Consider the following 68768-nt stretch of genomic DNA (forward strand, 5'->3'; position numbering starts at 1 on the left):
GTTCAGGGCAAGCTGTCAATTTCGCTAAGAGTTCTATTTATTTCAGTCCAAATGCAGGGGAGTCTTTGAGGTTTCGTTGAAAGGAGCTTTGGGCATCACTGTCGAGGCGTTCTCGGAGCGCTACTTGGGACTCCCCACGGCAATTGGCAGAATAACAAGCAAGACCTTCAACTATATTCTTGAAAGGATCCGGAGTCTTATTCAGGGTTGGTCAGAAAAGAACTTGGCTTGTGCTAGAAGGGAAGTTTTGTTGAAAAAAAATTGTACAAGAAATCCCTACATTTAGTATGAGCTGTTTCAAGTTGACCAAAAAGGTTTGCAAGAGTTTACTTCTTGTATGGCCAAGTATTGGTGGGGTAGCTCACTGGGCAAAAGGTCCCTACATTGGATCTCATGGAAGAAATTGGCTACACCTAAACATGTTGGCGGCATGGTTTTCGAGATTTTGAACTTTTCAATCTTTCAATGCTTGGAAAACCCGGACACATTCAGATTTCCTGCAAGCCACTGCTTCCGCTAGCTCTTCGACGACATGGAAGGCTATCATAGCAGGACGCGCTGCACTGGACGTTGGGCTCATTAAGCGTGTGGGGGATGGTTCATCAATATCTATTTGGACTGACAAACGGATCCCAAACACTGCTACTTTTAAGCCAATGTGCAGATTGGATAATGACCCATTGGAGAAGGTTTCAGACCTCATTAACCCATACAACGGTGGCTGGAACATTGATCTAGTTCGGAATAATTTCCTCTCTCCCGACACTGATGCTATATTGAATATACCCTTGAGGTCAACATGGGGGAGGACACTCTTGCTTGGGCCTTGGAAACATCGGGAAACTACTTTGTAAAATCATCATATCGCTCTCTAATGACTCGCAACGAGCATCTTGCTCCAGAGGAAGGGACGGTATTGGGAGCTCCATCTTCGCAAACACAGTTGCGGAATGCCCTTTGGAAACTGAAAGTTCTACCCAAAGTTCGGGTATTTTGGTGGTGTGTTTTGAGAGGGATTCTACCGGACTCGGTGACCTTAAAAAAGCGCCATATCAAGGAGATTGGAAAATGTGAGGTGTGCCATGGACGAGGACACGATGCACGCTCTCATAAAATGTAATCATGCTAAGGCATTCTGGACTGCAGCAAAGGCCAGTTTTTCAGTCAAACTACCAGACCTGCATCCGGATACATGGTCAAATGATATTCTTTTGGACAAATTTTTTGATGATTCAGATAGGTGCAAGATCATTTCTATCGTGCACGCTATATGGAATTCTAGAAATTGCTGGACTCGTGACAAAGAAGGCTATAATCATGCCCACACTTTGCGTGCGATTCAGGAGACTCTTTCCTTACTTGACTTTCCGCTGGACAATCGAAAGGGACTAGTGGGGCAGTGTTGGCGACCTCCGGATCCAGGCTGGATCAAGATCAACGTCGATGGTGCACTAGAACTTCAAGGAAGACAGGGGGTGCTGGCGGGGTTGCCCTTTCACATCTTGTTTTCCTACCTGCATGGGGCAAGCCTCTTGATGGAATTACAGACCCGATGATTGCTGAATTGTTGGCACTCCGAGAAGGCACTATCTTTGCACAACTCCGAGGCTACTCACATGTGGTATTGGAAATGGATAATTTCGAGATTGTGGATCTCTGGTCGTCGCGTGACAATTCTCGTTCAATTGCCATGCCTATCATTAGGGAACTAGAGGAGATTGCTCTTAGTTTTTCTTCTTTTTTGGTTATACATGTCAATTGGACTGCTAATGGCTCTGCTCATCTATGCGTGAGACGTGCTCGAGTGTTAGATGTTTCGGAGAGCTAGCTCGATGTGAGCCCAGATTTTCTTGTAAGCAGCCTGCGGGCTGAGTGTAACCGGTTGATTCTTTCGTAATAGAACTCCCATATTCTATGCAAAAAAGAGGTACACGGATCGAATCTCACGGAAAAAAGCAAATGGGCCGAATAGGGTTTGTCGTGTTAACCTACACGCTGAATAGGAAGGAAACACACATAATCTAATCCACGCACGTGTTTTTGGGCCAGCCAATGTGCGGGACGGGACGCCCTGATTATTTTAATTTCTAATTTTGTTGCCTTTTGTTTTTCCTTCTTTAAAATAATCTGGGAATTCAAAAAAGTTGCAATTTTTTATTAAAAAATAAATTTTTGAAAAAAGATCAGGTGTTCAAAAAAATCGTGATTTTCTAACAAAAATCACAAAGTCAATCAAATGTTCTATATTAAAACAAATGTTCAGGAACTCATAAAATGTTCGCATATGTTTACAAAAAGTTTGCAAATCCAAGAAATGTTAATGATTTCAAAAAACCACGAATATAAACAAGTTTGTGAATTCCCAAAATGTACAAGACTCCTAAACATGTTCATGATTTTATTATTATTTTTGCAAATTAAAAAATGTTCACAAAATTAATTTTTTCTTTAAAATTGTTTGCAAATTTTGAAATATATTACAAGGTTCCTTTTTTGAAAAAATGAACAAGAATGTTTTTCAAAAAAATTCTTTTTTGAAATTCAAAAAAAATTCTTTTTTTGAAATGTTTGTGAATCACAAAAAAATGAACAAGAATGTTTTTCAAAATGTTCGCAAATAAAAAAATATTTATGAATTACGGGTCATTAAGGACTCGTGGTGTATTTAGGTCCATTTACAGCCCGATGTGTCTTTTGGCGTCTTAACTTCCCATGGTATCTTTGGGCCATTTGCAGCCTGATGTGTCTGTCGGTTTATTAACAACATGTGGTTTCCTATGGCCCATTTATGGCCTGAGGTGTCTTTCGACCTGCTAATAGCCTGTGATGTCCTTGGTCTCATTTACGGCCCGATGTGTCTCTACCGTCTTGTTAACGACATGTGGTGTCCTTGGGCAATTTATAGCCCGATGTGTCTTTTGGCATGTTAACGACCCTTGCACGACTCGGCCTCGCCATGGCTAGCGCTCCTCACGACGTCCACACCTTTTGCCTGCCGTGAAGCGGAAGCGACTGGCGCAAAGAAAATTTACAGGCACATGATGTTTACTGTTTTATAACACGGAACTATATCTTGTATGATAAAAGAAAGGGACAAGCTATTTTAAGTTGTTTGGGAAAAATGTTTTATTCAAATTCAAAAAGGCCATAGGTATTTACATTATAAATAAAGTAATTCAGCTCGTTGATTCCCACCACTTAACCTTAGTTTATTCTATCTTCCCAGAGTTCCAGTTGTTGTTGTGTTCCTATTTCTCTATCAGCGATCCGCGTGCCACCACTAGCCTAACCGTCGACATGTCATCGCCCCGATCTTCCTTCTAAGCCCTCCTTCTTCGGCACCAACGAACCTTCCCTCTCCCCCGCACCCGCTACTATCAAGCTTTAGAGTTCCCTTCGCCAGTGACGCCGCGGCTAGTGGTGCCGTCCCCTTCTGGGGTCATTCCCTACTCGCCTCGCCTTGTCTAAGACACCGCGGCCGGTCGCATCAGCTTCGTCTCCGGCTCGGTGCTCGGGATATTGAGTCACGCAGAAATCATTTTCAGCCAACCGAAATTTAGCATTTGCTTTAAAGAAACCAGCAAGGCAGGAACAATAAATACTACAACGCAGAACATGAACGTTTGGTCTATGGGTGTATATACAACCTATACGAAAAAATAGTAATTAAATAAAAATTCTGAAAATATTTTTGAAATAAACTTCTTTTATAAAAGCAAAATTTTGGGTCAAGATAGTGTGAACAAAATAGTGTAAATAGTAACCTTTATTCTTGAAAAATTATATACTAGTGCAAAAGAAAGTCAGGTTGATTCTAATAAAAAAATTCTAAACTTTTCACATTTTTTTAATTATTACTTTCCCCCATATCAAGTGTATACACCCAGGAATCAAAAGGCATTTCCCCTACAACGCAATACTACCTCCGTCTCAAAATGTCCATCTCTTTTAAGAAATAAAGAAATGAGAATTTAATAGTACTAGATTCATCTCAAAATATAAGACATTTTTTTAGCTAAACTAGAAAGAATCATCTATCAATGTACATTTGATTCTGGTCATCTAAGATAACAACAGGAAAGACATCAATCCTGCAACGGTATTTCCATGCCCCAAATTTGTCACCTCCCTGAGATGGAACAGCTCATGGAGCAGAAGCTACTGTGCTGCCCGGCGTCTCCCGTGAACAGCAACCCGACGTCCGGCAGCTCCATCTCCTGCCGATTGCCACCCGGAGGCCAAACAAACGCAGGCTTGTTCAACGGGGGCTCCGGCGCGGGCGCTCCGTCGATCAGCACCTGCACGGCCGCCCTCATGGACGGCCTCTCCCTCGGGTTCGGGTGGCAGCACGCCAGCGCCAGTCTCACCGCGCAGTCCACCTGCGCCTGCTCGAACTCGCCGCCGAGCAACGGGGCGGCGGCGTGCAGCGCCTTCCCCTCGCCGTACAGCCTCCACATCCAGTCCACGATGTGCATCGGCGTGGCGTGTCGCCCTCGCCCGCCTCTCCAGTACTCCTCCTCGCCACCGCCACGGTGGTCGCTGTCGTGGACGTACTCGTACTGCACGGCGTTGCTGGGGCTCCTCCCGCTGACCACCTCCATGACGAAGACCCCGAACGCGTACACGTCGGTGTCGAGGCTGGCGCGGCCGGTGAAGAAGCTCTCGTACGCCATGTAGCCGCGGGTGCCGGCCACCACCTGCGTGGAGTGGTGCGTGGCGCCGTCGTGCTGGATGACGCGTGCGAGGCCGAAGTCCCCCAGCCGCGCGTTGTACTCCTCGTCCAGCATCACGTTGCTGGCCTTGACGTCCCGGTGCAGGATCCGCCTGCTGCTCCCGTGGTGCAGGTAGTCCAGCGCCGACGCCACGCCGCGGATGATCTTGTACCGCCGCTCCCATGTGAGCTCCGGGGTGTCCGTGGACGCCGACATCGACGACGTCGACGACGCGGTCCTCTCTCTGGCGTAGAGGAGCTTGTCGAGGCTGCCCATGGGGAAGTACTCGTAGACGAGGAGCAGCTCGCTCTTCTTGTGGCACCAGCCGATGAGCTTCACGAGGTTCCGGTGCGACAGCTTGCTGATGGTGTTCACCTCCGCCACGAACTCCTTCTCGCCGCGGTTGGAGTTGACGTTCGTGGACACCCGCTTCACGGCCACCTCCATGCTCATCCTCCTCAGATACCCGAGGTAAACGGTGCCGGAGCCGCCTCGGCCGAGCTTACGGCCGTCGCTGAAGTCGCCGGTGGCGTTCCTGAGCTCCCTGAGCTTAAACCTGACGGGGCCATGGGCGTCGATCATCTTCTCGAGGTTGCGGTACGCCAGCCTCGTCTGCCGCGTCAGCCTTCTCCACACGAGCAACGCCATGAGCAGCACGCCGACGGTGAGCGGGACCAGCACGGCGAGAAATACCTTCTGGCGCCTCAACCGATACCCACCGTCACCTCTGGCGACCGCGTCGTCGACCGTGGTGAAGTTCCAGGACTTGACCTGGTTCAGCTGTGCGAACTCGCCGGTGGAAGCCGCGAAACCCACGGAGATGTTGTCCAGGAGATACCGCGACAGGTCGGTGTACCAGGCGTAGGTGAAGGCGAGCCCCCCTTGCACCACGAGGACGCTCATCATTTTGCCGTCGTACTCGAATGTGACATCGACGTCGGCCCCCCTGGAGAGGACGATGGAGAAGTTGCTGAGCGGCATCTGCCCGAGGGACCGCACGCTGTTGAGGTCGAGTCCGACGTGGTTACCGTCCAAGTCGGCGTCGAAGCTCCTCCGCGTGTCGAACTCGAGCGCGACGATCCGGTTCGCCGGCGCGCCGTCGGTCCGGTTGTTGGTCAGGCCGAGCCACCGCCCGCTGCTGTCGCTGGGCAGGGCCGGGTTGTTGGTGAGGATGAAGGCCATGCCTTCCCCGGTGCCGTTCCTGGGGACGATGTTGAGCACGAACTCCGTCTTGAACGAGGTGAGCGCCGTGCGGTCGCTGTTTTTCCAGAGCTTGAGGGTGTCTCTGGCGTACATGACCCTCCCCGACCGGTGGGTCATGTCGCCGGCGTCGGGCGTGATCTGCAGGGAGCGGTTGGAGACGGTGGCGCCCGGGGTGAAGCTGAAGTCGGCCTCGCTGGCCGCGTCGAAGCTCTGGTACGCGAACCGCAAGGCGCTGCAGGTGCTGCCGCCGCCACCGCACAGGATGAAGAGGAGGATGGCCGCAAAGGCTAGCTGCAGGGTCATGCTGCGATCGGCCATGGCAAGTCGTCTCTGCAACATGGGATGGGATGGAAGACGAGGTGTGGTGGTGGCATATGTTGGGGTTGAGGAATTGCTTGCAGGGGAAATGTGGTAGCGTTGTCAGCCATGGCTGTCCATGAGGGAGGGAGGATGTATGCCGTACACAAGGACAGTGACAATGCTGCCCAGCCCAACGGTGTGAACCAGAGAAGTCCGGGGGTTCGACGACGGGCGCCAAATGAGACTTTGACTTGCGATGATGGAGCGGAGCGGAGCTGCACGCATGCTCGATTATGGAGCATCATCTTGTTAAGCAAGCAAGTACAGTGGAAGCTTGACGGAAATTTAAGAGTAGTAGGCGTCATCTTGTTAAGCAAGTAGTAGTAGTAGTAGAAGAAGAAGAAGAAGAACCTTGACGGAAATTAACAACGTCGACGTTCCAAGTTTCGACAGAAAAATGGTCTAGCCGATTCAGGCATCACTGCATTCTCGTCAGAGAATTATAGTAATAGTAATAGGGTTGTTATGAATGTGGCATGACTTCAGCCTGGCAAGGAAGGAACTCCTGTCACTCTCCGTGAAGTGATCAAGTCAAACATTTGCTAGCTGCCCCATCAGTCATCACCCACGAGCGCTTGGCCGCGTCCGTTTCCTCGTCGTCCCGATGATTGATTTCAACGGTGTAACGTAAACTGAATTCAGAGGTAAATTGGGGGATGGTCAAGCGAATATTCGTTTCTGAGCTCAGGCTCAGCTGATCCTGAAATCACAGCCGTCAGTTGGCATGTGGATGCGTGACCGATGTTGTATTGTGGTCTGTATAGCAGCTGTATGGAGGGAAAAATAAAGCCAGCCAGCAGGCGCATTAAATGAGTAGACAGCCGTGAGGGAGAGATGGAACAAGTAATTCGAGAATGGATCAGGCATTGTTCTGTGCCAGGCTGAGCCGCCTCCGGCACACTGACTCGCCGCATGAGCAGATCACCAGCTACCATGTGTCATCATCAATCTCACGCAAGCTAAACACTAGTCGACCTCACACTAAAAACGCACAGCTGGGATGCTGCATGCTCCTCACCATACGAAAACATTGTGCTTCCCCCAATCCAAACAAAGTGAATAACATTAAAGATATAGTACAGTCTACTCAATGATACATGAGGCCTCAACTCTAGTAACAGAGGAACAAGTGTGCAGCATTGCTCACCAGAACACACCGGAAAACCCTTAACGAGCAAGAATGAAAACTGGAAAATTTAACTATCACGTTTTATTGTTTCAAGAACCACCTAGCGGTCGGGTGCACGTGTTCCGGTGGTGCCCCTATGTACAACAGTTCTTGAACTTCCCCGACTTACGCGGTTGCTTTAGGGCATCCCCTCAATCAAGGTAGGTCGTTCGCTTGTGCCCTTTTCGACGACAAATGCCACAGAACCTCGTCTGGTTGCTCAGCCCCTTATACAGTGCCTTCCCCCTGCTATTAGTCGGCCTGTCGATACCCCTCTGCTTCTCTGGAGCAGCAGTCCTTGAAGTGCATTCACATTGGCCGAGAGGCACCCACTCTCGCCATTCCATGAAAATGCAACCCCTCCATTGCGAAGCTTTCCTAGTGGCAGATTTGCCAAATGGTCCTCAAAACCCAAACCATCCCTTTTCTGTACAGATGGTGCCCCACTCACCATCAATGAATTCAGACCAGCTCACATATGCTCAAACGCTTCTGCACTTGTGTCACCCAAGCAAACGACATCCATTGCTTGCATATACAGAGTCGAATACCTGCATGTGAATGATAGATTTACCGACTGGTTTTTCTGGTAATGAACGAGGTGCGCGGGCACTATGTTGCTTGCATCTTTGGTCCATCCATCACGATGTGTTTTGCGGGAACCTCCTCCAAGTGGAGAACATCCATCACCTAGACAAGATCGATAATTGGCAGGCAACTCAGAATCCCTATCTGAAAACACGCACAGTGACAGAGTATGAAATCTAGTAGCGGTTTTACCCTTAGTAAATGGCAGCATAACATTCCTGTGTGCTCAAATTGTCCGCACTCACACTCAAATTCCAATCCTTCGTCTCTTACTATCACCTCGTACACCACCCTACACCACACCACTAGAAATATGTTAAAAAACAGAGCATCATTTCTAACACAATATAAAGAATAATGAAACAAAAAAAATCAGAGGAATAGACTTGCATCAGAAGCACGCAAGCTTGACAGGGATGCCATGGTCACACGAGACCTCTTGATCGCTTCACTCTGAGGAGCCACTCCACTTGCTTTTTTTGGCTCACAAAAACTAGGAGCTGTACACCGTGAGCAATTTTATGGTCAACCACATATGATGTCCCGTCTACAACAAGTGAAGCAGAGCCAGGCTCCTCGCAAATTTCCTTCCAAGCCCAGTCAAATAACTGTCACTCGGTGATTGTGATCTATCCTGTGCTCGGCCACATAATACCTGTTGTCATCTGACCAGAGTAGCCTTATCATCGCCATGTAGCCGCAACGTGATGATCGACTGTTATCCCTTAACGGATTGTCCTTAACATCATACAAGCACGCACATGAGCGTCAGCATTCTGAATTATTTATAAAAAAACCACAAGGACCGAAAAAAAGGATATGTGCCGAAACAAAATTCAAAAAACTAACAACTGACGTACCAAACCACACAGCCGTACACAATTTCATGCATGCACTTCTCCCTCTGAACATTAAGTCTGCTCTTGCATATCAAACACCAAATCCACTTTCCCATGAGTAAGAGTTGTAGAAATCATAAGCCTCCTCAAGGGAATTTAAACGTCTGCTCTTGCATATTAAACACCAAATCCACTTTCCCATGAGTAAGAGTTGTAGAAATCATAACCCTCCTCAAGGGAATTTAAACTCATTCCGGTGGCTGGATGAGCGACAGCCCCCGACTTCTTGCATCATACGCCCGCAGAGAGGGCTCTACTGTTGAAACTCTGTTTGAGTCCCTGTCTCTTTCATCATGATTTTTGACAACCATTACCCTGCATAACGAAAGACTATAAATCAAGCGCCCAGGAAAAAATGTTTTGTTGCGACACATTAAATTTAAATTGTGCCACCCATTTAGACCAATATTCCTATATTTACTATCCCTAAATTAACTAACTAACACAACATCAGACTAAATTTTGATTGATACACTAATGCTGCATATCCAGATCAGGCGCGACAAAAAGCATGGCAAGAACAATTAAAGCCAATTAAAATCGAATTCTTCATCTAAAAAACAACTACATAGGCCAGAAGTAACGATGTATATCATATATCAAGTTCATGGAATTGATTTCTGCACAAGAGCGTGAGTTCATTTTTCACATGTAAAGGTTGCGAAACCATTAAACAGATTCGCCTAGTCACAACAATACATTTTCGTCCAAGAGCCACCGTTGTACTTTCCAAGGCCAACTCCTTCCTCACCCCCCTCTTCCAGCATAGTATCTGAATGCTGCAGCACATCCGAATCAGCCACAATCTCAGTCTCCCTAGAATACAGATCATCCAGCTTTTTTGTCTCTGTTGTGCCCCCTGAGTAGCTTCCATCCCCCGCGACCAGCTGAACGACTTGCTCACCAGCATCTTCTGAATCTCGAGGATGCCATTCGGCTAAAACTCCAACAGCAAACATGTTACCAATATCACCCCTCCTCGGCAACCTACAAATGCAGGATTCCAACCATCAGGCATCAGCTACCCTGGATCTAGCAAAAGGTAAATAAAAAGATAATGTCTGCACGGGGAAGGGTGTTGAATGCCTCGCCATATTTAACTGGACAGTACAAGCATTATTCCATTCAATCGACCTCTTCGAAGAAGAACTTGAGGCCTTCCATGGACGGAGACGCTTCTGCTATGTTCTTGCGTGGGTTCGAGACAGAAGATATGCGTCGAACAGGTGGAAGGAGGAGGATGAGGAAGAGCAACAGTGCCTGCTGCTTCGTCCCCGATCCAGTTAACCAGACAAAGTACTGGCCAGGCCAACTTCAAAGCACCACACCACAAACACCGTCCGCAGCACAGCGAGAGGGACTGGATCTGGGTGTTCTAGGCTGGCGGCGAACTCCTCCCCGGAGTGGGGAACCTACAGAATACGGACGGGCGTGGAGTCAGCCCCCTAGTCTGACAGCTTAGAAACAAATCTATGGAATCTCCAGATCTAAATCGAGGAAGGAGGCACTTACCTGCCGGCGACATCCAGCAAAAAATCTCGACCACCGCCTTCCATTAGTTCATCGCCGGCGAGAGACAGCGTCCGCCGCAGCTAATGAACGGATTTTGGTACGGTTGTCCTGGGGCTGGGGGCGGTGCGGGGGAATGGGGTGTGTTTCGGATGGGGCCTCAGCGGCTCAGAATTGACCACAACTATCTGGGCCACGGACCAAGACGCCCGCGTGCTCGTGGCCTGCAAGCGCATACGATTTGGGCCCATGACCATGCACTGTTCCATACCGTATACAGCCTGTACGTCCTTTTTCTAGCGCCTCCTGTCAGGCTGCTCAGAGCGAATTACTCGAATCCCAAGCGAGGGGTGGACGCCAGCGATTTCGGGCTCAGCTGAGCTCGAGCACCGAATCGCTGCGATCGGCAAGCTACAACATAACTACAAGCTGGCCTCCAGTGCAGTACGAGCGGTACTAACCGCGAAGCTTCGTAAGTCGATCGTAACCAACCACGCGTGCGTGTATGCACGTATCAATTATACTGGCAGGTACCCTGGTATTTTCCCAGGTACTCTATTGTTGAATAAATTTGCATGTTTTTCTCAACAAAAAATATAAAAATTATAAGACATCACCAGCTGCATCCGAAAGCTGGCAAGTACAGTACCAGCACCAGATATCATCTGCTGACAACTGATTATTAGTATTTGGTTGCTGTTGGAGATTTGGTCAGTGATCTTATCTACAAGTAGTGGTGTCAAAAACGCTCTTATATTATGGGATGGAGGAAGTAGCTGTTTAGTGCCTGCAAGGTCGAACTCTCCTTGCTTAAAATATGTGTATCTGTACTGTATCGAATTCTGAGTGCAAAACTGGTGTACGAAATTGCATTACATCATCACATGCCACTCATCAGTCGTCACTAGTAACATACCAGCAAGCGTCCCAACAACAGTATGGCAACAATGACCAAGTGAGCTGAGAACAGCATCAGTTGAAACATCAAACATAAAGAGGCTGTTTGGTTCCCGGCCATCGGTTGCCAGGCCAAACGTGTGGCGAGTCCCAACCTCCTGGGCGTGTGTTTGGTTTTGTACTGACGTTTGGCTTGCCACAATCTATACGGGCTTCTGCAGCAGATTTTTTTGCCTAAGGTGCGGCACTCGTTTTGTTCGCCACAGTTTCTACGGCGCACCATGGGTGTGGCCAACGCCTAACCTTAGTCATGGCAAATTAAGTCCCAAACCAAACAGGCCCAAAATTGCTTTGCCTTCCTGGTTCATCCTGCCATGCCTGCCTGATCTAACAGTTTAACAAGGCATTCAGCATGTGACATCCTCCAACTCCAATTATCATATACCAAACCATGGCATCTTCTAGCATGTACAGGATCGCGCATATAAAGATCAGCCGCATTCCTATGTTATGGTTCATACAAAAAACTACGAGAGAAGTATTACCATAGCCCAACCCTACCATCGTAGGTACCAACTAGACCGAGAGGTGGTTCTTGATGTACCTATTAACCCAGATCGTTTTGTGAGGCACACTAAGCTTGTCGAATGCCCTGGCAACGTGAGCATTCTCGCACAAATAAGCATAGTAGTGGGCAAGATGCTCCTGTTCAAACCCTGGGAGGCCCTTCATGTTAGCCCAAAGGTCGTCGGGGACATCAGTGTCTCTCCTACTGCACTTCTCTATTGCTTCTGCTAGGCGATCGAGAACACGGGTCATCGTACATAGCAGCCTGTCATCGTTTTTTACCTTGGCTTTCTTTGGTGGGGGTGGGGGAGGTAAGCTGTCAGACGAATCACCACTGTTCCCTTCATCGGTGCTTGTAAAAGACATTGCGGCCTCTTCAACACCCTTAGGAATAAGGGCATTCACCCCATTCAAGTTTTCATTTTCCATTCCATTCTCAGGCACGCCCCTAGCAAGAGACTCGTTGCTACTCCTAGCTGGCCTGGATGATGCCATGCCTTTGACAAAGATTGTCGCCATCTCACGATAGTTCTTAATTGGAGTGTTCAAGAAATCAGCATCATGATGGTGGTCCTGCCAAGTAATACACAGGAAATTGTTTAAAAAGTATATGCAGCAATGTCGTCACAGCCGGTAAACAGCATAAGCTTCAATCTTACCTTAACGTGAGCCGTGTAATGCTCATGATTAAGCACAATGGTGCAAGTATTTGCATCCCAAAGAGCGCCACTTAAACTCTTGAGTATGTTAACCTTTTTCCATATTTTCTTCCATTTCCTAAGATGGTTAGAAATCTGTGCAGCATTTACTTGAACCCTGAAATGCTCACTCAAAGCTTGAGCACAACTTTTAAGATGAACTTGCTTGAAAACATGAGAGGGTCTAGTTCCACCAGCCACTAGGTTAGTCAAGAACTGAAGCACAAAGGATGACATGGCATTTGTCCAAACAAGTTGCCCACCACCACCATTAGTACCCCCCATGTTATCCGCATGCTGTTCCGAGTTCATTCCCTACAAATTAACAACATGATCTGATTAAGAAAACAAGAATTTAGTAATAAACAATAATTTGCCAACCATATCATACAAATTATACAAAAGCAAAATTATACTATATGATAAAACAACATTTTACATATAGGCATTACAAACTAATGGTCATAGTGGTTTTGAGAGTCAACCGATATTTTGGCAAGGGATTGTTGAAATTTGAGCATGTCTCTATGATCATGTACTTCCTCCCTAATCCCTATGCAACCTATAGGAAAAATGTCCAGTGGAAAAGGAAACAGTATGTTGGGGAGGTGATGTTCTGCAAACATGTAAAATTTCAAATCAAGTTCACTTGAAAGGTATGAGCAAATTCAGCAATGAATGGTTGCAAACTGTAAACATCACTATTCATGCTGAATCTGTTTTTACATGCCTCCCAAATGATTGTGAGTTCGAACTTGACATTTTACATGTGTAGAACATCATGCTCCCAACATTTTACATGTGTATAGAACTATTATATTTATACATGGTTTCTATGGAGTTTTCATCATGACTTGGTTTCCACTTTCCCCGCTACCTACACATGTGAGGTGCCCAGGTACTTCCCAGTAGAATAAAAACAGTGGCTCTTTCCTTCCTTTGTGAAAGAACACAATTGTGATGCAACTATGGCATTGTCCACTTGAGTAGTGAAGGGGAAGAATGGGATTGCATCATCAAGAATTCAAATTGACACTCAACATTTGATATCGGCGGCTATAGGAGGTTAATATCCTTTTTACAAAGCTACCCCAAACAGTCAATGCCAAGGACCTCTGGCTCTAGCTAGGTAAGTGGTGTCCCTTATAAGGGATCTACCAAATAAAAATGAGAAGCCGACTGAAGCAATTGCTAGCATGCATTCTATTTATTTTGTTGTGACAGTGGGATGCAACTCCTTGTGTGGTGAAAGCACTTTGAAGAAAACTTACATGTGATATACCCACGTCTGGTTGCATAGCTGGAGCATCGCGTTGTTGTGATAAATCCAAGTGAGACATCTGGGATAAATAAGGAGATGCTATTTTGTTGAGAAAGTATAATCATAATACAGGTTTAATTTAGTAGCAAACTGCAGCATTCAAATTTCACATAGAAAAATCAATACATCAAGGCAGGCATTATCTTCAGAGAATAAGAGTAGGTCTATGCTGTATGTATCATGATGAAGTAAGCATGACAAAGAACTCTTGTCACTGTCCATCAGGTGATCAAGTTGAATATTTGCAAGTTCCCCAATCATCAACATTTTTTCACATCATCTGTGTTTTTTGTATTTCTCTAAATGATTGACTTCTACATATAATTTGGAGATAAATTGGTGATCAGGGTCCAGATGCTAACTGCGAGACCATAGGTATCCAGCTGTAACAATTGATACTAGCTGCGAAAGTTTGTAACTACCACATTTCAGTTAGGACTACTCCATTTGTTGAATAACCTTTTAGAATTTAACCAAATATAGCTGAAACTATACAAGTACAATCAATATTATTTGGGCATGTCATCACCTTGGCCTTCTTTGGTGGTGGTAAACTGCCAGAGGGATCACCAAAGTTTCCTTCATCAGTGTTAGTAAAAGATTGTGTGGCCTCTTCACAGGTTTTGACATTCTCGATCACAACTATAGCAAGAGGGTCACTCGCTTCATTAGTTTTTCTGTTTTCCATTTCATTCTCAGTCACATTTGTAGCAAGAGGGTCACTCTCCCCATTGGTATCTTCATTTTCAAATTCATCATCAGCCACGTCTGTGGAAAGAAGCTCATTGCTACTCCTGCTAGCATATACACCTGAAACCATACCGTTACCACAGATTGTAGCCATCTCATGATAGTACTCGATCGGAGTGTTCAACAAGTCGGCATCACTATGGTGGTCCTGCCAAGTAATACACAAAATATTAGACAAACAGAAGCAACAATGACACCACGATGTGGAAACAACATACGGTGCAATCCTACCTTAACGTGACTGGCGTAATGCTCCTGATCAAGCACAATGGTGCATGTATGCTCATCCCAAAGAGCACCACTTAAGCTCTTGAGCTTGTTAACCCTTCCCCATATTCTTTTCCACTTCCGAAGGTGGTTAGAAATCTGAGCGGCAGTTACTTGAAGCTTGAAACGCTCGTTCAAAGCCTTTGCACAGCTTTTATGATGAACTTGCCTGAAACTGTTGGAGGCTCTAGTTCCACTAGTCACCAGGTTAGCCATGAACTTAAGCACAAAGGACGACATGGCAGTTGTCCAAACAGCCTGCTTGCCACTACCGTTGTTACCCGGCATGTCATCGGCATGTTGTCCCAAGTTCATTCCCTACCATAACAATTACAGATCTGATTAATAAAGCAAGAATCTGGCAACAAATTAAATCCATGCATAGCACGAATGTGAGAAATGTACGGCAAAAGGCAAGACATGCAATACATCAAGCACTTGAAATTCCTGGCTGCAAAACTGCAATTTCCATCAATGAGACCTTGCACAGATTGTTCACATAAGACTACCATTGCAGCAATTTCTAAATGACATAAAAAAGACTGCAAGACTAACTGCACATTAACTGAATAATGAAACTAAGGAATAGCAATTTCCAAAATTATGCAGAAAAAATCAGTAAACAATGGTTTTGGTTGCTCAACCGTCAGGAACATCACGGCGAAATCGATTGGATTCGATTGCAATCGGATCAAATCGAATCCAATCCTAGTACTCACTAAGCACAAACCCTGAACTACATCTACGAGCAAAGGGGAAACAATGAAACATACCGGAGCGGTGGCCGTTGGAGTGTAGGCCGGCTGAAGAGCGAACCCTGGCGGGAACACAGGAGCGCCCGAAGAGGATGACTCGGCTACCACCAGGGGCATCCCCGATGCGCCGGCGCTCCTACTGAAAAGGGGACCGTCGTTCATATAAGACTACCATTGCAGCAATTTCTAAATGACATTAAAAAAGAAGACTGCAAGACTAACCACACATTCACTGAATAATGAAACTTCGGAACAGCAATTTCCAAAATTACGCAGAAAAAAAAATCAGTAAACAATGGTTTTGATTGTTCAGGCGTCAGGAACGTCACGGCGAAATTAACTGTCTGCCTGCACCTGTTGCAGCAACATGTCTAAACCGCCTGCGTACACAACGCAGTATTTGTCTTTTGCCGTATTTGGGAGCGAATGAAAATGTGTGGATGGGGAACCCTGAAGCTACAACGAAGAAATATTGACTAAATACCGTTTGCACCCACAAATATGCATATAAGCGTCCATGTAATGTACTGTATATACATCAACAAATAGAGATACAATCGCGTGATTTGGTGTCCCATACCTAGGGCTGCCGGACCCCGGTCGCCGCCGGGCACCTCGCCGCGCTGATAAGGGGATACGGGGCGGGGAAGCTTGGAGGGGGGCGAGCAGCTCCGGGGCGCGTCGCCTACCGGCCGGCGGAGGGAGGTGGGTGGGGGAACGACGGGACGGGATGGGACGGGTCGCGCTCGATCCAATCCCGAATCGTTTGGTTCATCTCTCTCCAGCCGTATGCATCGCTCGGTCCAGCATCAGCATATTCCTCCGACGGATAGGACAAGACAACCCTGGGCCTCTGGGTGATCTCGGCTGTCCGTTCTTTTATGGACGGTCACGATGCGTCTTCTCCGATGCTTCGGCTCCATACAGGGCCGGCCCAGGCCCGCTGCGAGTGACCTTCTGCGATTTCCATTTGCTTCCTCCGTCTTCTCCATCCCCCCTCCCCTGCTGCCGACCATCCCTGAGCACTCCCAGTCCCAGGCCATTAGCCTAGCTAGCTACCCCCTCCATGCGAGGGCGGCAATGGCGCCCGCCTCCGCCTCCTTCGCCGTCTCCCTCTCCGCCCCCGTCCGCTTAATTCCGCCCAGATGCTTCCGCGGTAGGCCGAGGTGGTCCCGCCCAATCAGGGCTTCGAGCGACACGAAGGGCGCCCCGAACGGGGAGCGGAGGATCGGGGCTCTGGAGAGGAGGGTGGGGGATTTGAGGGCGCTTGTCGCCTCGGTGCCTCCTGCTGTTGTCTCGGTAACACGGCCCGTCTCTTTATTTCTGCACATTTGGACTGTGAGGGTTGGCCACTGTCAGTTCTGAACCGTGGTTGCTTGTTAGATTTAGCGCTTGTTGTGCATAAAATGTAGTTAGCCTAGTAAGCAAAATGTGGCAGATGTAAAGAAGATAGGTTCGTAGGTGACATTTAGTTCACTGCTCATGAGCAATCCCCAATGCGTCAGGGATTCAGGGGAACTGGTTAAGCTTTGACCCCCAGGAGTCACATGGCTTTTGACATTTTATGCATTTTGGGCAGCTTGAGATATTCTATATGGCCTTTTTATTTTTCTTTACAGCATAATAAGACCTAAATTATCTCTTCGCCAGTACCCAATACTTTACCATGTTATAGTCATGTGATCATGTCGTATGCTGTTCCATCTTTACATAACAAATACTCTCTTGTTTATCTTTTCATGCAGATCAGGAAAAACATTGGACTAAATTCCATTGCCGGTTTCGGTTTCGGCATTGCATTTTTGGCTGCTCTCGCAAGACAGGTCATCATAAGAACTCAACAGCAAGATAGTAGTGGTTCTGTTTCTGATCTAGTAAGGCGCGGGCATCTAAAATCTGGGCAACGTGGGATGTATGTCTTGCTATCTTGTCAAACTTCAGTTTGGATTCCCTTCTGCACTATCCGCCATAGTTTTTCATATGACGATTTGGGCTTTAGAGGTTTACTCATATGTGTATTTAGGAAGACAGTACAGAAACCTATTTTTCTTGGAATATGTGGTTTGACTACATCTTTTATTGCTCTAAATTATAATGAATTCATACTCAAATCCACTTTTGATGTTATGCTTTGGAATTGGTTGTTTTTCTAAGAACATTTTATTGTATTCTGAATCATGTTTACAAAACATTCAGAACTAATATAACTTGTTCATGTGAAACTATAGGGGGTGAATTCTTCTCTGAGGAAGAACTGTCATCTTTTTCATGTGTCTAGTAACTAGCTTTATGCCATTGTAAATCCATGTCTCACTCTTGTTGGCTGCTATGGAAATTGTAATATTACTTTATGTGACTAGTGGTAGTGATCATGGTCAATAAAACTTTAGGGATAGACAAAAATTGTTATGCTGGTTTCCAAGCCTACTTTTAAGTTTTAACCCATCTTTTTCTTTTCTTTTTTTGTGAAAACTCTTCTGCTGTAATTGTCTAGTATTCTCTTGAAATCGTGCAATAATTTTGACTAAGGCAACTCCTGCAGTGCAAAGCCACGTGTGTACAATGATCCTTTCAATAATTCATTAGTCAAGATCGATGAAGATACTTCTACTGCTCAGATGTTTGGCAAGGAGTACCGCATGGCTCCTGTCCGGCTTACAAATGAACAACAGGCAATGCATCAGAAAAGGAGATCACATGCATATCAGTGGAAAAGGCCCACTGTGTTTCTTAAAGAAGGTGATCCCCTGCCACCAGATGTCGATCCAGAGACAGTTAGATGGATTCCAGTAAACCACCCATTTGCTGCTGGTTCGGTTGAAGTAGATGAGGAGACTGCCAAAAGGAATGTTTACCAAAAGGATGGCGTCCCGTCCCGTGTAAAAGCCGAACATGAAGCGTTGCGGGCAAGGCTAGAGGCTTCAAATGATGTGAGTGTTTGCAATTAACTTGGTATCTTAACTTGCCCGATGCCACAATCCAGAAAAAAGTATGCTACTATTTCAAATTAATATATTGTTTGCAGATCTCTCTGCAGGCAGGATAAATGAGTTGTTTTAGAAGTTTGAAGCTCAATCTGATAACTGAACTAGCAATAGTTTGATTTGTTTTACCATGCTGTCTGGAAAAACTCTCCCTGATCTCTACCATGTTTCGCAGGTAACACCATTCTCTAACGGTCCAAGGGGTATGCAACATAGTGCAAGATCATCGAAGTTATCAGACGAGCCATCTGGGAATCTGCAACAGTCTAAACCTGACATGGTGAATGACCAAAATGGCCAACCAATGTTAGAGCCTGAGCCTGAGCCCAAGAGCTCTGACAACGGTTCACTATCAAAAAGCTTGGAAGGACAGTAACGGTGTGAATTGTATAAACCCTTCGGCACTTCGTTTTGTTATGTAGTGTTGTCAGGTTTTAGCTGTAGATAGAGGAGTTTTGGAACAACAGATTTACGTATTGAACACATGATATGGAGCAGTGTTATTGTTATGTGCTGTTGTATATCTGATATTTTTTTTGCCCGAAGATCTCCAGATGCACGATCTCATTTTCAGCCTCTTAGAACCATGCGATAATTTGGTAGGATGCTCTCATTTATCACTCATATTTTTGCGCAATTCAACAGTAACGTAACATTCGATAAGCTACATATACAACAGCTAGTTGATTCAAGAATCAAGAGGAATAAAATTCTTAATGATACAGCACAAACCCTATAACGGTAGAAAGTATGAATAACTCTACAGAAGGTAAATGACTAAATATCTGGAAGGACTATGAGTACAAAATTTGTGTTGGTGGGAAATGGCATCAGGATTTTATAAAAAAAAATGCCTAGGTGGCATGATGCCGATCTCCCTATACAAATAGGCTTGCCATAACCTGTAATCCTGTGTGAAGATAAGAAATTTGGCTTAGACAGCATGGAAGCCCTCGTCGTCACTATCACCAAACATGGTTGCCATTTTCATGGCTATCTTGGCAGCCATCTCCCTCCTTTGGAAGTCAGGAACGAGCCTTAGGTTGGAGCGCATGTTGCCAATCTCTGACATTAGTCGCTCCAGATCATCTACGCCATAATGATCATCCTCAAACAGTGCATTGACCTCTGGGGTGTCAGTTCGCTGGTCCTCAGAAGTATCTGCTCCAGTGTTATCCACATGATTACTACTATCTTCAGTTGCGTGACTCTGAGTTACAGGATTTTCTTCAGCAGGTTCTGTAGATCTGTCATTTGGAAGAGGGTTGGGCGCCGAAGAACTAGCATTGCCGTTCACAACTTGCTGTGTGTTGTCCTGCATAGATTTAGCTTCATCCAATCCTTCCAGGCTTCTTGATGTACTCGATTCACCGATGAATTCCCATTGCTCATCAGATGCATGGGATAGGACCTCGTAGTCAAATTCATAAGTCAATTCATCATCTGTAGATTCTGTCAGTAGAAAACAGAATACTTAAGGCCAAATACAGGGTTCTAAATTCAATAATGGAACTGTGGAGGGCAAGATATTCTAATTATCAAAATCGCTCCAGCTTTGCACATCATATGGTTGTTTGTTAGAGCAAGCATGACTCATCACAAAACCATGGCGCTAATTTAACAATTTATGGTTAAACGTGTAATTATATTGTTTTCTTATATAACTCACCATCTTTTTCGACCAAGGATGGAGTAGTAATTTTATTTCCAGATTTCAGAATCATTCCAGGCCACATGTGTGCAGAAAGGGCTCCAAAGAGTCGCTCTAGGCCTTGGCTATCACCATCCACTGATAGGCCTGTTGGTAATTATAAACAGACGACAGTTCAGAATTGAAAGAGCATCCAAAAGATCTATTTAAATACAAGCAATATTCAACTTTGGATAGAAATTAGGTTCCTTTTATTAGACTCCATCAAACAATTATAATAAAATTTCATAATTCACACACAATAAAAACAGCCACCGATGCCATGCATGTGGATCAACCATTTAACTTGTTAGCCTTTTGGTGTATGGCATTTAATACTAAGCGGTAATACGGTATAAAACAATATGTACTTGAATTGCCTTTTCAATTTTGCAGGTTCAGACATAAATTACCATGAAAAATACCAAATGCAATTTGATCAACAGACCAATACCAACATAAAATGTGACTTTTAATTAATTGGGTGCTACTGATCTCCAAGATACTACAGCGCTGAAAAATAAATGGGAATCTGCATAGGCCAAATTTGGTCTGGCTTGAGTTTAAGCTTACAAAGGCTTAAATCTTCCCAAACACGGTTCTGCTACATGCATTTTTCAGAGAAGTTTAAGCTTCATGACCTTTTCTACTAAGAAGCTCAATGTCCAGAGCTTCACTAAGAAGGCAAGCTTATGATGCCACTAACAAAACTTAGGCCCTCCAAGAAGGATCATAATCACCACAGAAAATTGTCAAGAAAAGCACAGTGCTAAGTGAATCATACACAATAGAGATGGTAAATAAATGTACGATGGTGAAAAGCAGGTTGATGGCACCCCAAAGTGTGATCCAAAATAGTATGTAGAAGTATGTTAAGTATCAGAAAAAACACACATGAGTAAGAAGTCATAAGAGAGCCAATTGACTTGAAGATGAGCACTATCATTATATACTAAGTGCGCACCTAATTAGCTGATCTTCAGTTTAAAACACATGGTAGGGTGAGATGATGGTAAAAGGTAAAAATACTGTGGTTTTGTCGAACAATTGCAGCCCACAGGACAACTTAGTTACTTACATTTGTCAAAGTCAGCATTGGAAGCACAAGCTTCAATATACTCAATATTCTGCTCAATGCACCACTGCAAAGTGGAGTCTCTGATCTCTATTTGTGGTTCTTCCTCTGATAACAAACCACAACCTTCATTTTCATTTATCCCAAAATCCAAATATTCAGGGTGTGGATCACTACTTGACTCGCCAATCTTTTGCATGCGCCTCCTGTATTCCACATGCGCACCATGGCCAGGCACAAGATCTGCTTTATTTCCTATGCACAGCAGAACTTCAAACCTCTGAACATCAATATTGCCAACCCAGTTTCGGAGGGTAAGTAAGGACGATTCCTGCATAATTGCTGAGACGATTAGCCTACTGCAGAATTGAGGATCAAACAATTGAACACCAGTAGTTACAAGGTTCAAAAGAGCTAAATAAAGGAATTTGGAGTGAGAACGGAACTAGAAATAACAGCAGGAATCAAAAAATGTGTGACGGGTTCACTGTTCTGACATCATTCATATCGAAGACCATAACAAGAGCAGCCAATTGGTCCAGATGAGGTAGTGAGCCGACAGAAAACCCTTCCTCAAGATGTGCAGTCCAAATGGAAAGATCAGCAGAGTAGTACTTCGTGTCAATTTTCCACCTGGATACCAATCAATAGCAACAGAGGTTCTGTCAGATACCAGCTTAACTGAAAACTAGGTCCACTAATTCTGCAAGTACACTCCATCACTCATACACAACAGAGTGATTCAACGTGTAGGCATTCAAACACATACCCCTGACAGAGCACACCTGACGACAAATCGGATGTGTCCGGCACTTCCGTCCCAATCAACCCTGCAGTTCATGATGATATGGAAATGATAAGACATAAGTGGTGGATGTGCCAAAGCATATAAACCTAAATCTCCACAAAGGAATTTTGTCAAGCCAGTGATGAAACTGAAAATGGAACTAAATTATCAGCTAGAACACACTTGATTCTCGGATCCTCCCCTTCCCCGTCAACTCCACATTAACTATTTCTCGCACTGAAATCGGTAATCACCAACAGACCACGAAATCTTCTCACTAGCAGCAGGATGTAATCAGGAAACGGCGGATTCGAACCCTAAACGCGTATCCCAATCAGGACATGTACAGATGTGAGATGGGGGGAGTGCGAGAGGGGGCGGGATCTCACGGGAGAGGATGGTTCGCTTGCCCACGCCGGGGGCGCCGACGAGCAGGACGCCGGGCCGCGCCTCCAGGGATCCGTCTCCCCCCTCCTCCATGGCCTCGCCCCCAAACCCTGTACCCTAGCGCTGCTCCTCCTCGCCAGGCGTGGGATCGAGCTGGGGCGCGCCTCGCGAGCAAGGACAGAATCAGAGAGACGCAGACGACGGAGCAGAGCTACAGAAGGCGGGTGTGCAGGCAATGCGAGGAACACTTTACGCTTTCACATTTGGAAAACGGTATCTGCGCCAGTACCTTTTTGGTCCACACTCAGGAAAGGTCCACACATCTCGGTCCCACTTGTCATACTCCGCTTCACGTCCACCTCACCTCCGCCGCGGCCTGTGTTTGAATGGTGGCGACGCCATGGGCGCCACCGCCGTCTCCTCCTCCTCCACTCCCCGCTCCAGCCGCCGCCTCCCACATGGCCGTCACGCAGGCGTTCGCGGACGCGCTGCGCTCGTGCGGGGCCCGCGGCGCGCTCTCCGGCGCGCGCGCTCTGCACGGCCGCCTCGTCAGCGTGGGCCTCGCGTCCGCCGTCTTCCTCCAGAACACGCTCCTCCACGCCTACCTCTCCTGCGGAGCCCTCCCGGACGCCCGAAGCCTGCTGCGCGGCGAGATCACGGAGCCCAACGTCATCACCCACAACATAATGATGAATGGGTACGCGAAGCTGGGCAGCCTGAGCGACGCGGTGGAGCTGTTCGGCAGAATGCCCAGGAGGGATGTCACCTCGTGGAACACCCTCATGTCTGGCTACTTCCAGGGAGGACAGTTCTTGGATGCTCTGGAGACCTTCATGTCCATGCGCCGAATCGCGGACTCCTTGCCGAACGCCTTCACTTTCGGGTGCACCATGAAGTCCTGCGGCGCTCTCGGGTGGCATGAAGTGGCGCCGCAGCTGCTTGGGTTGTTAACCAAGTTTGGTTTCGAGGATGACCCTGACGTTGCGACTGCCATTGTTGACATGTTCGTGAGATGCGGGGCTGTGGATTTTGCTTCGAAGCAGTTCAGTCAGATTGAAAGGCCAACTGTTTTTTGCCGGAACAGTATGCTAGCGGGTTATGCCAAGTCATACGGTGTTGATCACGCTCTTGAGCTTTTCGAGAGCATGCCTGAACGAGATGTTGTTTCATGGAACATGATGGTGTCCGCATTGTCTCAGAGTGGGCGAGCCAGAGAAGCCCTCTGTATGGCTGTAGACATGCACAATAGAGGTGTGCGTCTTGACTCAACAACATACACTAGTTCTCTGACTGCATGTGCTAAATTGTCTTCATTGGGATGGGGTAAGCAACTCCATGCTCAGGTGATTCGGAGCCTACCACACATTGACCCATATGTTGCCAGTGCTATGGTTGAACTATATGCAAAATGTGGCTGTTTTGAGGAAGCAAAGAGAGTGTTCAGTTCCTTACGTGATCGGAACACTGTGGCATGGACAGTTCTTATTGGGGGATTCTTGCAGTATGGTTGCTTCAGTGAATCTCTTGAACTGTTCAATCAGATGAGAGCTGAGCTGATGACAGTTGATCAGTTTGCACTGGCAACTATAATAAGTGGCTGCTCCAACAGGATGGATATGTGTCTTGCGAGGCAGCTGCATTCTCTTTCTCTGAAAAGTGGGCACACTCGAGCTGTTGTCATCTCTAATTCCCTTATCTCTATGTATGCAAAGTGTGGCAATCTCCAGAATGCTGAATCTATATTCACTTCGATGGCCGAAAGGGACATTGTATCATGGACTGGCATGCTTACTGCATATTCTCAAGTGGGGAACATAGGGAAAGCTCGTGAGTTCTTTGATGGCATGTCCACAAGGAATGTAATTACATGGAATGCAATGTTGGGGGCATACATACAACATGGAGCTGAGGAAGATGGCCTCAAGATGTATAGTGCTATGCTAACTGAGAAGGATGTCATACCTGACTGGGTTACTTATGTTACATTGTTCAGAGGATGTGCGGATATGGGTGCAAATAAACTTGGAGATCAAATCATTGGTCATACTGTAAAGGTTGGTCTCATCTTAGACACCTCAGTCGTGAATGCGGTTATCACGATGTACTCCAAATGCGGAAGGATAACAGAAGCTCGAAAAATATTTGAGTTTCTAAGTCGGAAGGATTTGGTTTCCTGGAATGCCATGATCACCGGTTATTCACAGCACGGCATGGGGAAGCAAGCTATAGAGATATTTGATGATATGCTGAAGAAAGGGGCAAAACCTGACTACATAAGCTATGTTGCAGTTCTGTCAAGCTGCAGCCATTCTGGACTCGTGCAGGAGGGAAAGTTTTATTTCGATATGTTGAAGAGAGACCACAACGTATCTCCAGGGTTGGAGCATTTCTCGTGCATGGTGGACCTTCTAGCCCGTGCAGGGAATTTGATCGAAGCCAAGAATCTCATTGACGAGATGCCCATGAAACCAACCGCTGAGGTTTGGGGGGCTCTTCTTAGCGCCTGCAAGACACATGGCAACAATGACCTCGCAGAATTGGCAGCTAAGCACTTGTTCGACCTGGACTCGCCTGATTCTGGAGGCTACATGCTTCTGGCAAAGATCTATGCTGATGCTGGCAAATCAGATGATTCCGCACAAGTCAGGAAGCTAATGCGAGACAAAGGGATAAAGAAAAATCCCGGCTACAGCTGGATGGAAGTTAAGAACAAAGTTCACGTCTTCAAAGCAGAAGACGTGAGCCACCCTCAGGTGATCGCGATTCGGGAGAAGCTGGATGAACTCATGGAGAAGATCGCGCACCTCGGATACGTGAGGACCGAGTCCCTGCGGTCTGAGATTCATCACAGCGAGAAGCTGGCCGTGGCTTTTGGGATCATGAACCTGCCTGATTGGATGCCCATCCACATCATGAAGAACCTACGCATTTGCGGTGACTGCCACACGGTGATCAAGTTGATATCGACGGTGACCGGTCGGGAGTTTGTGATTCGAGACGCCGTTCGATTTCACCACTTCAAAGGTGGTTCCTGCTCTTGCGGGGATTACTGGTGACCACAGAAACCCCCTGTAGTTCTTTTGCTCTGTAGCCCGTCAGATTCATTGAGACAACAGAGGAGTAAAATGTCTACTCTTTGATTATTATGCGTGTTATATCTGCCCACTATTTGTCTGAGGTTTAGGTTCGCCAGTTGGTTTCCTTGAACCTTGAAAGCGCCGATGAAAAACCCATGTGATAGCTATATGCAAAGAATGCAGTGGGGATGCCAGGGACAGCGAGCATACACTAGAAAACAGAGGCTTGGTCATGTCATATTGACAATAAGCATATCTAGTTCACACGGTAGCATGGCGAGTGATATGTAGAGAGAAAAGGAAATAACATCACATCCAGGACTGTTCATCAAACTGGACATGCTTCATTGGGACAAGCCATTTTAAGAGTTAACAATTCCAGGCAGATATAGTAGGAGGTAATTCACTGAACATTTTGCAGGGATTAAGCGGCAGCAACGTGTGAGATCATTTCAACCCAGCTTAGCATGCGTTCCGTCGAATCAATTGACGAGCTAAATCAGAATCCCCAGAAACACACATCCACACAGGCATTTTACAAGATTCGAAAATTGCAGGAAGTCTTTGTAGAGCATGAAGACAGGAAGAAGCTAAAGCCACAAGCTGTATGTACATCGTGGAAGTCTAGATTGCACCAGGTGCGTCTCTCATGCTGATATTCAGGCTGTTTCTCATTGTTCTTCGCCCCACCCCCATGTTGCCCTTGGTCATCATGGCAACAAATTCTCCATAGTCGATGCGCCCATCCTGACAAAAGAGAGCAAAATCAGGACAATACTAACTTATTTTTGTTACTAACAGAACCATAAGCATTAATTAATTAATAAAGCAGCAAATGAGCTATGTTGGTTGATGAAGACAGCCTCTCTGAACCAAACTATCTTTTCGAGCAGCACTATATAGGGCACAAATCTATGTCCACTGGAATTTCAAAAATTTAATCCGTAAGCCTTGCTTGAACTTGAATAGTGCATAGCTTCAAGTGGAATTTATTGGACAAGTATTTGGCCTAATATGTTTCCCACACCCAAAAAGTATTTGATCCTAATTGCAAGTATCTAGTGGTTAAGACCTAAGTGGTTGAGAGACCATGTTCCTCTTCGAAAGACTGGAAACCTCGGTATAAATTATTTTGTTGTCTTGGCTAGACTACTGAACAAGCTCTATTGCATCCCATTACTAGCATTGATTGTACATACATATCCAAGCTAGGAAGACAGTAATGGACCAAGATATACCATATCTAGAGAATAATAAATATACAGAATTAAGACCACACTTACATTGTCCTGGTCAGCTTCTTTAATGACATCATCAAGAAAAGCATCTGGCATGTTGTGCTCTTGGCAAGCTTGCTGCAGTTCATCCACTGTGATGTAACCACTTCCATCTTTGTCAAAATATGAAAAGGCTGCCACCAGATGCTCCTCACGCTCCAGTTTATTCAGATGCAATGTTGCAGCGATGAACTCTATATAGTCAATGGTCCCACTGTTGTCCACGTCCGCCTAATGAATCAATGGTACAAAAGAGACATGTAAGTTCCTTTGTTTACCATGATATAACTTGTCTTTGAAATGATTTCAAATCCTGGGGCATAAAGCCAAGCTGAACTTATCAGCCATCAGAGTAAATTTCTGTGGACTTGCTACACTAGTTGATTAAGAAATAGCTTCCACAGATACGCATCTGCTGCCTGCTGGTGCTTAAGCACAAATTCTCAGAGACATCAAATGCCAGGTGCTTTAAAAAATAATTAAAATTTGATATAGCATTTACTCTCAGAAATCCAGTTTTGCATATCAGAAGTACAGTTATGTGCCCCTGTTTGGAACATAACAGACAAAAGGACTAATATAAAGGTAAAATGATGTCTACTGCATGCTTCCTAATTATATATGCCCTAAAGAAAGCCACCAAGAAAAAGATGCAACTGTAAGAAGAACAGCTTGTGCATTAAGCAGCCTAGTTCCCAATTTCCTCATAATCATGTAATATATGAACTGGCCGGAGGCAGCACAAGTTTCCAAGAGACTTTAAAAGCTTCTACTTCACAAGGATTTAAGCTTAGGGGACTTAAGGTACTAGGTCATTTAAGACTAAGAAATCCAAGCCAGTATTGTGTTTTGGCTAACTCACCGCATCCATAAGATCACGAATCTCAGTATCCTTCAATGTGGAGCCATATTTTCTCAAGCCTTCTTTGAGCTCATCATATGTAATTGCACCACTGTTATCAGCGTCCATAGTCTGGAACATCTCCTTCAAGCCTGCAATTTCCTCCTCTGAGAGGCTCTCAGCTATTACCTGGTAGAATGATCACGAGATGTCAGTTAATGCACAATTCACTAAGTGTGCTTCATCACACGAAGACATTTTTCAGAACTCAATACAGTTTGTTTTGATAGCTCCCTCGTGTCATACAAAGGAAGAATGGAACATATCATCAAGCATATTGCTCATATTAGTACTCCCTCCATAAAGAAATATAAGAGCGTTTATAGTGATCTAAACGCTCTTATATTTCTTTACAGAGGGAGTACAAGATAATGTGAATCCAGTCAAGTAAGCACTTTGATCAGTAGATGGCAGGCTGACAGCCCAATAAAAATCATAGATAGCCCAAACAGAACCAATGGAACAGCCAAAGTACTATTTCGCGTAGAAGATCGTTCAACAACTGGCAAAGAATGAATGTGTAAAGCAATTCTGACAGAGCGAACAAGAATCTTTTGAAGAGACGAACCCCCAAAATTGCCTCCTTGCAAGCTCATAGATCCGAACAGGCAATTAAGAACTTGAGCTTAAAAAGAATTGAACTCACCCGCAAAGCCATCTTCTTCAACTTATTCATCGCAGAGAATTGCTTAATGCGAGATAAGACAGCTGTGTCAAGAGGACGATCAGGAGCAACTCCCTGATCACGAATCCATGGATGGCCTGAATGCAACGGTTGCAGGTATGTCAAATGAAAACGTATTGAGGAGTATAGAAGGAGAGAAACCAGGAGTATAAGGTAGTGAAAGAAACTAACATAGAACTTCGTGTGCTGTCAAGCGTTCAGCTGGGCGAGGATTGAGCATTCTTGTTATCAGATCTTTTGCACTGTCAGATATCACAGGCCAGGGTTCAGAATCAAAATCGATGACACCTTTCAGTACAGCATCAAATATTCCTTGCTGTGTCTCTGCATTATATACGTTCATAAAACAGGTAAGCCTACAATCGTCAGACGGCAAGCTTCCAAGTTAATTGAAGGGTTAAACATATCGCACCTGCCCAAAATGGGGGTACACCACTCAGCAGAATGTAGAGAATTACACCAGCGGTCCATACATCAGCTTCTGGTCCATATTTTTTGCACAGCACTTCTGGGGCTACATAATATGGGCTTCCAACAACATCGGTGAAAATTTGGCCTGGAAAGAACAGAGAAAGAATGAGAAAGGGAGGCATGAGTGTTGAGTGCATCACAAAGTTTACAATATGCCATTTAGATTCTAGAATAGTCTGCTACAGAATATTCTTTCCCCAAATATACCATTTCCGATCAGTTTCAGACTTCCACTGCCATTCAACTATGATGAGGGCCTCTTTGATTTACAAGATTTTGAAAATGTATGAATAGGAAAAGTATAGGATTGCAGTGGCATGTCAACTTGAATCCTATAGGATTAGCAAAGAGTGTTTGATGCCACATGAAAAACAAAGGAATTGTAAAAAGAGGTTGGAGTGGATGTTAGATTTCCTATGAAATGTAGTACAAAAGATTCCATAGGATAAATTCCTATGGGATCCAATCCTATGAATCAAAGGGCCGACATAGGAAAAATTCCTAAGGATTTCAATCCTCCAAAAATCCTAAATAATTCCTTTGAATCAAAGGAGCCCTCCCAGTGAACTTGTATTTTATAGAAAGACTAATGTGAAATCACATCAAGGGAATGTTGTCCAGTGTCATCACGTAAAGGGTCTCATGACTAATCACCATTAATACTTCATTAATCCTTCATATTTCAGTGACATGATTCCAGATAAGGTTCTGCCCTGTAAGCATCTAGTAGGAGTACTATCCAAATCCAATCGCAAGCCAAGCCACAGTTAATTATGCGGGCATTAGTTTCGTTCCTACTGTAGTAGGAGTACCAAACTAATTAATTAAAGCACATCGTAGTCGTTGACCGACTAGAGCAGAAAGGGATTAATGTAGCTCACCAGGCTTGAAGAAGACGGAGAGGCCGAAATCGATGGCCTTAAGCGAGAGGTCGTCGTCCTTGTTGGCGAGCAGGAAGTTCTCGGGCTTTAGGTCCCGGTGCATGACCCCGAGCGAGTGGCAGGCCTCGACGACCCCGACGATGATCCTGGTGAGCTCGGCGGCCTTGCGCTCGCTGTAGTGGCCGCGCTGTATGATGCGGTCGAAGAGCTCGCCCCCGGCGCAGAGCTCCATGACGATGTGCACGTAGAGCTGGTCCTCGTAGGCGCCCTTGATGGCGACGACGTTGCGGTGGCCGGAGAGGTGGTGCATGATCTGGATCTCGCGGCGCACGTCGTCGATGTCCTCCTTGGTGATGAGCTTGCGCTTGGAGATGGACTTGCAGGCGTAGTCGGCCCCCGTGGCCAGCTCGGTGCAGAGGTAGGTGGTGCCGAACTGGCCCTGCCCGAGCTTCCGGCCCAGCGCGTAGAGGTCGCGCAGGTTGGGCGTGGGGTGGCCGAGGACCGAGCCGAGGTCGGCCGGCGCGCCCGCCCCGCCGCGCCTCATGGCCGCGGCGGGCTGCGCGGGGGCCGCGTGGCCGTCCGTCTTGGCGGCGGCTGTGGCGGTCGGCTGGGAGCCTGGCTGCTTCTTGGGCGAGTCGGCGGCGGCGGTGTGGTCGTAGTCGCGGTCGGGGTCGTGGCGCTGGGAGGCGGGGTGCTTGAAGCTGTGCAGGTACTTGGATCTAAGGGAACCGCCGCATGCGTTGCCCATCAAAGGACGGGGAGAGGCCGCGCCTGGCGCATCAAAGGCAGCTCCGGCCCACGCCTCGGTTGGTTGGTGGTTGCCGCCTCGCCCCGCCTCGCTCTCACGGAGCCGTCAGCGGAAGCAAAGCAACGGCGAAACCGACCTGCTCTGATCTGGCTGGCTGGGTGGAGGAGGAAGGCGAGAGGAGAGGAGAGGGGAGGGAGCTGGGTGGGGTTCGTTGGGGAGGATGGATTTATCGAGGAGGTGGGAAAGGCAGAGGCTGCTTCATGGCGGCTTCTTCTCCTCTCGTCTCCACCCGGCGGTCACGTTTGGTCCGGGGAAAGCTAGCGGGCGGGTGCCAACAGCTAGTGGCGCCACTGTTTGGATTGCCTGCCCGGAGCGTGTGGATTGATTGGCCTGCGTATTGGACGGACGTACGCACGCTGGCGCCGCGACCTGCACCGCGGGTCAGCCTCACCGCCGCCCGTGCGATCGCGGGGAATGTACGTAAAAGAAGATCACCGTCTCGGAAAAACTAGTGCTGTTTTTTCAGCTTTTTTGTTGGAAGAATGGCGTTTATTTTTACTACTAGCTGTTCTTTGAAAAAGGAGAGCCGTTTGTATTTATCTGTTCGTTTCGAGGATACGCCGGTTTATTTAGTTGGCACAGTGTGCTTGCGTTGGCGTGCGTGGTCTTGGATTTTTGCGGCTGGTGGTGGGGAGGGATTGGGGAAGGTGACGCGAAGGAGGAGGTCGGCACCCCGCCCCCGCCTCGGTTCTTGCGAAGAGGACAGGTGCGCTGAACTACACTCATGGCAGCTGCGGGTGGTCAGGTGATGGTGGGGGCGGTTGGGATGGGCGGGCCCGCCGCGCGTAGCCGTAGACCGCGCGGAAAGGGCCGAGCCGCCCCGACCCCGAGGCAACGTGCGCGCGCGCCGGCGGGTAGGTGCCGTGCGGCCGTCCGTGGGCCGTGGCCGCGGGCTGCGCCGATGCTTCTCTCCCCCCGCCGGCCACGTCAACTGGCTTAATCATTCTGCGTATCGCTTACGTGCGGGCCCGAGGGTGGCGCGGCCCCACGTGTCCGTGACGGTGGCTTGGCGTGCGCCTCCTGACGTCAGAGCTGCTTGCCCAACAGCTAGATAAAGTTGCTTGCTTCACTGGCCGTCCTGTCCTTCGGGGAAAGCAACTTGAGCACAGAAAGAAGAAAGACGGATGCAGGCATATACTCCCTTCATTCCACAATGTAATGCTTTCTCTATCCTCGTGCTTCAACTTTGACTGTAAATTTAACTACAAAGACCGATTACAGCGGGAGCAAAAATTATATCAATGAATTCGTATTCAAAAGAAGTTTTCAATTATATAATTTTTTCTCCCGCCGCAGTTGGTCTCGTTGGTTAAATTTATGGTCAAAGTTGAACTTCGGGAAGCGCGGGTGCACTATATTTTGGAATGGAGGAAGTACTGATGACACTATTGCATAGAGATGTTCAATTTTCTTTAACATATAAGTATATACTCCTACTAGATATAGAGATGTTCATTTTACATACGTAGATAAACAAAAAAAGAAGAGGCATGGAGCCACGCAAGGAAGAAACGGATGAAACACGAGGGGATTTCTGTTCCGTGTGCACGGATGTGACCTCCAGCTCCAGGCGAGTCTGAGAGGAAGCGCCTGAGTGTACGTGCAAGACACGGGAGAGTGTGGTGTGCAGATAACCCGTGCATGGTTTATCCGCTCAAGGGATCAGATCTAGCATCAAAGCAAAGAGTTCAACTTATAAAATGGGCGCATGAACATGTGAGTTTGCTGGCTTTGACTTGTGGAATCTTTGACTGGCAGCACTAGGTACGCGTACACTTTCACGGGCTGAATGTAGCGAGTGTATTTTCAGTGTTTCATCCGTGTGTGCGCATAGCCGGTCTATGTTTTTCTCTCTCTCTCCGAGAAAACCAACGGTGGCTCTACCTATTTTCTTTTTAAAAGAAAAAACTTGGGCGGCCTTTATTTAAAAATAATCATATCTGTTACAAGGAAGGGGATTAAGAAATCAGGGGATGTTCGCACAACACCCCGTTTCCTTCTGTAACCCGTTCGGGCAAGATAATGCTCGGTAGCATTACTTTCTCGAGCACAATGCATAATCGTCGTCGTGTTCAAAGAACTCATCAACTTACGGCAATTATTTGTTACCACCGCCCCGGATGCATGGTATTCCAAAGGATCTAGAATACTTTGGACAATCTTCAAGGGATCACTCTCTGAAAATATGCCCAACTCATCGGCGAGCCGCAAACCTTCCAATAGTGTGTACGCCCCCATAGAAGCAACATCCATGCCGTGTTGTTTATATGAACAAGGTGTTATTTCTACTGGATCGACTAGGAGTAGATCAGTGGGATATTGACTTTATTCGGGTGTGTACCTTTTCCTTCCGGCCATCGCTGGTTCATCGGTGAAGGTCTGCGCACAGGCAGCGACGGTCGGTGTAGAGGGTGACTCCGAGGTAGTCGTGGCATCGGTGGGCTTCCCAGCGCTTCAGTGCCTCCCTCTCAATCGGACTAGGGTTAGAAGTGGGGAACAGTGGCGGCGACGAACCTCGTACCTTGTGCAGTAGTCCCCACCTCTTCTATATGGCACTGCGCGACAAGGGCCCACCAGCCTTACTTGGGCTGGACGCCCCCGATCAAGACGTGGGTAAGGGTCCAATGGGCCGTCCAATGGGACGTTGGGCCCATTTGGGAAGAGATCAATCTAACACAAGGTGCTGCAATGAAAGCCCATGTACTATTCCGTAGCTCCGGCACCATCATCAACATGATAGCTAGAATCTACATTCACTTTTTGACCCACCTTGATTTTCTCATTGGTGCTTTCACCTTAGTAGCAAGTGCATTCGCTACGATACCTCGTATGTTCATAGGTGACCACACTAAGGAACCACAGTTTTCTTCATGAGTGATTTTCCAGCGATCCCACCATAAGTACCATGTGACCATATCTGTCTCAATTCCATTTGCAATTGGGATTTTGACCTTGCCCGAAAGATCTACTAACCGCTCATGTGTCGTAGCCGCGTCGATGGTGGCTCTCAAACCTAGCTCATCCCACGCTGCTTTTGCTCTATCACAAGAGAACAACATATGTCGAAGATCCTCAAGATCAACACGACACACTAGACCTCAAAGTTAACAAGTTTGACGAGTAGCTCTTTAAACTCGGTTGTACAAGACAACATGTCTTTTTATCTTAAGTGGCAATATTTGGTGGCACGTCAACCCCTCTATTTAATCTAATCGACCCAACCCAGTTCATAGGAGGCATCAACTAATGCATCTCCTCATGTGGTCATCATCTCCTTTCATAAAATTCACACCAGTTATTGGCCACAAACCTTGTAGCTAATACAAAAGTGGGTAGTTCCTACTAACGAGCACCTCGCGAGCTTAACAAGCATGAGCTTAACGAGCACGAACTGAACAAAGCCAAACAACGCCTTAGGCATGGTTTACAATCGCATGTCACCTGCCCACTATGTGACCAGGACAATGAGACAGTTGATCACCTTGCGTTGGGGTGCGTGTTCTCTATGGAGGTGTGGCACTATGGCCTCGCTCGCTGCGTATTGATCAACACATGCCAGAAGCCGACGACGCCAATGTGCAGTGGTGGCCGGCTACTCGTGCGATCGTCCCCAAGGCCAAGAGGAAGGGATTCGACTCCATGGTCCTTCTCACCGTGTGGGTGCTCTGGAAGGAGCGCAATGGTCGCGTTTTTCAGCAATCAGCGGTGGTTTTTCGTGAGCTTTGCAGGCGGATAGGTGCCGGGGTTGAGCTTTGGAAGCTCTCTGGTGCAAAAGGGTTGTCGGACATTTGGAAATAGGACCTATCTATGTGCAGGGCGTTGTATGTTTCACCGGTGTGTTTGGGTTGCTCACCTTTGTGCTTCCGTGGAAGCTCTATAACCGCGGAAAGCCGCCAGAACCTCTGTTATTTTCTTCGCTCTTCTAATATACATCGATCCGCAAAGCTTTTGCATGTTCGGAAAAAAGAACAAAAAAACAAGCCAAACAACTTGTTAAGAGCTTAACAAGGCTTTTGCTTGTTAAGCTTAACAAACTTAACGGGCATGAGCTTAACGTGCCAAACAACTCGTTAATCCACCCCTGGTTACCGAGCATCCCATCATCTACGGCTATGTTTGGTAGCAAAGTACTAGAAAAACTGAAGTATTAAAAACCAAAGTATTTTAGTCAGTAGGTACAAGATACTACAGTTTTCACATAGCAAAGTATTTTGAAGTATTGAGAATAATGTGACCCGTTTGGCAAATGCTTATATGCACCAACGTCAATTAGCTAGCTAGCATATGAAGCAGTTGCAATGCGCGCCTTGCTAGCTAGCTGGACGCACTGAACGGGCATGCATGACAACCAGCCACATGCACTGAACTACCATGCACAAAACTAGCTTACAGGAAAAGAAGACACTTGAACACGACACAGAGCTGCCGGCGGCTAAACATGGGCTCGCTCTCCAAGTTCAAGGGCGCCTCATTCCTCTCAACTGGCACTGTGCAGTAGGAGGGGTACGAAGCGGCCACAGAGGCAAGTGCCAGCGGTCAGCGAGAAAAGACGAAGGACAAAGATCAGCATACTCACGCTCTTCTCTCATTTGGGCCTCCTTTGGTTTGCAGAAATTTATAGGAATTTCAGAGAATAGGATTCTTATAGAATTTTTTCCTTTAGAGCCCTTTGGTTCATAGGAATGAATTCCTATTCCTACATAGGATTGATTCCTATCGTTTATATTTCATAGGAAAATAAAAATGAGCCTTTGACGTCTTTTGGTTTGTCCCCGGCGGAGACAATATCCACAGGCGACATGGCGGCTGCAGCTTAGAGGGAGGAAGAAGATAACTACGCGGCTTTTCCTAGTTTCTTGCGCATGCTCTGTTTTTAAAAAAGAGATCAACTGTTCTTTTTTTTAAACAGAGAAAATACTGTGGTTTTGTAAATACTGCTGTTTTAATACCACAGTTTTTAGTCATAGCCAAACAGCTCATAGTAATTAATACTATGGTATTTTGAAAAACTGCAGTATTCTTTAAATACTTCAAAAATACTTTGTTATCAAACAGGGCCTACATCTTCGCGGTCGACATTAATATCCTCCACGGTCCTATTCACCGGACCAACAAAAGCAACAACAGTAGTGTCGATGACAAAAGCACATCCTTTATCATCCACGTCATCACTAAGATAATCGGTGAACCACTAGCCGGCCAGCAAGCCGTCGGCAAACGATCGTGCCGTCACCACCAAGGTTTGTATCATTTGCGGACACGAATCAAACCAAATCTGAATCCTTTTAGCACCTCCACCGGTCACACCACGCCTGTCCGCCCCCTTTCTTCCCAGACGTAAAACTTTTTATCCACGGAAATAGAACTGTTCCCCGCTCGTGCAAGTTGCAGGATATTCATTCATTCATTCACTTTCTGCAAAGCAGATGCAGGACCAATAGACAGCGCCTTTGCCTTTTCTCTGTGCGAACCTATATATGTAGGTCCGGCGCCCACTTTTCCATTTTTTCCTTCCCCTATTGCTTTCGGTAACTTTTCTCCTTCCATGATGGAGTATCCTCCTCCTCGACAACGAAAGGCGCCTCTCTAGATCAATCGACTTAGGCCAACTTCACCGCACGACCCTAAAACTTACCCCATTTTGTCTGGATTTTGTTCGCATGGGGTAAAGATAGGAAGAACAAATGCCGGACAGAGACCGGACAAACTCGCTTCACACAGCGCTGTTTACCCCATTTTCATCCCATTTCACTCGTCCATCTCTATCATTTCTTCAAAACACGCAGCAAGCATAGCGAACTCGCCGCCGTGGCCGCTTCTGCTTATGCATGCCCTCGCTCCCGTCACGACCGCATGCCCGCCGTCGCACCCAACGCGTCACCGTGCTTGTGCCCTCGCTCCTACCATGCCCGCCTCGTCCGCCCAAGCTCGCCGCCGCCCGCACGGCCGCGCCCCCGCACCTCCTCGTCGCACGCGTCTTCCGTGGCCGTCCGGCGACCCACCACCGGCCCTGCGTCCGACTCGCGGCGTCCGCGTCCCGCGCGCTCGCCGCTGCCTCGCCTTCCCGCGCGCACGCCGATGCCGTCCCGCGCGCTCGTCGCTGCCCCGCCTGCTCGCCGCCGCCGCGCTCGCCGCTGCCTCGCCTTCCCCCGCGCACGCCGCTGCCGTCCCGCGCGCTCGCCGCCGCTGCACTCGCCGCTGCCCCGCCCGCTCGCCGCGGCCCCGCGCGCTCGCTGCTGTCGTGCTCGCCGCTGCCCCGCGTGCTCGCTGCGGCCGCGCTCGTCGCGCCCTCCCGCGCCCACACCGCTGCCGTCCCGCGCGCACGCCGCCGCCGTCCTGCGCGTTCGCCGCGCCGCGCGCTCGCCGCTGCCTTGCTCGCCGCCCTCCCGGGCGCACGCCGCAGCGCTCCCGCGCGTTCGCCGTGCCGCGCGCTCGCCGCACCGGGGAAGCGGCGAGCGCGGCAGCGGCGACTGCGCCGGACGGCAGCGGCGTGCGCGCGGGAAGGCGAGGCAGCGGCGAGCGCGCGGGACGCGGACGCCGCGAGTCGGACGCAGGGCCGGTGGTGGGTCGCCGGACGGCCGCGGAAGACGCGTGCGACGAGGAGGTGCGGGGGCGCGGCCGTGCGGGCGGCGGCGAGCTTGGGCGGACGAGGCGGGCACGGCGGGAGCGAGGGCACAAGCACGGTGACGCGTTGGGCGCGACGGCGGGCATGCGGTCGTGACGGGAGCGATGGCGTGCATAAGCAGGAGCGGCCACGGCGGCAAGTTCGCTATGCTTGCTACGTGTTTGAAGAAATGACAGGGACGGACGGGTGAAATGGGATGAAAATGGGATAAACAGCGCTGTGTGGAGCGAGTTTGTCCGGCCTCTGTCCGACATTTGTTCTCCCTATCTCTACCCCATACGGACAAAATCCGAACAAAATGGGGTGAGTTTTAGGGTCGTGCGGTGGAGTTGGCCTAAGGCCAACTCCACCGCGCAACCCTATCCTGTTCGGTCCCGTCCGTTTGGGGTAAAACAGACAAACGAGGCGGCCCAACGCGCGGGAGCAAACGGACTTTTGTTCGTTTTGTGTCCGCTTTCGACCCATCCGCGGCCCAAGTTTGCGCCGCTTTTGGGGTGAAACGGACACCACGCGGACGCGCGGGTCGTCTGCGCCTGTCCTCCCCTGGCTCGCCCGTCGCTGACACAGGGTGGGTCTTTTTCTATCCGCCCCCTTCCTCCATTTGGCCGCTCCCTCTCCACTCTTCCCACTCTTCCCCTCGCTGCCGCCGTCGTCGCTGCCATTGCAGCCGTGCAGTTGGGACGCGAGCTCGCCCAGCCCCTTCCCCTCGGCGCCGCCGAGCTACCCAACCACGGCCACCTGGTTAGTGCACTCGCCTGCCGGATTTGGCGCGGATCCGGTCGGTCTTGAGCTCGGTTGGCTGTGGGAGGCCGGGCCGCGCCATGGACTGGCCGGGCACCTCGCCGGAAGGCCCTGGCGGGGCCGCAAGGCCACATGCAGGCAGTGGCTCCTCCTCTAGCCGATCGGATCTGCACCGTCGGTGGTCCGCCGGCAGATACACGAATGGCGGTTGGCCGGGCTCGGTGCTTGCCCAAAAGCTCGCCGGCGCACCGCTGCCACTCATTAAGTGCGACCACTGCCCAAGGATGGTCGTGCACCGCGTGTCTACAACGCCGGAACATCCCGGATGGGTGTTCATCAAGTGCTTAAACGATGGGGTATGCATTTTTTTTAGCTTCGGTTTGTGCTCTAGATTTGACTAGTTGCGCTAACTTCAAATTTTGTTGTGTAGAATGGATGCAAGTTTGGTTATTGGGAAGAAGAGTACATCGATATATTGATAGAGCGAAATTTAGTACATGTTTGTGCACTTTTAGATAGCATAGAGGCTGTAAATGAGACAAGTGCACTTGTTACTAGATTAGAGGCTAGACACGAGACTACGTGTGAGGAAGCAACATCTACTTCTGGCTTGAAGAAGAAAGAAGGATGGCAGATCGAGCCTCCGCCACAGATCAACAATGAGTGCATCGAGAAAGCCCTAACCCAACTCAAGGAGGCAGTTATGGAAGTTGGCTATCTTCTAAAATGTATTCTTGTTGTTTTTATTTTCTTTGGCCTTGCTTTACTAGTTAAAATGTGATGATGTATTGTCTTGTATCAAAAATGAATGATAAAAAAAAGTTAAGGATTTGCAAAGAAAAATGCGCGCGGAAAAGATGCGGTCGGGATGCGTCCGCGTGCTGGGCGCACAACCACCGCATTCCAGGACACGTCCGGACACGACCCAAATCCCTAGCTAAACGGACAGAATCTGGACAAAACAGTCGTCTGTTTGGGATCGTGCGGTGGAGTTGGCCTTAAGCAGAAGATGCTTGGCAGATCCCCCGGATACCTTGTTTGCGTGCGAAGGCCCCGGCATGGATGGACATGCTTAATGGGCAAGATATTCCAGTGCCGGAAGGTAGGGGTCGATATAAAATTTCTTTGAGAGGGTGGATATAATTGGGGGTACTGGCATGATCTGCGGCTGCGGGATGATGCTCGATCTCACTGTTGCCGATCGCCGTGACGGACAACGATGGCGCGCCGAACCGCTCGAATGATGATAGCACATCACCGGTCGGTCGCTCGTTAATAAACCCTGCTGATGCCGGGGCGGCCGGCCTTACGCCGGCGTTCGTTACAACGTACGATGATGCTCGCCGCAATCATGGTCAGGGGCGACGCGCACATGGAACGGGTAGATAACGGCTCCATGATTAGGTTGCTGCATCATCCGTCCTGTTTGGATACTCTAACACAGTTAAAATTAGAGTTATTTTCTAACCCACTCTAACCCAAATAAGCACCTCTCTACCGGGATAGTTAGGTTAGATAAAACTAACCCACTCTAACCCTTCCTGTTTGGATATTTTTGGGATATTTAAGCCTCTAACTAATCCAAACTAGCTCTAATCCCATGATCCAAACAGGGCCTTCATACGCGCCGCGGCAGCTAACCGCTGGAACGAACGAACGAGCGAATGATGGATCTGGTGTTTGGAAACCGCGTGCGAGGAAAGACATGCGCCTTCTTGCATTGCCCTGTCCTGCACGCTGCTCCTGCTAGTAGGTGCTACTGCCGCGGTGCGTGACGCGCTCATCACATGCGCTCCGGCTCGGGAGGACGGCGAGATGTTTGTCCCGATGGGTTGAATCTGAATAGACCGCTGCTGTAGCAGCCAGCGAGGATCCTCGTGGTTTCCACAGTCGCATGCGAGGAGTCTCCGGACAGACAAAGATTCGAATGGATCACACGGCAGTGAACGAGTCGCAGGCAAAGCATATGCACGTAGTACGTTCATGTGACCGGCCGTGTCATTCGTGAGAGGCTAGATCTTTGTACCGGAAAAGAAAAGTGAGCCAAGGACAATAGGCCAAGATTGCGATTGCAGACTTTAATTAATATAGGAGCACCACAGCACGAAGCCATTGCAGATAGGACCCCGGCCCGCATCGCACGGGAAGAATCACAGCCAGGGCCTCTGTGATGCATACCTGATCCTGCGAATAATATTTGTGACGAGACTCGCTCAGGATTGTCTTCGCTATGCCGGCAAGTCTGCTCTTCGACGAGAAGCAGCCAGCAGTGCAACGGCTAGTTCTAACGTAATGTGAGTCGCCGCGATAAGGCCGGAAATCTACTCCTGTTAAGTGCACGGAAAAGTTGGAGATCAAAGTAGATTACGCTGGCGTACACGCAAATGACAGACAGTGACCCGACGACAAGCATCTATCTGAGCCCATCCTAACCCATAGCCACAGGTCTGTGACTCACTCCCACACCAGCGAAATCCATTTTTATCGGCCGAATGTTCAGGCTCCAGGAAAGGCCAACCCTAATCCACCGCCCAATTTTCCAAGTGGAAATAATCAATTCGATGACCGACTGTATCTCGTTTCATATACAAGCAGCAGATGTGGCCTAGATCTGTGACTCACTCCCACCCTAGCAAAAATCCATCTTCATCGACCGGATGTTGCCTAGATCTGTTCTGAGCCAAGAAATCACACTGTACAGTTGGATCTTATCCTTTGAGCCCTCGTCGCTGTCGACGACGAAACTGCTAATAAAAGAGTTGAGAACAATTTCATTTCCAGCAGGCATGCAGAGCATATCCGTGTGCGCCCTGGCCTGAAACAGTCAAAGAATAGCAGCGCCTCCCGCGCATACTTTTCTCCGCTGAATCTTCCGCGCGGAGAGCACGAGACGAGAGGCCGGCCCCGGCGACTCGCGTGCGGGCCCGAGGTCGGCGTCGTCACTCGTGCAGCTCGGCGTACAGCTGACCGGCCGTCCGGGTCAGCTCCGCGAGGTCGGCCAGGTGACCGCGCAGCCCGTCCGCCAGCAGCATCAGCAGCACCCTGCAGTCTGCACGTAGCTCAGTCAATGGAGGAGCTCAGCTCCAACGTCGTGTCGTCGGCGACGTGAACGGGGGCTTAAATGCTTAATGATTTGATAGCTTCGTGCGGTTTTCGTGCTCAATGATTTGATAGTTCCGTCTGGTTTTCGTGGTGGATATGAGGCGCTGATAATAAGTGATAAGTAATTAGTTACCTGGGATTTTGCTGAAGTTGTGCAGCGTGACGGCGGCGAGGACCCTGTGCCGGGGATGCAGGTGGGTGGCGCCGCCGGCCAGGCACCGCTTCAGCCGTGGGACCAGAGCCGAGAACGCGGCGAGCTGCATGTCCGTGTGCGTGTCCCGGAGCGGCGTGGACGCCAGGGAGCGGCTCAGCCACCCCGCCGTGGTCAGGCACGCGGCCACCAGGCCGGCGTCGGGAGAGCTCATGCACCCGGAGAGCGCCGCCAGGAACGGCCGCCTCCCGCTGCCGAGGAGCGCCGTCGTCACGTGCTCCAGCCACGCCTCATTTTCTGCCGCTTCCGTCTCCTGTTCACGGCAAGAGAACACCAGTGTGTTCAGTCGAGTGAGTTCATACTTGAGAAACCGTTGAACCATGCATCGTCACGTCACGTTACCTGCACTGTGGCATCGGAAGTGACGGCTGTGGCGCCAGGCGTGTCGTCGGCGAAGCCGGCCTGCTCCAGCATCCGGTCCTCGGCGAGGAGGTCGCCTGAGAAGGAGAAATTCCCTCCCAGCATCAGCAGAGCTTTACGGGTGTTGGGCACCACGTTTTCGTCGATCAGGCAGCGTCTCAGAGACTCCGTGAGGATCCGGGCAGCCTCTTCTCTGTATACGCTGCTGTTTCTTCTGTCGGGCTCGTCCTGACACATAATTTACAGACTGAGTTTCAGAATACTACGTATATGTTTTTTGTCATACTTCTTGACTAGAGTTCTTGAGCAGACTGAAAACATGCTTTTGCAGATATTCAAACTATCTCGTTGATCCACGACAATGACAAGAAAAGTGTGCAGCAACAAAATGTGTAGGGCTGATGGAGCATACCACTGACAGTGTGCGATCGAAGTATAGCAGCAGAACAGCAACGAGAGCTCGCTCTTCGACCGGCGAGCTTCGAAGATGCTGGAGTAGCACGTCCATCGTCTCGGTGACCGACCCCGTGCACAATCCGCGTATGAACAATTCCACCATTTCCCTTCTGCAACAATTACTGACTCGTTTCATCAGACAAAATGTTGGAAACATACAGAACCATGTACGTATGTATTTTCATGTCCGTCACAACGAACTATACCTTCTCAGCCGGAGCAGCTCAACCATCAGCCGCACGGCAGCGCTCCTGGCAGAGACCACCTCGCTCCGCAGAAGCCGAACAACGCTCTCCCCATGAACCCGCACAGCCACGTAGCTCCTGACGCTGCCCTCCGCCCGGACGCACAGCAGCAGGTGCTCGGCGGCGCGCGCCCTCTGCTCCTCCTCCTTCCCGTCGCGAAGCCTGTGGAGGTGGAAGTCGACGCCGCCGATCGCCATGAGGTGCCTGGCCCTCTCCGTCTGCTCCGACACGCTGAGCCCCGCGTCGAGCACCCGGTCGACGACGGCCACGTTCAGCTTCTCCTCCGGCGCCCCGCCGTCGGCGACCCGCAGGCTCCGGCAGTGCTCCGCCTTCCAGGCGTCGATCAGGCGCGTGAGCACGCGGTTCGTGTCCGGGACCGACAGGGCCTCCAGCTCCTGCCCCGTGACGGGGCACGTCCGCAGGCCTCGGTCGAACCAGTGCACTATGGCGTGCCGCTCGAACGTCTGGCCCGTCTCGATTGTTACGGGCCGGTTGAAGATCTGCCGCGTCAGTGGGCAGAGGAAGTCGCTCGGGGCGGTGGAGAAAATGGAGGCCTGGACTTGGCCGCCGTCCGCGCCACTGATCTCGAGCGGCCCTTCGCTGGGTAATTCACAAACATGGATCAGTACGTGTTCTTCTACTGGTAAGGATTGGAAAATTGGGGAGAGATGGATTCGGAGTACCAGAACTCGAGTGTGAGGAGGTCAATGGCTGACATGTCGCGAGCCGGCAGGTAGCTCGTCGACTCCTCTGCTCCTTTGCCCCGTTCATCTTCGATCTGAAAGATAGTCGAGTGTGAATTCTGTCACGAATCTTGGTATGTATACGTAATTTGCAGTGATAAAATTGCTTCTTACCCGTGGTTCAAATGCCTCGTTGGCGAGCATATTAGGAGGCATGGGCTCGCTTGATTCTCCCCGTGGCGTCGGACTGCAGCTCCTTACCTCGCCGTCGTCACACTCGTGGAACACGCTCCCTGAGCTGTCGGCGTCCGCGGCCTTGCCTTCCTCCTGCACCACCCGCTCAGGTTGCCGCGGCGTCTCCTCGATCACAAACATGGCAGGACTCGGGGTGCCGGAGCTGTACGCGACGTCCGAGCCGATGTCGTACGTCGTCGACGTCGAGAACCTCGTCGCGCTGGCAGGGGCAGTGCTCGGCGCGGTGGCGGGAGGAGCCGTGCTCGGAGGCGCGGGAACGGACGGGAGCGCCATCGCCTCGGTGCGCCCCAGCAGCCAGTCCCTGTAGTAGCACGCGAGCGCGCGCGTGCCCTCGTCCAGCGCTTCGACGAAGAGCTTCTCCACGACGTCCTTCACCCTCGCGTCCGGCTTCGATCTCGCCGCCGCAGACTCCCGGTCGCGCCATGCCTTGAGGTGCGAGAGGCCCGGGCGGAAGAGCCTGTCCCACAGCGCGGGGAGGAGGACCGTCCGTGCCTCGCGCGGCGCCAGGCAGAAGGCCTCCAGGGCGTGCACGGCGGAGGAGTGGTCCTTCTTCTGCAGCTTGGAGACGACGCACATGTAGAGGTGCGCGCACGCGGCGAGGCGCTCGTGGGGCACCCCCGACGCGGTCACCGAGAGCGCCTCGTCCGCGTCGAGGGACGCCAGGGAGTGCAGCCTGAGGGAGGCGCGCTTCAGCTCGCGCGGGTCGAGCAGGGCCTCCCCCACCGCGGCGGCCCTCTCCACGGTCTGCACGGTCACGCGGAGGTCCAGCACGGCGCGGTGGTCGGACTCGCTGACGCACGACGTGCAGCCGCTCCGCAGAAACGCGCGGAAGGCCTCGTCCTTGGCGAACTGCTTCACCGTGCCCGCGGCCAGGGAGATGAGCGCGCTGAGGGCGGACTCGTCGAGGGCCGGTATCGCGCCGGGGCCGCTGCCGCCGTCCTTGACTTTGTAGCTCGTCGCGGTCCTCAGCGACGCCGACGACTTCCGTCGCGGGGTCTGCTCCTCGCCGGCGCCGTCGCCGTTGGCGTCGAGGTTGAGGCGGCCGCGGGCCTGCTGGACGTCGGACTGGGACCGCGCGGGCTTGGTGGGGCGCCGGTGCTGGAGGGGCATGCTCGTGGTCCGCGGCGCGGCCGAGGGGTTGTTGTCCGGCTGCTTGCGGTTTTTCTTGAAGCCATCGACGCTGAGCAGGTCGCGCAGCAAGGACGACGGCGGCGCCATCGGTGCCCCGGTGGCGCAGGCAGTGAACGGCGATTACGGAAGAGGGGCCGGGTCTCTGCTAGCAGTGCAGCTGCACCGGTGGTTGTTGCTCAGTTGTTGGCATGGGCCACGGCGATTGCCCGCCGTTGGTACGTGGACGAATTCGCCGAGGTGACAACAACGGGAACAGGTCGCGCCGCACGGCGTGCGTCCAAATGGTTGGTTTTGGCCGGCAGCGCCTCGCTCCGGCTCTCAGGCCGGCCGGGTTTCGCATTGTTCTCAGTCTCAGGGCCATACCCTTATTAGCTAGGCGCTTTTGTATGCACCTTGACCCTATCAACGGTTGCAACCAAGACGAGGTCTGATTGATTCTTGGATGAGTTTGCTGGTTTGGACGATCGATCTTGAGAGCTCAGATGAAGCCAGGACCGGGCCGACCTTCTTTAATTGCAAGTGGTTTGTTAGTTTTATCTGCCTGCTATCACATGAGTGTCACTCTCGTGACTGGCACCAAGCAACCGATGAGCTACCCCCGACCTTTCAATTACCGAATATTGCAATTGCAATGCATCGCATTATCACATCTTGCTTATTGCGATGCTATGTTTGTTGCAAACTTAATTCCTCAAGATGCATATCGGATAGCGGTTTCGGTGTGGAGTATTAGTACTAGACGCAGTTGGATTAACGGTCTACTTATCACACACGTAATGCTTATATTATACCATAAACAATCATAGTTATAAATATAATTATTGCAAATTTAATCGCTGCCCAACTATAATTTGTTTATCATGTCACTTGCTTGTTTTGAGAGAGTGTCACTAGTGAACCTATATGGCCCCCTCGGTGCACCCTTCATTACCGAATTCTTCTACAGAATTGCTCTTGTTATCTTTTTACATTGCTATCAATTATCTTTATCACTTGCGTTTAATCTTGTGACTAGCAACACGAGGGCTTGACAACCCTCCGTGTTGGGGACAACTTGTTTTTGTGCCTTGTGTGCAGTTGCTGCTTACTTTGTTCATCATGTTTTTTCGAATCTTAGGATATCGTTAAGTGTAACGATAGTCCTAAAACAACTTTGTGAATATGACGTTGGTAGAACGATCATATTGAATAGACCCAAACTTATTTGTTAGACTTTAAGATACAATCGTCACAAGTTAATTGTTATAACATGGAAAGTTAACATGTGATTTAGTTCCTTAGACCAAGAGACTATCATAGTCACTTTTTACCGTACGATGAACTTTGGGGTTGCTCAAACGTCATCTGTAACACCATGATTATAACGACAACTTACAGGTTCATTGAAAAGTTTGACAAGGGGCTAGATAGCTCAAGAGTGGGTTTTGCTCCTCCGACGATGGAGAGATATTCTTAGGGCCCTCTCGGTGTGACGGCATCCATCATTGTCTGGCCAGATACAGGTGACTAGGTCACGAGGATGCCGGAACATGTCAACGAGAAAGAAGAACAAAACCGGCAACGAGGAGACTGGTATAGTGAGTATGCGTATGACTCAAGAGGATACCGATATATCTCACCTTGGATTTTGTAAAGTGTCACGAAGCTAAGGGAATAGCACATGATAACCAAATGTTCACTCTAATGTCATTCATGTACTCATAGGGACCGATATGGATGCCCACGGTTCCGCTATCGATTATTGAACGAAAGGGGTTTTGTTCGTGTCTATGTTTTACCGAACCTATATGGTCACAAGCTTAAGGAAATCCTGATTTGCTGAGTACTAGTAGGACATGAGTAATGAGAAAAATTTATGAAATTATTTCATTAATGTTCGAAATAGTTTCGAAAGGAACCGGAAGCGTTTCGGGGTCACTGAAGGGTTTCGGGGTTTACCAGGTAATACCGATAAATAATATATAGGTGAAAATGTTTCCGAAGATGTTAAATTCATAATAGTTAGGAGACTTTTATATTTAATGAAATATCAACGGGTCTAAAAAGGCCAAGTGATGGAAATAATATTGGGCCACTTGGGCCCCATAGGGGAGGCGCCCCCTTGCTTCTTGGAGAAACCAATGGGAGGCCGAATTGGAGGGGAACTTCCCCTCCTTGGCCGACCAAAGGGGGAAGGATTCTTTACCCCCCTGTGGTGCCCCTCCCCTCTCCTCCAACCTATATATACTTGAGGAGTTGGCCCTTTGGATACACAAGTTTTTGGAGGCTCCTCTAGTTCTCTAGTTCTAGTTCTAGTTGATCTAATTAGAGGTAGATCTAGATCCTCTAATCCTCATAATTAGAAGCCCAATGTGGTTCTAATCTTATCCCTCTAATTTCCTGGCGACGATTAGCTCTGGACGACAAAGCATTGCCGGATCGCGAAGACCGTACGCTTGCAAATTGTGCAGAGGTTGTGCTTTCGGTCTTCTGTTCGAGGGATTGTTCATCGACGGTTCGAGGGACTTCAAGTACGACCTACTCCGACTCGTCTTCTTCCCCTGCAACTCAGAGTTGGTAACGATCTGATCCAAACCGTTATTGCATCTTCATAGTGTACGTGGTTGATCGTAGGGCGATTTTTTTGTTTTCTACTATGTTTCCCAACAGGAAGCCCTAGCAGCATTCCGCCTAAACGTTTACAATTAAGGGGTTAGTAGGGAAGTCTACAGTCAACGTCTGAGGATGTTCGCCAAACTCTCTGACCTAATGAAAAACTATTACACCACGGAGGACGCTTGCTTAGCCAAACAATGGCACTGAGACCCTAGCTCGGAATTATCTGAAGTTGAAGGGGAGGTCACGCGCCCCCATTGCAACCGGTGGCCCAAGCACAACGGCATCGATATTCAAGGTGAGCAACTTTGATACGTCCATTTTGCATTATTTTTTCCTATTGTTATTTATATTGTTTTGAAGAGATATTCCATATTATGATGCAATTCTAATGTCTTTTCTCTCTTAAAATGCAACATATATTAAAAGAGGGAGATTACCGGTAGCTGGAATTCTGACCTGAAAAAGCTACTGCACATATAGCAATTCTCCAGAGCTGAAAATAATGTGCAAATTTAGGGAGATTTATTTTGAAATATATAAAAAAATACTAAAAACAAAGAAGTACCGGAGAAGACCCTCGCTGGGTCCACAAGCCAGGGGGCGCGCACTACCTCCAGTATGTTGCTTTCACCTGGCTAAGAAAAAAAAACAAAAAAAATGAAAATACTCTCATTCTCTCACCCACATGTTGTCGTTTTTTAGGTGGAACACTGCTATTCCATACACTATACTGGTCTAGTCTAAATGCTGGCCTCGCAAACACTTACATCATTTGGGATGTCGTCAGTCCATAACACCCGGTCAACAGCATGGCGAGCGCCAAAAGCAGCTAAAGCATGTGCTAGCTTATTACACGCCCTTGGGGCGAAAGAAAAGAGTACATGATTAAAATTGAATCGGGCGAAGTCACGGATTTCTCTAAAGAGGACTAGAGGAGACCTTCAACTGCCAAGTCTGAGTCCTTGCCCCGAAGCGCTCTGACCAACTCCTGGCAATCCAGCTCAACCTGGATGTTTGTCATGCCACAATTTGCTGCCGCCAGAGCAGCCGCGCAAGCTTCAGCTTCCGCCTAAATTATTGTCGCAACATTGTGGAGACGGCCGGCTCTAGAACCTCGTACATCGTCCGAGTGGTCCGGGATAACGAAGCCCGATCCACCAGTCCTAGTAGACGCAAAGAACGCCCCATCACAATGAATCTTCCGCCAATCTGCCTCAGGACTCCTCCATTGCTGCTCCCGTTGCGCTGGTGGTTCAGGGCAAGGTTGTTTGCAGAGTAGTGAAGCTTCCATGGCCCAATAATTTATCTCAGCTGGCAGGCCATCCACTGATCATTTGCGCTAACTGGCGTTTATTTTATTTCTCCAGGTCCACCATCTCCGCAAGAGGCATGCAACAAGTACTTTTTTTATTCTCTGGTAGCCGGAGGGTTACTAGCATCACCTCCATTGCATTACTGCACGCATCCATCTGCTCTCGGATGTCCTCCAGTTGCAGTGATCGCCAAATGGGTTTGACAAGCTTACAACGAAGAAATAGGTGCCCACCGTCCTCATCCAATCTCTTGTAGCACACACAGCAGGTGTCACAGTCAACACCCCCGCGTTTCAAATTCAGCTTCAGGGGTAGACTATTATGTGCAAACTGCCATATAAATTGTTGAATTTTTGGCTGGCAAGGCAGGGCCCAAATCTCCTTCCAGTCCCAGCCATACTAGTGCGGGCTGGGTGACTCTGGCTAGTCTTTGTCTTTCTTCTGTACGTATAGCTTATAGGCTGACCTAACAGCTGGCCCTTACTGTCATACTCATAATCATCCTGGACTTGGGTTGCCAAGTTAATCCTTGCTTCCTCCGCAATGAATATGTCCCTTACAAGGGTCTCATCCCACTCATGGGTATCCGGGTCCACAAGCTCACAAACTCTGGTTAGCAAGCATCTTCCACGAGGGGTCTTTGGAGTTCGTACACCATCCCTGTTCAGCCATGGGTCGGACCAGATATTAATCGAAGCTCCATCTCCCACACGGAATATGAGGCCTTCTTTCAACAGTTTCACACCCGCAAGATGCTACGCCATGTATAAGTGAGTTCGTACACCATCCTTGTTCATCCATGGGCCGGACCAGATATTGATCGAAGCTCCATCACCCACACGGAATATGATGCCTTCTTTCAACGGTTTCACACCCCGCAAGATGCTACGCCATGTATAAGAGATGCCTGGGTGTGGCACTGCATTAAGAATGGTGGTGTTTTGGAAGTATCTCGCCTTCAGCATTTTGGCACACACAGAGTCCGGATTGGACAGCATGCGCCAAGCCTGCTGGGCCAGCATAGCGAGATTAAAACCACATATATATATATATATATATATATCCCGGAAGCCCATCCCGCCATCCTTCTTCGGCTTAGTCAGCGGTTCCCAACTCAACCAGTGCATCGTATTATTTTTCTCTTGCTTAGCCCACCAGAACCCACATATCATCATCCCAATCTCTTCGCACAAAGGCTTGGTAAGGTCAAAGCATGACATTGCAAAGGTCGGAATCGCTTGTGCACATGCTTTTATAAGGAAATCCTTTCCCATCTTTGATAGTAATCTCTCTTGCCATCCCTGTATTTTATGCCATATCATGTCCTTTAAATATTAAAATTTGCTTTCTAGGTTGACCAACATATACTGGGAGTCCCAAATACCTCTCAGTCCAAGCTTTAACCCTAATAAGTAGAGCGTCCAACACCTCTCTCCTTTTGCTTCTCTTGTGTTCTTGCTAAACATTACCGACGACTTCTTATAATTCACAACCTGTCCTGAGCAAACCTCATACAATTTTAGTACATGTTGCAGAGACATAACACTCTCACGGTTAGCTTTCATGAGTACTAGGGAGTCATCCACAAACAAAAGATGGTTAGATCTTGGAGCAGCGTTGCAAATCCGAATTCCAGTCAAATCTCCATCCACTTCCGTCTTATTCAACAGTGATGAAAATCCTTACGCACATATGAGGAACAAATAGGGGGATAGTGGGTCCCGTTGTCTCAACCCTTGCTGTGGTACAATCACTTCTATGCACTCCCCATTGACCTTGACTCTATATGACACCGAAGATACACATAACATGATACAGTTTATCCATTGCTCATTGAACCCCAACTTGTACATCATCTTCTAAAAAAATGGCACTCAACACGGTCATAAGCTTTGCTCATATCCAACTTCATAGCTGCATACCCTTTTTGGCCCCTCGTCTTCCTCTTCATATAGTGTGTGCACTCGTGGGCTGGGAGTATATTGTGTGTAATGAGTCGCCCGGGCACAAATGCACTTTGATTTGGGGAGATGATGTCTGGTAGAATTTGTTTCAAGCGATTGGCCAGGACTTTGGAGATTAACTTATAAACCACGTTGCACAGGCTGACCGGCCTTAGATCCTTCATGCTTTCGGGATTATTTACTTTTGGGATGAGTACTACGCAAGTCTCATTCCATCACTCTAGCATAGGGCCGCCGTTCAGCACATTCAACACTTCTGCCACAATGTTGTCTCGCGCCACATCCCAGCACTGCTTATAAAAAATCGAGGGCATACCATCAGGGCCATGAGTTTCAAGTCACCAATGCTCTGTAGGGCTTCGAAAATTTCCTCCCAGGTATATTCTCTCTGGAGGAGCTCATTCATACTCGGGGTAACACGTGGCTCAATACAAGCCAGCAACTCATCCTGCCTAGCACCTGTAGGTGAAATGAAGAGGTTCAGAAAATAATTAGTAACAACTTCTTTCAAATCCTCCTCCTTGTCAACAATAGTACCATCCTCCCTCCGCAACGTCCTGGTTTTATTTCTTGTTCTTGTTCTTCTTCTTCTTTCCAAGGCTACAGCATGGAAAAACTTTGTATTTCTCTCTCCTCTCATTAACCAATTGACATGAGATTGTTGCTTCCAGTATGTTTCCAGCTGCTCTTCTAGTTGGTTCATCTTGAAGCGAAGTACGCCCTCCCGCCTAACCTGCGCCTCGCTGATTTCTTTCCTCCTCACCACTTCCAGTTCCTTCTTGACCCGATGTATGCGTTTCTCCAGATCACCCAATACATTCCTGCTCCAGTCTATTAGCTCCCGCATTACGCCTCTCATCGCTCGCGCCACCTCCTTTCCTTCCAACATAGTCTCCCTTTCCCATGCATTCTTCACTATCTCCTTGCATCCTTCCTCCTCTAGCTAGCCACCCTCAAACCTTGGGTAGTTTGCTCGTTCTACCCACGTCTAACAGCTGCTGCACCTGCTGTATCAATTATGATCGACCTGTGGTATGAATGGCAGGGGTCGCCATTTATGACACGGTGAACCGGTCGCACCAAGCCCGAGAAGCAACAACTCTATCAATCCTTTCTTTTATATACTTATCAGCTGTATGACTATTGTTCCTCCCGGTGAACATATCTCCCACAAAGCCAAGGTCTCCCAACTCGCAAAATTCCAATGCCTCCTTAAATCTTTCCATGTACACTTGACTCCTTGGCACACTGCCTTCTTTTCCCCATTCATGCAACACTTCATTGAAATCACCAGCACAAAGCCATGGTATATGGTTCAGATGTTTCAGAGTTCTTAGGAGCCTCCATGTCTTATGTTTCTCCTGCATCTTTGATTCACCATAGATGCCCGTAAACCTCCACTTGAAACCATCCTCTTCGGTTATCTCATAATCAATATGGTATTTGGACATAAAACACACAACTCTCAAGTTAACATCCTTCTTCCAGAACATCGCTAATCCACCACTTTGGCCCTCACAGTTTTTCGCTATCATGCATGTCATATTCATCTTCCACCTCAACCACTTCAACCTTCTTTGCTCCATATTTGTCTCCGACAAGAACAGAACATCGGGGTCCTCCTTCTTCTGGAGTTCCAGAAGACTGCGAATCACTGGGCCATTACTCAAACCCCGGCAATTCCAGGCGATTAGCCTCATTTGTCCCCACAGGGCTGTCCAGGCAGCCCCATGACATCGGTTGTAGCATGATGCGGCTTGAACTACGTCGGTATTTCCCCAAAGAGGAATGGATGATGCAGCACAACTACGGTAGGTATTTCCCCCCAGTGATGAGACCAAGGTTATCGAACCAGTAGGAGAACCACACAACACCACGTAAACAGCTCCTGCACACAAAGAACAAATACTTGCAACCCGACGTAAGAGAGGGGTTGTCAATCTCTCATGGGTAAAAAGATAGGTAAAATTATAGTAGATTGGATAAATAGATCTTGCGAGAACGCGTGATAGAATAAATAAATAAAAATTGCAGCATGGTATTTTTGGATTAATAAATCTAAAAATAAAAGCAAATACAAATAGATCGTGAAGGCAAATATAATAAAGAAGAGACCCCGGGGCCGTAGATTTCACTAGTGGCTTCTCTCGAGAAAATAGCATACGGTGGGTAAACAAATTACTATTGGGAAATTGATAGAACTTCAAATAATTATGACGATATCCAGGCAATGATCATTATATAGGCATCATATCCAAGATTAGTAGACCGACTCCTGTCTGCATCTACTACTATTACTCCACACATCGACCACTATCCAGCATGCATCTAGTGTATTAAGTTCATGGAGAAATGGAGTAGTGAAATAAGAACGATGACATGATGTAGACAAGATCTATTTATGTAGAAACAGACCCCATCTTGTTATCCTTAATAGCAACGATACATATGTGTTGTTTCCCCTTATGTCACTAGGATCAAGCACCATAAGATCGAACCCATCACAAAGCACCTCTTCCCATGGCAAGAAAAATCGATCTAGTTGGCCTAACTAAACCAAAGTTTCGAAGAAGAAATACGAGGCTATAAGTAATCATGCATATAAGAGATCAAAGAAACTCAAATAACTTTCATGGATAAAAACATAGATCTGGTCATAAACTCAAAGTTCATCGGATCAACACACCACAAAAAGAGTTACATCAAATAGATCTCCAAGAGACCATTGTATTGAGAATCAAGAGAGAGAGAGAGAGACAGGAAGCCATCTAGCTACTAACTACGGACCCGAAGGTCTACAAAGGACTATTCACGCATCATCGGAGAGGCACCAATGAGGATGATGAACCCCTCCATGATGGTGTCTAGATTGGATCTGGTGGTTCTGGAACTTGCGGCGGCTGGAATTGATTTTCGTCGACTCCCATAGGGTTTCTGGAATATTGGGGTATTTGTAGAGCAAAGAGGCGATGCGGCAGGCCACCGAGGTGGGCACAACCCACCTGGGCACGCCCAGGCGCGCCTTGGTGGGTTGTGCCCCCTCGGGGCACCACAGGTGCTTCTCTGGCCCATTGGGTGTCTTATGGTCCATAAAAATTCCACAAAAAGTTTTGCTGCATTTGGACTCCGTTTGATATTGATTTCCTGCGATGTAAAACACAAGCAAAAAAAAACAGCAACTGGCACTGGGAACTATGTCAATAGGTTAATACCAAAAATAATGTAAATGATTACAAAATGATTGTAAAACATCCAAGAATGATAATATAATAGCATGGAACAATAACAAATTATAGATACGTTGGAGACGTATCAACATCCCCAAGCTAAATTCCTGCTCGTCCTCAAGTAGGTAAATGATAAAAACAGAATTTTTGATGTGGAATGCCGCCTAACATGTTCATCACATATTCTTTCTTTTATAGCATGGACAATTGGACTTTTATATGGTTCAAAGCAATTGGACTTTAATACTCAAGCATATCAACAAACAACCATGTCTTTCAAAATATCCCTGGCCTATTATGCTGAATCATTGATCCATTCATGAAACACACTTGCATATTAGCTACACCCAATGCTCAAGTACGATCATAGTGCCCCTTAGTTGGTGCTTTATAAGAGAAGATGGAGACTCAAGTAAAAATAAAAATTGCATAAAGTAAATAGAAAGGCCCTTCGCGGAGGGAAGTAGGGATTTGTAGAGGTGCCAGAGCTCAAAGCGAAAAAGATAGAGATAAAACATTTTGGGTGGCATGCTTTTCCTGTCAACGAAAACGATCGAGTAGTTGCCAATACTTTCCATGCTAGATATATCATAGGCGGTTCCCAAACAGAAAATAAAGTTTATTCCTTTTTCTACCATACTTTCACTTTCCATGGCTAAACGTATCCACGGGTGCCTTCCATACCAACACTTTCCAAGGAATTTATTATTTGACAACATAAAGTAAATTCATTTTTCATTTCGGGACTGGGCATCCCTAATACCTTTGTCGTACTCTCATGTAATGACAAGTGAATAAACACTCATCTTGAGAATAACACATCTAAAAGGATCGATATAGTTGACTAGAGGGGGGGGGTGAATAGGCAACTAACATTTTTTAGCTTTTCTTTACCAATTTAAACTTTGCATCAAAGTAGGTTGTCTAGATATGCAACTAGGTGAGCAACCTATATGATGCACAAAGAACAAGTACACAAGCAAGCAAGGGATACACCACGAATAAGCTTGCACAAGTAAAGGCATGAGATAACCAAGAGTGGAGCCAGTGAAGACGAGGATGTGTTATCGAAGTTCCTTCCTTTTGCGGGGATGTACGTCTCTGTTGGAGCGGTGTGGAGGCACAATGCTCCCCAAGAAGCCACTAGGGCCACCGTATTCTCCTCACGCCCTCACACAATGCGAGATGCCGTGATTCCACTATTGGTTCCCTTGGAGGCGGCGACCGGAACTTTACAAACAAGGTTGGGGCTATCTCCACAACTTAATTGGAGGGTCCCAACGATACCACAAAGCTTCACCACAATGGAATATGGCTTCGCGGTGACCTCAACCGTCTAGGGTGCTCAAACACCCAAGAGTAACAAGACCCGCAAGGGATGAGTGGGGGAATTAAATTTCTCTTGGTGGAAGTGTAGATCTAGTCCTTCTCAACCAATCCCTAGAGAATCAACAAGTTTGATTGGCTAGGGAGAGAGATCGGGGGAAAATGGAGCTTGGAGCAATAATGGGGCTTGGGGATGGAAGAGATAGTCAACTCGGAGAAGAAGACACCCCTTGTATAGTGGAAGAACAAATCCAACCGTTATCCACCAACTCAGCCTGCGTGGCACGGTACTACCCCGCCGGGGACGCAGTACTACCACAAGGGCACACGGTACTACCGCAGTGCCCCGCGGTACTACCGCCCGAGCAGCAGAAACCAGAACAACCCTGAAGCTGTGAGGTAGAGGGCGGTAGAACCGCTGGCGCGGTACTACCTCTCCCCCTTGCGGTACTACTGCAAGGCAGGGATGGTCCAGATATTGGGAAGGCACGGACATATAAAGATACATCTGTGGCAACTTCCGCTGAGATGGGATCTATGCAAAAATCCGACACGATAGTACTGCAAGCCAGGAGCGGTACTACCGCGTGGGGTGCAGATGTAAAAAATTGCATCCGCTCCTATTGCCACGCCAGCTGCTGAGCTTGGTCAAAGCGCACGGTACTACCGCGTAGGGCGCGGATGTAAAAAATTACATCCGCCCCTACTACCTCAATAGCAGCAGCTCGCGTGGTACTACCGCTCGAAGGAAGCGGTAATACCGTGGGCACTTGCGGTACTACCGCACCAGAGGCTGGTACTACCGTATGGGCTTGCGGTACTACTGCTCCTAGGAGCAGTACTACCGCATGCCCCAGATCAGCAAACACGACATTTTTGCATAGACAAGAAAGGACGGAGGATGCTCCTGTTGGGGAACGTAGTAATTTCAAAAAATTTCCTACGCACACGCAAGATCATGGTGATGCATAGCAACGAGAGGGGAGAGTGTTGTCCACGTACCCTTGTAGACCGAAAGCGGAAGCGTTAGCACAACGTGGTTGATGTAGTCGAACGTCTTCACGATCCGACCGATCCAAGTACCGAATGCACGGTGCCTCCGAGTTCAGCACACGTTCAGCTCGATGACGTCCCGCGAACTCCGATCCAGCAGAGCTTCACAGGAGAGTTCCGTCAGCACAACGGCGTGGTGACAGTGATGATGTTGCTACCGACACAGGGCTTCGTCTAAGCACCGCTACGATATGACCGAGGTGGAATATGGTGGAGGGGGGCACCGCACACGGCTGGGAGAGATCAACTTGTGTGTATAGAGGTGCCCCCCTGCCCCTGTATATAAATGAGCAAGGGGGAGGCCGGCCGGCCCTCTATGGGCGCGCCAGGAGGATGAGTCCTCCTCATAGTAGGAGTAGGACTCCCCTTTCCTACTCCTACTAGGAGGAGGAAAGGAAGGAGGAGAAGGAGAAGGAAGGAGAAGGAGGAAAAAGAGGAAAGGGGGGCCGGACCCCTAGTCCAATTCGGTTTGGGCTAGGAGGGCCGCGCGCCCTGCCTCCTCTCTTCCACCACTTGGCCCATGAGGCCCATTACTTCTTCCTCGTATTCCCGTAACTCCCCGGTACCCCCGAAAATACCCGAATCACTCGGAACCTTTCCGATGTCCGAATATAGTCGTCCAATATATCGATCTTTACGTCTCGACCATTTCGAGACTCCTCGTCATGTCCCCGATCTCATCCGGGACTCCGAACTCCTTCGGTACATCAAAACTCATAAACTCATAATATAACTGTCATCGAAACCTTAAGCGTGCGGACCCTATGGGTTCGAGAACAATGTAGACATGACCGAGACACGTCTCCGGTCAATAACCAATAGCGGAACCTGGATGCTCATATTGGCTCCCACATATTCTACGAAGATCTTTATCGGTCAAACCGCATAACAACATACGTTGTTCCCTTTGTCATCGGTATGTTACTTGCCCGAGATTCGATCATCGGTATCTCAATACCTAGTTCAATCTCGTTACCGGCAAGTCTCTTTACTTGTTTCGTAATACATCATCTCGCAACTAACTCATTAGTTGCAATTCTTGCAAGGCTTAGGTGATGTGCATTACCGAGAGGGCCCAGATATACCTCTCCGACAATCGGAGTGACAAATCCTAATCTCGAAATACGCCAGCCCAACAAGTACCTTCGGAGACACCTGTAGAGCACCTTTATAATCACCCAGTTACGTTGTGACGTTTGGTAGCACACAAAGTGTTCCTCCGGTAAACGGGAGTTGCATAATCTCATAGTCATAGGAACATGTATAAGTCATGAAGAAAGCAATAGCAACAAACTAAACGATCAAGTGCTATGCTAACAGAATGGGTCAAGTCAATCACATCATTCTCTAATGATGTGACCTTGTTAATTAAATGACAACTCATGTCTATGGCTAGTGAGGGAGTCCTGGATTAGGGGGTGTCCGGATAGCTGGACTATACCTTCGGCCAGACTCCTGGACTATGAAGATACAAGATTGAAGACTTCGTCCCGTGTCCGGAAGGGACTTTCCTTGGCGTGGAAGGCAAGCTTGGCGATACGGATATTTAGATCTCCTACCATTGTAACCGACTCTGTGTAACCCTAGCCCTCTCCGGTGTCTATATAAACCGGAGGGTTTTAGTCCCTAGGACGAACAACAATCATACCATAGGCTAGCTTCTAGGGTTTAGCCTCCTCGATCTCGTGGTAGATCTACTCTTGTACTACCCATATCATCAATATTAATCAAGCAGGAGGTAGGGTTTTACCTCCATCAAGAGGGCCCGAACATGGGTAAAACATAGTGTCCCCTGCCTCCTGTTACCATCCGCCTAGACGCACAGTTCGGGACCCCCTACCCGAGATCCGCCGGTTTTGACACCGACATTGGTGCTTTCATTGAGAGTTCCTCTGTGTCGTCACTTTTAGGCCCGATGGCTCCTCCGATCATCAACGACGATGCGATCCATGGTGAGACTTTTCTCCCCGGACAGATCTTCGTATTTGGCGGCTTTGCACTGCGGGCCAATTTGCTTGGTCATCTGGAGCAGATCGAAAGCTACGCCCCTGGCCATCAGGTCAGATTTGGAAGTTTGAACTACGCGGCCGACCTCCGCGGAGATTTGATCTTCGACGGATTCGAGCCGCAGCCGAGCGCGCCACACTATCACGATGGGCATGATCTAGCTCTGCCGCCGAACAGTGCCCTGGAGGCCGCACCCGCATCAGCTCTGACCCTTAATTCGGAGCCAACTGCGCCAATCGAGGATGGGTGGTTGGACACCGCCTCGGGGGCTGCAATCTCTACAGCGATCGAGCCGAAAACCAGCCCTATTCTCTGCGAAGCCCGTGACTCCAAGGAGCCGGACTCCTCTCCAGACTCCGAGCTCTCCACGCCCCTACCGATCGAACCCGATTGGGCGCCGATCATGGAGTTCACCACCGCGGACATCTTTCAGCACTCTTCCTTCGGCGATATTCTGAATTCACTAAAGTCTCTCTCTTTATCAGGAGAGCCCTGGCCGGACTATGGTCAGCAAGGTTGGGATGCGGATGATGAAGAAATTCAAAGCCCACCCACCACCCACTTCATAGCCACTGTCGATGACTTAACCGACATGCTCGACTTCGACTTCGAAGACATCGACGGTATGGACGCCGATGTAGGAGACGATCAAGAACCAGTGCCTATAGGGCACTGGAAAGCCACCTCGTCTATGACAAATACATGGTGGACACTCCAAAAGAAGGCAATGGCGATGGAACAGCGGAGGATGACCCCTCCAAGAAGCAGCCTAAGCGCCAGCGTCAGTGGCGTCGCTCTAAATCCCGCCAAAGCAAAAACGGTGATTCCGGCACGGGAGATAATAACACCCCGGACAGTGCCGAAGACAACCACCTCCAGCAGGATTCAGCACAGGAGGATGGAGAAGCCAGCCCTCATGAGAGAGCGGCAGACAGAGAGGTCGAGGACGATAATTATATGCCTCCCTCCGAAGACGAGGCAAGCCTCGACGGCGACGAATTTGTCGTGCCGGAGGATCCCGTCGAACAAGAGCGTTTCAAACGCAGGCTTATGGCCACGGCGAGCAGCCTCAAGAAAAAACAGCAACAACTTAGAGCTGATCAAGATTTGCTAGCCGACAGATGGACTGAAGTCCTTGCGGCCGAAGAGTATGAACTCGAACGCCCCTCCAAGAGCTACCCAAAGTGCAGGTTGCTACCCTGATTAGAGGATGAAGCACCTAAACCTACATCACCAGTGCATGATGCGGCCGACCGGCCGCCCCGTGGCCGCGACAGAGAGGCCTCTTGGCCCTCCACTCAAGCCGCACCCCGGCGCCGCTCAAAAAATACCAAGGCACGGGAAAATGCGCCAGACCTGCGAGATATATTGGAGGACAAGGCAAGGCAAACAAGATCGGTCTACGGATCGCATGGGCGCCCCACGGCACGAGACGGTAATCGTCACTCCGGATACAGTAAATCTGGCCGGGCCGAACACAGTAGACAAAGCTCGTTTGAGCTGCGTCGTGATATAGCCCAATACAGAGGCGCCACACACCCACTATGCTTCACAGATGAAGTAATGGACCATCAAATCCCCGAGGGTTTCAAACCCGTGAACATCGAATCATATGATGGCACAACAGATCCTGCGGTATGGATCGAGGACTATCTCCTTCATATCCACATGGCCCGCGGTGATGACCTACACGCCATCAAATACCTCCCACTCAAGCTTAAAGGACCAGCTCGGCATTGGCTTAACAGCTTGCCGGCAGAATCAATTGGTTGCTGGGAGGACCTGGAAGCCGCATTCCTCAACAATTTCCAGGGCACTTATGTGCGACCACCAGACGCCGATGACCTTAGCCACATAATTCAGCAGCTAGAGGAATCGGCTAGAAAATTCTGGACATGGTTCCTAACCAAGAAAAATCAAATCGTCGACTGTCCGGACGCAGAGGCCCTAGCAGCCTTCAAGCATAACATCCGCAACGAGTGGCTTGCACGGCACCTAGGACAGGAAAAACCGAAATCTATGGCAGCCCTCATGACACTTATGACCCGCTTTTGCGCGGGAGAGGACAGCTGGCTAGCTCGCAGCAATAACATGACCAAGAGCCTTGGTAATTCGGATACCAAGGACAACAGTGGCAGGTTGCATCGCAACAAGCAAAAGTGCCGCATTAACGACGACAATGCTGAGGATACGGCAGTTAATGCCGGATTCAGAGGCTCTAAACCCGGTCAGCGGAAAAAGCCATTCAAAAGAAATACTCCGGGCCCGTCCAGTTTGGACCGGATACTCGACCGCTCATGCCAGATACATGGCACCCCCGAAAAACCATCCAATCACACCAACAGGGATTGTTGGGTGTTCAAGCAGGCAGGCAAGTTAAATGCTGAAAGCAGAGATAAGGGGCTGCATAGCGATGACGAGGAGGAGCCCTGGCCGCCGAACAACAGTGGACAGAAAGGTTTTCCCCCACAAGTGCAGACGGTGAACATGATATACGCAACCCATGTCCCCAAGAGGGAGCGGAAGCGTGCGCTAAGGGACATATACGCGATGGAGCCAGTCGCCCCAAAGTTCAACCCATGGTCTTCCTGCCCGATCACTTTTGATCGAAGGGACCACCCCACTAGCATCCGTCATGGCGGATTCGCCGCATTGGTTCTAGACCCAATTATTGACGGATTTCACCTCACTAGAGTCCTTATGGACGGCGGCAGCAGCGTGAACCTGCTTTACCAGGATACAGTGCGGAAAATGGGCATCGATCCCTCGAGGATTAAACCCACTATAACGACCTTTAAAGGCGTCATACCAGGTGTAGAGGCCAACTGTACAGGCTCAGTTACACTTGAAGTGGTCTTTGGATCTCCGAATAATTTCCGAAGCGAGGAGTTAATATTCGACATAGTCCCGTTCCGCAGTGGCTATCACGCACTACTCGGGCGAACCACATTTGCCAAGTTCAATGCGGTGCCGCACTACGCATACCTCAAGCTCAAGATGCCAGGCCCTCGAGGAGTCATCACGGTCAATGGAAACACCGAACGCTCTCTCCGAACGGAGGAGCATACGGCGGCTATCGCAGCGGAAGTACAAAGCAGCCTCTCAAGGCAATTCTCTAGTCCGGCCATTAAACGTCTGGACACCATCAAGCGCGCCCGGAGTAACCTACAACAAGACCGCCTGGCATGTTCCGAGCAAGCGTAGCAATGCGGCCGCAACCCCAGCCCTCGCGAACTTGCGAAACCAGTGTTGCACGTACATAAATACGCTCTGGAAATTCCATGGGCACAGGGGGAGGGGCACCATCACGGCACCCCTGAAACGCGGCTTAAACCGCACTAGGGGCTGCCGATTTCTTAATTTTCTCTTATTTTCAGGACTCCATTCTTCGGAAGGCTTGTCCGGCAGTACAATTGCCGCACAAACGATACAACCAGGGAAGCAGAACGCTACGCCGCACTATGGAACTCTAAGGTGGTCTCTATAATGAGCAGTATACCTGTTTCACTTAACATTCCGCAGCTCGCCCCTGGAAAGGACATGTTAAATAGTCCCATCTTTTGCTTATTGCACTATTTGTATCATTCTGCTTTAATCGCAGCCTTTTTTTAAATAAACAATGCGTAGCTTCCGTCTATTATTGCATTACTCTTTTTTACAAATATATGTTCATTAATGACATGTTGCACCCGTACACTTTGGTACGGCCAATACGCCAGGGGCTTAAGTACCCCACAATACGGTGTGAGAAGTCCGAACACTTTCACAAGTGCGGCACCCCGAACTTATAACATTATACGCATCGGCTCCCAATCATGTCTTGGGTCAATAGTTGGGTTTTCCCGGCTCCTATGTTTTGGTACCTTACGTTCCGTTATATCGGCTAAGGTAGCACTAGGAGAACTACAACAATTGTGCGCCAGTTGAGCTGGGCTAAGCACCTTAGTAGAGAAAGCTAAAACTGACCGTCATGATGAGGCGAGAGCTGGTCGCTGTTCGAGAGGTTTTCGAGTCCCTAAAGACTTATGCCGCTTAGAGCGAGGAGTCGGCTTTGTCCGGCCTAGGCGTGGATAGCGCCCCGAACTCGGTCTTTCGAACACTAGGGGTTTCGCCGAAATTTAAAATTATAGAATTCTATGGCTAAGTGAGAGTGTTCAAGCATTATAGTCCGATTGCCTTGTTCGTTGTGTTGAGCGCCTCCCTCGAAGGACCCAAGAATGGGAAAAAGAGCGCTCATGTTTATCTCAAACACCCCAGCACTCGTGGCATGGGGGCAGAAGCCGACGACTCGCCATCTCTCAAATTTGATAAACGACCGCATAGAAGGTAATATTTTAAATTCAGAAGCGTTGCTTAGCACATATGAACAAGTTTTTAGCGCACAGGATCACAAATGCGAGTTTACTCAAAAATTACATCTTTGGAGCATTCATCCGCTATAAGATGGGCACCCTTCAGGACGCCCTCATAATACGCTTCCGGGACGCGATGCTCCTTGCCCGGCGGCGTCCCGTCCTTCACCAGCTTCTCTGCATCCATCTTGCCCCAGTGCACTTTAGCACGGGCAAGCGCCCTACGGGCACCTTCGACGCAGACGGAGTGCTTGATTACTTCAATCCGTGGACAGGCATCCACCAGCCGCCTCACCAGCCCGAAGTAGCTCCCAGGCAGAGCCTCTCCAGGCCAAAGCCGAACTATGAGGCCCTTTATGGCCTGTTCGGCCACCTTGTGGAGCTCAACCATTTGCTTCAGCTGGTCGCTCAAAGGCACCAGGTGTCCGGCCTCAGCATACTGAGACCAGAACACCTTCTCCGTCGAGCTCCCCTCCTCGGCTCGGTAATAGGCGGCGGCATCAGACGCACTGTGGGGCAAATCTACGAATGCTCCTGGAGAGCTCCGAACTCGGGTAAGTAACAAGTAATTCACTTTCACGTGCTTGCTTTGCATAATGAATGCCTTACCCGCCGCTATCTTCTTCATCGCTGCAATTTCTTGGAGGGCTTTCTGGGCTTCGGCCTTGGCAGATTTCACACTTTCGAGGGCTGCCGCAAGCTCGGACGCTTGCGTCTTTGAGTCAAGCTCCAAACTCTCGTATTTTTTCACGAGAGCCTGGAGCTCTTTCTGCACCTCCTCCACCCGCGCCTCCTGCTTCCCTCTCTCTGTGCGCTCCGTGGCCGCTCTGTTTTCGGCCTCGGATAGCGCTTCCTTAAGGGTTGCCACATCGGTCATGGCCCCTATAATAGCACGTTGATCCTGTCATTTTTTGCAACCACATCTTCTCTATATACTTGCGCAAGGTATTACTTACCTTCCTTCTCCTCGAGTTGCCTCTTGGCATGGCCGAGCTCGTTCTCGGACCGCGCGAGGTTTTGCTTCAGCGTATCCACCTCCGCAGTCAGTGCAGCGGAGGCCAGCAGCGAAGCCTGCATACGCATATTGACTTGATTATGTTAGACTCCTGCGAATGTTGTTAGATCCTCTATTCGGCTTTTCTTTCCGAACACCGAAAAGAGCATCAGGGGCTACTATCTATGCGATAATATTTTTACATATTCTTTACTTACCTCAAAGCCTGTTAGAAGGCTGGCACAGGCTTCAGTCAGTCCGCTCTTGGCGGACTGAACCTTCTGGATCACCGCACTCATAATGGTGCGGTGCTCCTCGTCGATGGAGGCGCCGTTAAGCATCTCTAGCAAATTGTCCGGTGCCTCCGGTTGGATGGAGGTCACTGGCTCGACAGGCTTGCTCCTCTTGGAAGGAGGCTGCCTACCGGAGTCCGGAACCGTTGACCGTTCTGGCGCGGTGTCCGGCTCAAGGCCGGACTCGGAGCCCTTGGGGGTTTTATCCCCTTTACGCCTGGAGTCCGGGAGGTCGCCTTGCGGCGCCTCCAGGACCACCTCCTCCTGGCTTGGAACCTATTGGGACGCCACCTCGGCATCGTCCGTAGGGTGGGGGGAGGTAGCCGTCGGAAGCGAATTCACATCCGACGAATCCAGGGAGTCGCTCGACGACTCGTCGAGCCCGGCCTTGGGCGGAATGCATAGTCATATTCGGCGTAAGGAGGAGCTGTGCAAGAAAGGAACACTATGAATTGCTCTGGTGTCCGAATACTCACGATCTCGCCAGGGGCTTGGCCCTGTGCGGCCACTCCTCTTCGCCGTCGTCGGCGTTGGTGGAGTAGTCCGGAGGAAGGGTCTTCCCCTTCTTGGACCCTTTGTCCTCCCCAGTTGGGGCGGCCTTGCTTTTCTTCCCTTCCCCCGCTGGAGGGGGAGAGGCTCTTCTTCCTCCTCCTCCTCGTCTTCACGAGAGGAGTGCGCCTTGGAGTCGTCGGATGATGAATCCGACACCTCCCGGCGCCGGGCACTCTTTCGAGTCCCCGTGGTCTTCTTCTTGGCCTTCTTCTCCGGCACCACATAGGGTGCCGGAACCAGCAGCTTCGCCAAGCGAGCGTCCGCTAGGCCTTCGGGCAAAGGAGCCGGAAAATTGATCTGTCCGGACGTCTCCTGCCAATCCTGTCAAAGGTAAGGGAGCTTAGATCCCACATGGAGAAAAACTATGAAAAAATAATGCCTTGTAAAAGGTAAAAACAGCTTACCGCCCTAGCGTGATGCTGCGTGCTGAATCCGCGATCCTCGGTAGCGGATGCGGGGGCCTCGGCGCCCTTGAAAAGCACCTTCCAGGCATCTTCGTATGTCGTGTCGAAGATCCTGCTCAGAGTTTGGTGCTGCGCCGGGTCGAACTCCCACAGGTTGAAAGCCCGTTGTTGACACGGGAGGATCCGGCGGATGAGCATAACCTGGACTACATTGAAAAGTTTGAGCTTCTTGTCCACCAGGGTCTGGACGCATGTTTGGAGTCCGGTCAGCTCTCCTTTTTTACCCCACGACAGGCCCGTCTCTTTCCAGGAGGTGAGCCACGTAGGGGGTCCAGATCGGAACTCGAGGGCTGCGACCCATTCAGGGTCGCGCGGCTCGGTGATGTAAAACCACCCCGATTGCCACCCCTTTAGGGTCTCCACGAAGGAGCCCTCGAGCCATAGGACGTTGGGCATCTTGCCCACCATGGCGCCTCCGCACTCCACCTGGGTGCCACGCACCACCTTCGGCTTGACATTGAAAGTCTTGAGCCATAGGCCGAAATGGGGGCGGATGTGGAGGAAAGCCTCGCGCACGACGATAAACGCCGAGATGTTGAGGACAAAGTTAGGGGCCAGATCGTGGAAATCCATGCCATAGTAGAACATGAGCCCTCGGACAAATGGGTGGAGAGGGAAGCCCAGTCCGCGGTGGAAATGGGGGAGGAACACCACCCTCTCATGGGGCCTAGGGGTGGGGATGAGCTGCCCCTCCTCGGGAAGCCGGTGCGCAATGTCGTTAGACAAGTATCCGGCCTTCCTTAGTTTTTTGATGAGTCCCTCCGTGACGGAGGAGACCATCCACTTGCCTCTCGCTCCGGACATGGCTGGAGAAGGTTGAGGTGGGATGTGCGGACTTGGGCGCTGGAGCTCGAGTGCGCGGAAATGGATAGGCAAAGGAGGAAGAAGGCGTGGATGAAAAGGTGGATCCTTATCCCCTTATATGGGCGGACGCGACTATGCGTCCCCACCAGCCTGGTAAAACTCGCTTATCTCCCAAGCGCCGTAATCAATGGCGCGGTTGGGTTACCCATGCCCGTATTGATGAGAATCCCGGAGTAAGGGGACACGATCTCTGCTTTGACAAGACGTGCCAAGGAAACCGCCTCGCTAAACGCGCTGAGGTGGGACAGTGAAACGATTCGAATAAAGACTTGGCCGTGGTGTGATGTCACACTACGGAATACGTCAGCAGATTAGATTTGTGTAAATATTATTCTCTCTATGGCAATATGTGGAAACTTATTTTGTAGAGCCGGACACTACCTTTGTGTTCAAAATCTTCTATGAAGTACTTGGAGGAGGAACCCGCCTTGCAATGCCGAAGACAATCTGCGCGCCGGAGTCGTCGTCATTGAAGCCTGGTTCAGGGGCTACTGAGGGAGTCCTGGATTAGGGGGTGTCCGGATAGCCGGACTATACCTTCGGCCGGACTCCTGGACTATGAAGATACAAGATTGAAGACTTCGTCCCGTGTCCGGAAGGGACTTTCCTTGGCATGGAAGGCAAGCTTGGCGATACGGATATGTAGATCTCCTACCATTGTAACCGACTCTGTGTAACCCTAGCCCTCTCCGGTGTCTATATAAACCGGAGGGTTTTAGTCCGTAGGACGAACAACAATCATACCATAGGCTAGCTTCTAGGGTTTAGCCTCCTCGATCTCGTGGTAGATCTACTCTTGTACTACCGATATCATCAATATTAATCAAGCAGGACGTAGGGTTTTACCTCCATCAAGAGGGCCCGAACCTGGGTAAAACATCGTGTCCCCTGTGAGGGAGTCCTGGATTAGGGGGTGTCCGGATGGCTGGACTATACCTTCAGCCAGACTCCTGGACTATGAAGGTACAAGATTGAAGACTCCGTCCCGTGTCCGGAAGGGACTTTCCTTGGCGTGGAAGGCAAGCTTGGCGATACGGATATGTAGATCTCCTACCATTGTAACCAACTTTGTGTAACCCTAACCCTCTCCGGTGTCTATATAAACCGGAGGGTTTAGGTCTGTAGGACAACATACACAACAACAATCATACCATAGAGCTAGCTTCTAGGGTTTAGCCTCTTCGATCTCGTGGTAGATCTACTCTTGTACTACCCATATCATCAATATTAATCAAGCAGGACGTAGGGTTTTACCTCCATCGAGAGGGCCCGAACCTGGGTAAAACTTCGTGTCCCTTGCCTCCTGTTACCATCCGGCCTAGACGCATAGTTCAGGACCCCCTACCTGAGATCTACCAGTTTTGACACTGACATTGGTGCTTTCATTGAGAGTTCCTATGTGTCGTTGCCATCAGGAAGGATGCCTCGCCCCGTCTTTAAAGATGGCACCGTTGCTAAGGGAGCTTTGGCTGTCGGCCAAACCCTCCGGCTAGGTGGTTTTCTTATGACCGCCTGTTCGGCTTCTGCGACGACGATGACCTCTCGAGCGATCGAAAACAATCTTCATGTCAGCTCGGAACTCGCTGAGCAGTTAGATCCAATGGAGCTCTCCTCCATAAACGTGCTGTTGGATCGCTTCGCCGCCCTAGGAGTCGCTACGGATTACAACCAGATTGGGCCTAAACCCGATCTGAGAGAGATTAACTCTCCCCAAGTCACCCATCACGTTCCCGTGGTAGAGGGACAGTGCGGCGACCCTTCATCTATCTTAAAGACTCGCTACGTCCGGATTCCTGATCCCTCCAAGCCGGATACCCGCGGAGGGGAGGATATCACTCAAGACCTGAACTTAGAGTCAGGCGACGGGCTGGATTCATTGGACAACATCCAGGAATCCAAATTTTCGACTTCGGAAATTCCTCGGCCTTTGAGCCTCAGATGGGGTGAGGCTTCGGATTTAATTCCACCCACCCACCCCAACATAAGCGATCTATCCAAAATCAGGCAAGAGCCCGATGAAACAGTACATCATTACTGGGCCAGATTCCTCCTGGTTAAGAACAGGCTAAGGGACTGCCGCGAGGAAGACGCAATCTCAATCTTCTGCAATAATTGCACGGACAAGGGAATACTCAACGCCATAAGTCACCGTGATATTACACACTTCACTGACTTGGTGTCCATTGTACGAAAGTACTGTGCGATGGAAAGCGCCTGGAAAACCGAAATCAAATTTTGGGACAATCCGGCCCTGAATACAAACCCAGTCCGAAATAAAAGGGTGCATCATCACCAGACACCCGGGTCAAGCACTAAAAAGCAAAAACCCTCTACAGGGCATGGAACCGTACTGGAAGGATGGCTCAATGGACCCTGTAAAATTCACAGTATAGAGGACGCCACACCAACTCACAGCCTAAGAGCATGTTGGATACTCCGACAGGTGGCCAAAATTGGCGAAAATGTCCTAATTCCGGAGGCCACAGAAAGCCACCCCAGAGACACCAATACGGTATTAACAGTCTTCGAGACTTTCGCATCAAATAATATGCGAAAAAGGACACTCCGCAGCCTTGCCGAAGTCTACCAAGTAGCAACAATAAACCCATGGAGTGACATGACTATTACCTTTAACGCCAGTGATGAACCTAAATTCCGAACAGCCCGAGCACCAGCCGCATTGGTCCTCAGTCCAATAGTGGACGACTTTCATCTTACCAAGGTACTCATGGACAGCGGCAGCGGATTGAACCTCATTTATGAGGAAACCCTTCAAAAAATGGAAATAGACTGGAACCGCATTGAGCAAAGCAGCACAACCTTTAGAGGAATAATTCCTAGTCGGGAAGCGCGCTGTACAGGAAAAATCACACTAGATGTGGTGTTCGGCACGCCGGATAATTACAGGTCCGAAGAGGTCACGTTCCATGTGGCTCCGTTCAGCAGCGGTTATCACGCTCTGCTAGGGCGGGAAGCGTTTACAATCTTCAAAGCAATACCCCATTACGGGTACATGAAGCTCAAGACCCTGGCCTAATGGGATCATCACTCTCGCTAGTGATCCGGACATAGCACTCCACGCCAAAAACAAGACAGCCGCACTGGCCCTCGAGGCACTATCCGAAGCCCTAGCGGCTGAGGAACTGACTGCGCTGCGCTCTACGGTGAATAGGGACGATGTGGTACTCGACAAAAGATCCAATTCCACCTCCTTTAAACCGGCGGACAAAATAGT

The 68768-nt window shown here is 49.1% G+C and overlaps 7 protein-coding genes and 2 long non-coding RNA genes across 15 annotated transcripts; 4 read left to right on the plus strand and 5 right to left on the minus strand.

The window, feature by feature from the left end:
• Positions 1 to 3964: 3964 nt before the first annotated feature.
• On the minus strand, positions 3965 to 6822 carry LOC125539680 (probable L-type lectin-domain containing receptor kinase S.5). Its single transcript, XM_048703187.1, has one exon. It carries the CDS (start codon positions 6252 to 6254, stop codon positions 4122 to 4124), a length of 2133 nt encoding a protein of 710 aa, XP_048559144.1. The 5' UTR covers positions 6255 to 6822; the 3' UTR covers positions 3965 to 4121.
• Positions 6823 to 7322: 500 nt separating this feature from the next.
• On the minus strand, positions 7323 to 16517 carry LOC125539682. Of its 6 annotated transcripts, none has more exons than XM_048703191.1 (12): positions 16275 to 16517; positions 15713 to 15833; positions 14904 to 15257; positions 14452 to 14820; positions 13873 to 13941; positions 12563 to 12916; positions 10443 to 12476; positions 9998 to 10342; positions 9630 to 9917; positions 8892 to 9245; positions 8224 to 8769; positions 7323 to 8133 (listed from the first exon to the last, which is right to left on the minus strand). In XM_048703191.1, exons 2-7 carry the CDS (start codon positions 15809 to 15811, stop codon positions 11913 to 11915), a joined length of 1809 nt encoding a protein of 602 aa, XP_048559148.1. In that variant the 5' UTR covers positions 15812 to 15833; positions 16275 to 16517; the 3' UTR covers positions 7323 to 8133; positions 8224 to 8769; positions 8892 to 9245; positions 9630 to 9917; positions 9998 to 10342; positions 10443 to 11912. The 6 variants fall into 6 exon arrangements, with proteins under 6 accessions (XP_048559148.1, XP_048559150.1, XP_048559147.1 ...); XM_048703193.1 differs by having other exon boundaries at positions 8224 to 8323; positions 8687 to 8769; positions 8892 to 9917; XM_048703190.1 differs by having other exon boundaries at positions 8892 to 9917; positions 10065 to 10342.
• A 117-nt stretch (positions 16518 to 16634) lies between these two features.
• On the plus strand, positions 16635 to 19259 carry LOC125539686 (protein MULTIPLE CHLOROPLAST DIVISION SITE 1). Its single transcript, XM_048703198.1, has 4 exons — positions 16635 to 16993; positions 17440 to 17606; positions 18237 to 18624; positions 18854 to 19259. Exons 1-4 carry the CDS (start codon positions 16775 to 16777, stop codon positions 19052 to 19054), a joined length of 975 nt encoding a protein of 324 aa, XP_048559155.1. The 5' UTR covers positions 16635 to 16774; the 3' UTR covers positions 19055 to 19259.
• An 84-nt stretch (positions 19260 to 19343) lies between these two features.
• Positions 19344 to 22870, minus strand: LOC125539685. Its single transcript, XM_048703197.1, has 6 exons — positions 22620 to 22870; positions 22213 to 22273; positions 21941 to 22076; positions 21447 to 21774; positions 20348 to 20476; positions 19344 to 20130 (listed from the first exon to the last, which is right to left on the minus strand). The coding sequence occupies exons 1-6, from the start codon at positions 22708 to 22710 to the stop codon at positions 19613 to 19615; spliced, it is 1263 nt and encodes a 420-aa protein (XP_048559154.1). The 5' UTR covers positions 22711 to 22870; the 3' UTR covers positions 19344 to 19612.
• A 19-nt stretch (positions 22871 to 22889) lies between these two features.
• LOC125539681 (pentatricopeptide repeat-containing protein At3g26782, mitochondrial-like) lies at positions 22890 to 26002 on the plus strand. The gene has a single exon (XM_048703188.1). The coding sequence runs from the start codon at positions 23004 to 23006 to the stop codon at positions 25671 to 25673; it is 2670 nt and encodes an 889-aa protein (XP_048559145.1). The 5' UTR covers positions 22890 to 23003; the 3' UTR covers positions 25674 to 26002.
• Positions 26003 to 26016: 14 nt separating this feature from the next.
• On the minus strand, positions 26017 to 30987 carry LOC125539684 (calcium-dependent protein kinase 13). Its single transcript, XM_048703196.1, has 7 exons — positions 29910 to 30987; positions 28970 to 29113; positions 28729 to 28881; positions 28519 to 28634; positions 27834 to 28001; positions 26978 to 27202; positions 26017 to 26441 (listed from the first exon to the last, which is right to left on the minus strand). The coding sequence occupies exons 1-7, from the start codon at positions 30655 to 30657 to the stop codon at positions 26319 to 26321; spliced, it is 1677 nt and encodes a 558-aa protein (XP_048559153.1). The 5' UTR covers positions 30658 to 30987; the 3' UTR covers positions 26017 to 26318.
• Positions 30988 to 40603: 9616 nt separating this feature from the next.
• Positions 40604 to 44847, minus strand: LOC125539687. 2 transcript variants are annotated; one of them, XM_048703199.1, is made up of 7 exons: positions 43315 to 44847; positions 43141 to 43235; positions 42419 to 43057; positions 42169 to 42334; positions 41739 to 41984; positions 41319 to 41649; positions 40604 to 41132 (listed from the first exon to the last, which is right to left on the minus strand). In XM_048703199.1, the coding sequence occupies exons 1-7, from the start codon at positions 44611 to 44613 to the stop codon at positions 41023 to 41025; spliced, it is 2886 nt and encodes a 961-aa protein (XP_048559156.1). In that variant the 5' UTR covers positions 44614 to 44847; the 3' UTR covers positions 40604 to 41022. The 2 variants fall into 2 exon arrangements, with proteins under 2 accessions (XP_048559156.1, XP_048559157.1); XM_048703200.1 differs by having other exon boundaries at positions 42169 to 42322; positions 43315 to 44845.
• LOC125539688 lies at positions 43052 to 43326 on the plus strand. The gene is made up of 2 exons (XR_007296942.1): positions 43052 to 43190; positions 43296 to 43326. It is a non-coding gene; the product is annotated as an uncharacterized LOC125539688 (long non-coding RNA).
• Positions 44848 to 45487: 640 nt separating the features above from the next.
• Positions 45488 to 48801, plus strand: LOC125539689. Its single transcript, XR_007296943.1, has 3 exons — positions 45488 to 47082; positions 47176 to 47419; positions 48492 to 48801. It is a non-coding gene; the product is annotated as an uncharacterized LOC125539689 (long non-coding RNA).
• The last annotated feature ends 19967 nt before the right edge of the window (positions 48802 to 68768 follow it).

This window comes from Triticum urartu, chromosome 2 (assembly GCF_003073215.2).
Source record: "Triticum urartu cultivar G1812 chromosome 2, Tu2.1, whole genome shotgun sequence".
Classification (NCBI taxonomy): domain Eukaryota; kingdom Viridiplantae; phylum Streptophyta; class Magnoliopsida; order Poales; family Poaceae; genus Triticum; species Triticum urartu.

Bases quoted from the DNA above. Each gene is read 5' to 3' on its own strand.
- LOC125539680 (XM_048703187.1), bottom strand. From the start codon at position 6,254: ATGTTGCAGAGACGACTTGCCATGGCCGATCGCAGCATGACCCTGCAG.
- LOC125539685 (XM_048703197.1), bottom strand. From the start codon at position 22,710: ATGGAGGAGGGGGGAGACGGATCCCTGGAGGCGCGGCCCGGCGTCCTG. The intron at 22,077-22,212 runs GTATGTGTTTGA...ATTGGTATCCAG, and splicing joins TCAGGTGTGCTCTGTCAGGG to GTGGAAAATTGACACGAAGT. The intron at 21,775-21,940 runs GTCAGAACAGTG...GCAATTATGCAG, and splicing joins TGGTCTTCGATATGAATGAT to GAATCGTCCTTACTTACCCT.
- LOC125539682 (XM_048703190.1), bottom strand. From the start codon at position 15,811: ATGCCCCTGGTGGTAGCCGAGTCATCCTCTTCGGGCGCTCCTGTGTTC. The intron at 13,942-14,451 runs GTGATGACATGC...TATTTATCCCAG, and splicing joins CACCACCAAAGAAGGCCAAG to ATGTCTCACTTGGATTTATC. The intron at 12,477-12,562 runs GTAAGATTGAAG...ATTACTTGGCAG, and splicing joins ATTACACGGCTCACGTTAAG to GACCACCATCATGATGCTGA.
- LOC125539686 (XM_048703198.1), top strand. From the start codon at position 16,775: ATGGCGCCCGCCTCCGCCTCCTTCGCCGTCTCCCTCTCCGCCCCCGTC. The intron at 16,994-17,439 runs GTAACACGGCCC...CTTTTCATGCAG, and splicing joins TGCCTCCTGCTGTTGTCTCG to ATCAGGAAAAACATTGGACT. The intron at 17,607-18,236 runs GTATGTCTTGCT...CAACTCCTGCAG, and splicing joins AAATCTGGGCAACGTGGGAT to TGCAAAGCCACGTGTGTACA.
- LOC125539687 (XM_048703199.1), bottom strand. From the start codon at position 44,613: ATGGCGCCGCCGTCGTCCTTGCTGCGCGACCTGCTCAGCGTCGATGGC. The intron at 41,985-42,168 runs GTATGCTCCATC...ATTATGTGTCAG, and splicing joins TCGATCGCACACTGTCAGTG to GACGAGCCCGACAGAAGAAA. The intron at 41,133-41,318 runs GTAACTAATTAC...AGCTACGTGCAG, and splicing joins CAACTTCAGCAAAATCCCAG to ACTGCAGGGTGCTGCTGATG.
- LOC125539684 (XM_048703196.1), bottom strand. From the start codon at position 30,657: ATGGGCAACGCATGCGGCGGTTCCCTTAGATCCAAGTACCTGCACAGC. The intron at 28,882-28,969 runs GTGCGATATGTT...TATATAATGCAG, and splicing joins TGTACCCCCATTTTGGGCAG to AGACACAGCAAGGAATATTT. The intron at 28,002-28,518 runs GTGAGTTCAATT...TCATTCTACCAG, and splicing joins TGAAGAAGATGGCTTTGCGG to GTAATAGCTGAGAGCCTCTC.
- LOC125539681 (XM_048703188.1), top strand. From the start codon at position 23,004: ATGGTGGCGACGCCATGGGCGCCACCGCCGTCTCCTCCTCCTCCACTC.